Consider the following 62,332-nt stretch of genomic DNA (forward strand, 5'->3'; position numbering starts at 1 on the left):
ATGAAGTGTAGATTAGCCAAAAATATTATCTCTAATCGCCAGTGTCAGATTTCACTATTAAAATAAACAATATCCTTAAGAAATAATGTTAGTAGCGTGACTCATGTAAATCTATTGATTGGCTCATTGTAGTTTTTATTTAACACAGTTTTGTAATTTATTTAGAAAAGAGAATGAGCTTCTGGGTTATCTGGTTCATCCTTTACGACTGGGATTATTATTGTTGTAAGTCTCTTCCCCCACCCCACAAGGGGTGCCGGGTGAGTAAATAATGTCCTATGAGGACCACCTCATGCTTGATGTCCATGTGCCCTCTTCATCCCCCCACCATACTTTTCTCCTTGTGCCTGGCCCTGACACCACAGGACCTCTGGGCCCTTGGGAATGGAGGTGGAATGGAGGACGAGTCCCCGTGGTTCAGCCCTGCTCCACGTGTCTCCTACTTGATGAGTGTCAAAAGTGTGGAGCGGAGATGTGCTACCACCGTTCATGGCATCCCAAAGCCTTCTCTGATGGGAACGTGGTGCCTCTCACCTGGTCTTAGGAGCAGCTTGGAAGTCTGTGTCCTCTTCTCAACACCTTCTCCTTGGCCAGGGCTCCTCATAGCATCTGGGGCTCCTCCAAGGATTGCAGGAGGGATGGCACAGCCCTGCATGTAGGTGGAGGAGGGTCTCCATCAGCGTGGCCTGATGCATCTCATACTAGGGAGGAGTTAGGTGCTGTGCAGGCATCAGTGACTTCCCAAATGCAGAACAGCAAGGAGGATGGTGAGGCAAAGTCCTCCAGCAGCTGCTTTTCCAAAGGAAAAGGGGATGAGCGTGGCTTTGACGTGACTGATGAAGGACATCATCACCCACCGATAAGCAGCTGGTGTCAGCTACTGATGGGATTAATGCTGCAGGACATTGTGCACACGCAGTCAACCCAATGTTTTAATCTGGAGAGGACTCACCTGCATTAGCAGCTGCAGACAAACCCTCCTGGAGTTTGGGTAGGCAGGAGACCAGGTCTGGAGGTCAGGCAGTGTGACAGCATCACTGCAAAGTGGTGATCCCAATGCTCAGGCTGTTCTGATCCTCCCCGTGGGAGAGCAACCACGCCAATGCCAAAAACTATCTTTGTGCCTAACCTAGAGTGAAACTCTGATGTGAGTGGAGAGAAACAAAACCCCGTCCCAAAGCCCTGCACTGAAACGGTGCTCTGGAGGGAAGGGAAAGGAGCAGGAGCATCTGCACGTCCCTGCAGAGCACGCGGTGATGGAGCGATGGCGCTGCCCGGCGTGGCGTGGGCGCGCAGCCATGCGTAACGCAGAGTGGAGCAGCCGATGTCCGCCGTGGCGCGGTTCACGGCCACGTGGCGCTCGCGGCCCTGCTCTGCTCCCAGTCGCACCCCGCGTTCTCCATCTGTCCCAGGGGACTATGGCGTGCTCGCCTCCTTCTCTCCGCTCCCCCTGCCAGAGGCTGCTTTAACGAGTCGGGTCGCACTGGGATATGTTGCTAAATCGTTACATATGCTGGTCCGACAGTTTTCCTCCCCCACCAGCTACGCGGGGGATTTCACAACGCCGCGGAACCGAGGGCATCCTCGCGCCGCGTACGCGCTCGCTCCCTTTCTACATCTGGCCCCGCAGTCTCGGCGCCTTCCGCAGTGGGAACACGCTCTCCCTTCCCGGCAGCGTTTCTGAGCTGGTCCAGGTTGCGACGAGCACACGGAGGTAAGGAGTCCAGTTACCCTCCTGGTTGAGGTGTCTGCCTACCTACTCTTCTCCACCTGGGTCCCCAGCTGTGGGAGACCACTTGCACCTGTTTGGTTGGAGTCACCACCCTGGACTGTGTCTTGGCTCATGGTGAGCATGGGCTCAAGTTCTCTCCTTGGCTTTCTGTACAGCGCGTTCATACGCTCCTGAGCCTGGCAGCAGCACCTCTGGAGATGGTGCCTCACACCCTGGCCCTCCCTCCAACCACTCCTGGAAGCAGCAGATGCACCTGGCAGGACCTGACTTGACTGTGTTTGCAGGGCACCACCCAGGTAACGCTTATGCACCCCACGGGGCCTCTGAAACACACTTAGGTTATCTCTGGGGTTTTTCACGGCAGTGTAGGCTCTTCTCCCTCATCTGAGCGTGGTTACTCCAACCCCAGCCATCCTCAAGCACTGCCTCCATTGACCGCCAGCTCCCTCTAGACTTGCCAGACATGGCATGGCACAAAGAGGGGACCCTTCAACCCATTAAACATTGAGAGGCACAGATCAGGTCCTTGGATGGTCCTCAAGACCTAGAGAAATGGAGCAGGTAGATGAAGGTAGGGAGAATGTCTCTACTACAGAGGGCTGTCAGGTACTCTGGGCATGGTCAAGCAGACTTCACTGTCATTTGCCAGCCTATAATGGGAACACAACCTTGCTGAGGGGCTGGCATGTTCTCACAGGCAGCCACGAGACCCCAGCCCTAGTGCACATGGCTGGACGTGGTGGGCAGTAGTAGTGTGACGCAGACATGGAGATAGACCTCCCATGCTCATTTCAACAGCATCACCCAGGTTCAAGGGAAGCCTCTGGTAGCAGCCCCAGGTAATTAGTCCCCGAGAACAGGCTGCAACACCACCAAAGGTAAGTGTCATGAGCACAAGGAGTCCCTCATTGCACCCATCCCCTCCCACATGTCCTCTCCTGCAGATGTAATAACCTGCCACTGAGGTGCAGCAGCACCAGGGAAGTCCTTGGGAGAGGGCCCATCCCAGAGATCCTGAGCTGAAATCTTCATGCAGTCTCCTGGGACTCAAGGAGTTTGTTATCCCAGATTCTCTCAAACACTGTCACAAACTTTGCCCTTGGGCTGCTGAGCAAGGACTGTAGCAAGGAGGGGCTTTGCCAGCAACGTCCCACGTGGTAAGTCTTGGTGTGAAGCATCTCCCCCACAGTACATCTCCTTCACAAAGATGGATGAAGAGACAACTACAGGCTGAGCTCACCCTGAACTGGACATTGCTCTGGTAGAGAGTATGGGGTAGAGATGGGAGGAGATCAACAGCTCCTTGATGGGTTTTGTAGAGGGTCCTCAAGTGAGATGGGGACACAAGATGAAAACTGGTTGGATTGGTGAACTTGATGGCCTTCTCCTGGAGGGGAAACAGAGCTCCTTCATTCTCCATCACCATCCTCCCCTCCCAGGGCACCTCCCTGGTGCCTGCCCTTCCCTGGCAGCTGCATAGCTGCTCCTGGTGCTTGTTTCCAGAGTGACCTGCTGACCAAGGCATATCTCTTAGATGCTGACAAGCCTGCACGGCCCTCTGAACTGTAAGCAGTTCTGAGTTGCGATGTTGTTGCTCATCAGAGGTGGGACCTGGGATGTGATCGTCTGGCAGGGAATGTCCAGGCATAGGGAATGGGATGTGATTGTTTGGCAGGGCGTGTCCAAGCGTAGGAAAGGGGAGAAGGGACAACCTGTATTCTCAGCCTTTATAGCCCTGAGTCTGAACCTGCTGTCAGGCATCTCCAGGTTCCTGCACAGAGATTTAAGGGTGGTCTCCAGCCCACAGATGTCCTGCCCTGCTCTGTGTCCCCTTGTGTGTGTTACATGTGCCATCTGCCACAAACCAGGACAGCAAAAGCAGGGAAGCAGGAACCTGAGCCCATGGAGGTCCAGATGACAGGGGCAAGGGCTCATCTTGGTCTCCAGCCCCAGGATGGTCAGGACTGGAGCACTGGACACACAAGGAAAGGCTAGGAGAGCTGGATTGGTTTGGACTGAAGAAGGGAAAGTTTGGAGGGATCTTAAAGCTCTCAGCAGCTAATTAACTGGAGGGTGCAGAGAAGATGGAGCCAGATCTTCTGAGGTGCATGGTGAGAGGAAGAGAGGTGACTGGAACAAGCTGGGACATGGGAAATTCCTCTTAGATACCTGGAAAAAAAAAAATCACTATAAAAGTAGTCAAGTACTGGGAGAGTGGCCAGAGAGGCTGTGAGATCTCCATCAAACCTCAACTGGACTAGGTCTGGAGCAACTAGGTCTCAACGCAGTTCAGCAAAGCTGGCCTTGCTTTGGGCAGAGAGCCAGTCCCTTCCTATCTAGATTACTCCATGTTTCTGTAGGGCACACCTTAATGATGCGTTAACTTTGATCCCAGGTACTCTACCTCCATGACGAAAGGCTTTACTCTTGCTGCATGTAGCCTCACAGTTGCTCGACGTGAGCTGTCCTTACTTTTCGTGGAGAAATCAGGGGTTTCCTTACTTTCCTCACCTAAACTCCCATCCACAATAGGAGATCTCTGGGGCTTGGTGAAGTCTATCTACTTTGCCAAGGGCCAGCCCATGATCTGCCTGGCTTTGCAAACTTCTCGTCATCCCACAGCACCCCACCCAAATACATAGAAACATAGAATGGTTTGGGTTGGAAGGGACCTTAAAGATCATTCAATTCCAATCCCCTCGCCACAGGCAGGGACACTTTCCACTACACCAGGTTGCCCAAAGCCTCATCCAACCTGGCCTTCCCAGTGCCACAGGTGTGTGAGGAGTGTAGGGAAGGTTTTGCTCAAGATCAACCTACACACATGTCTCAGCAGGCCTCTGTGTGGCTTCCCTCAGCTTGGCAGCTCCATGCTGGATCCTGGTTACCCTGTTGGATCTGAGCTCTCCATCTGCCCCGTTCCTGTGGCGCTTTCTGGTCCCACAGAAGAAAGAGAGCCTTTCCTGAGGGGCAGAGTGAAACTTTGCAAATCTGAAGAGCAGGTTTCCTTCTGGAGAAACCTTACCAGGCTCTGGGAAGTCTCAGCTTTGTTGGAGTGAGGCTGAGTCACTGCTCAGAAAATGATATTACCCTGGGAAATACAAGAAATTCCCAGCACTCTTACCTCTGTCCCTCCAGGTGACCACCCGCCCTGAGTAAGAAGCAACCCTAGGTGCTAAAACAAAAGAAAACACAGCAAGACTCTCTCCCTGTCACCAATTTTGGCAACCAACTGTTTTCCCCCGGCAGATTCTGCGTCGATCCGTAGACACTTCCAGCTCGGGAGCGCCTGACAAGTTTGAACAGCAAACCCTGCACCGCTCTGGGAGCAGTATTGGGCCAGCGAGCCCTTTGATTGCGATCAGCCAGTTGGCAGGAATCCCAGGAACTCGTGCAAAAATGCTTTGAAGAGGCCAGATGCACAAAGGCGTGTCCCAGTGCGGGGTGCGGAGCAAGTGATTCACGGCATCGCCATGCGATGCTCGCTGCGCGCACACGCAGCCGCCGGACCGCGGCGAAGGCCCCCGTCTCCCTGAAATCACCGTTTGCCTATTTATTTTAGTGTTTTGGGGGTTTTTTTTAACCCTCCAACCTTTTGCTGACCGCAGCCCGAATTCGGCACGGGTTTGGTTGCCCATCCAGCCTTCCCCCGCTGCTGCCTGCGAGCTCCAGACAGAAAGGCAGACAGGGAATTCGCTTCGGGCGCTGGTAGGTGCAAGCTCTGCTGCTGCGCCGGTGCTGCGCTGGGCTTGCTGGGGATGACACTCGCCGTGCCCTGCTAAGTAAGCATCCCCAGCCCGTGATTCAGAGCAGAAACAGCAGTTTGCGTAGAGGTGCAATAACCTCCTTTATTTAAGTACCTTTTGCTCTTCTAGAGACGGGTTCCGAGTCTCGTTGCAGAAACCCGGGAGATTCCCTCCCGTGGGCTAGACCGTGCAAACTCGCCCCGAGAAACTATTGTTTCTTGAAAGCCTCTATAAGCTCCCTGTCCCCAGTGCCACAGCCCAGCTCAGCGTTTTGGGCAAGTTATGAAACAGGGCAGATGCCGGGGCGCAGCATTTGTATTATCCGCCAGCAAATGACGGGATGTGGTAAACACTTGGCTCTCCCGCGCGGGGACAGGGTGAGGGCTGTTCCTTGCCGTGGGGGAAATGACATTACAGGTTTGCAAGAGCTGGGCACTTTGTTGTGCAGAAGCCATCTGACGCTGACAGCCTGTCATTGATTTGCGAAAACATCGCTTGGCATCGATAACAAGCTTTCAGGAGAAACAAGTAGGACAGAGGAAAACAACACCCAGGTATTGCTTCGTTGTTCCCTACCTGGATTGGAAGCCCACAGGCTTATCCACACTCTGTGAAATGCACAGGAGCAGCAGAAAATCCTCCTCCATCTCACTGGGCATTGGCCACCCAGTCTTGGGCAGCGCTTGCCTCTTATCCTGGCTGGTCTCGCTTGGTCATGGTCTAAATGTCCAGTCTGGTTGGGTGATGGAGCAGAGCAAAGCCACTGCATCCCTTGGGTGAGGCATCAGGAAACGTGGGGAGAGGGGACCACCAGTAAATACCCCCTAGTTGCTCTAGTCCTGTGTCTCATTGACAAAGCTTGGGTTTCTGCTGCTGGGTTTCACTGGAGGAGCATCCTGAAGCATCAGAAGAAGAGGGTGCCCAATGCTCATCTTCCCCAGGAGCATGCCCTGTGCTTGCTGATATTGCCCTTGTTCATACGAAATACAAAATACGGCACCTTGCAAGCTCACAAGGCACCAGGCAAGCACGAAACCTGATGAATGGGAATGAAATAAAACACTTTCCTGCTGCCTTCAAGGAGGGACCCAGCATCTGTGAGCTGAAAGCACCGGGCCTGTGGGTAGCCAGACCCTGGGTGCTGATGATTCCCATCAAAGAAAAACACCACAAGTCCTCTCCCCTACAGCACACTCCAGCCGGCAGTGCGGATGAGCCTGCTCCTCTGGGCTGTGCTGGGGTGGGCAGGAAACATCTGTCCTGGGCACCCTGCCCTCGGCCTCCCTCCCGATGGGGTTTGTGTCTTTTCCCCTGGATCAGACTCTCGTGGCTTGGCAGGAGCTTTGTCAGCGCTTGCTGTGACCTGAAACTGGTCACACCAGCACCGAGGTGTTCGGTTCTCTGCAAACGAGTTGCTGCAGCGTGGCTTGGCAGAGAGAAAACTCTCTCCTCAAATTCACAACCTGGCATGTCATTTCTTGCACAGCCATTTTATCTTCTATTCTCCTTGTTAAAAGTCCTATTTTTCTCCCTGCAACCCCAAGCTACTCGCAAAGATTCTCCCAAGTCTTTGCCTGGCAGCTGCCCTGATTTCTCCATAGTGCTGTCCCTGCAAAAAGTGGGGCCTCCTTTGGGAATAGGTGTCACCCTCATGAGCACAGCAGCACCCTGCTGCCAGCAGGACCCTCCATGACCCCCACTTTAGGTGCTCTGCAGGTGACATTCTGGGCTCAACGGGGTGGTTTGGCAAATTGTACAGGCAGAGGAAGCTTTTTGGAAGTGGGGAGCTGGACGCATTGACCCAGGAGCATCTTGGCAGGACGGAGGTTGGATCCCCAGGCAGGAACGGGCACTGCGGGCAGCGTTGCTCCTCTGACCCACGGCTGCCTCCTACTAGCAGGGACGTCCGCAGGCTCTTGGCACTGAGACACCATTTTGATCCAGTTTAGACTAAAGGAAATAATAAAATACAAGATGAGCAGGCTCTGCAGGAGATCCTTCAGCCCTCTGGCTGCCAAAGAGCTCCGCTTCCTACCCAGACCCACAAAGCCTCACCAGTGAGCCCTTCGCAGCGAAGGGGACGGCCATGTCCACCCCCGACCCGCACGCCTCCCAGCCTTGGCACCCACAGGTCCCCCCTCGAGCCATCTGCTTTGGGGCTGGCTGGGGGAGGCAGGTTTGGGGCGAGGGCAGCGGGGAGCCGCGTGCCCCGCAGCGGCGGCGCGGGGGCTGCGAGCGAGCCGCGGCGGGGAGCGCGTGGGTGTGTGCAGGCAGGGCTGTATATCCAGTCTGGCAGAGGGTGTGCCTGCTCACACGCCGGGGAGCCGAGCCGGGAGCAGGATCCCTGAGACACCCTCGGCCGGGGGACGTATGGCAAGGAGGGGTTCGGGAGATTAACCCCAGCACGAGACGCGTTCGCTGTCGCCTTGTGTCGTGCGCGGTCAGGTGAAGTGCAGCCCCCTCTCCCCCCAGCCCCACGGTCTGCTTGCAGCCATGCTTCACTCTCCACTGAAAACAGCGTTGGCGTATGAGTGTTTCCAAGACCAGGCCAGCTCCACGCTGGCTCTGCCCTCGGACCACAAGCTGAAAACTAAGGGCACGGGAAAACAGCGGGTCCAAGAGCAAGTGATGATGACGGTGAAGCGGCAGAAGCAGAAGTCGTCCGTGTCGTCGAGCGTGGGCCACTCCAACCGAGGTAAAGTCCCACCGCGCTCTGGACGGCAAGGGCGTCCCGTCTGGGGACAGAGCAGGTGCTGTGGGGTGCTTCTGTGGGGTTTTGTTTGTGGGGGACAGACTGGCTCGTGTCTCTCATGGGTTATCCCAGGCAAGGGATGCCAAGGTCTCTGGCACTGGATGGAAGAGTTAGGACAAGACGCGGAGCCGGATGCCTCGGCGGGCTCCCGGGTGGAGTGCTGCACTGCTCCACCATCCCTGAGGCACTTGGACATTTCAGTGTGGTGCGATTAACCCTGTTCCTTGGCTCTAAAGCTGGAATAGCTGCCTAACCTTTGCAAATCCTTCCTCCGCGAGTGCCCCAGTGGTTGGAATCCTCCACCAGACCCGTCCTCTCCTGTGGACGGCCAAAGCTGACAGCGTTGCTCTTCCGCTGTGCCATGGGGCCAGGAGCTGGCCGCAAGCCAGGGCTGGGCTGCCTCCTGAGCACTGCGGCAGGCGGAGAGCAGGCAGCTCTGCCTGCACGCAGGACACACACCTGAGCTCGGGATTCGCCTCTGAAGCTCCCAACATGTCTCCCATTTGCAGGCTGAGAAGTGTGGGAGCCTCCGGGACACCCCAGTGTGAGTGGTAGGAAGGAGATGCGTTAGGAGAAGAGGTGTCCTTTGCTTACTGCAGTGGCTCGCGTTGGATCAGTGGCGATGCTTCCCAGCCCCCTCCATTCTGCAGATGGGTAGAAAGGGGTGTAGGGGTCCAGGCAGCTGGTCCACCTCCATGCACTGAGTCTGTGCCACAGAAGGCAAGCAATCAGCTGAGCCCTGGAGTCAGGTTTCCTACTGGAATTCCTTCCTCTTTGGGTCAAGGCTTGGCAAATGCTTTTCTTCGCCATCCTTGCATTTGGAGAAAGCTGATTTGGAGGTAAACCCCTGCTTTCCCCAGCTGGGAGCTGCAAACCCAGAGGGTTTCGACAGCCACAGTGTAAAACCTCGGGCTCTTGGAGGTGCTTCCAGCAGGAGGGCAGGGAGCCCACTAGCCTGGCTGAGATCACCAGGAAGAGGAAAGCCCGAGGCTTTGGGGGAGAGGGGAGTGCCAGTGCTGGGACCGAACCGTTCAGCGACGTCTAGAGTGAGCAGTGCGTAGAGGGGTGTTTGCTGGAAAGCTAGGTGAGGTGGGCCAGCTCTTTTGAGACTATCCCTCACCCAACATCTTTTCCAAGCTGGATTGTGAGGCTGAATCTAGCTCTGCTGCGGTGTTGTGATCCAGACACACCTTTTGGGCTGGTTTAGAGAAGCCGGGTGGCTCCAGGCTGCCAGGTGAAGAGTGGAGATGATGCTCCCATCGGAGTCAGCCCGGCTGTATGCATTGCAATTACTGTGACAGAAGGAACAGAGCAGCTTCACGGTGGGCGGCATGTGTGCAGTGACCTGTGATGGTCACTGCCAGGAACAAACTTCTGCTTTCTCTTTTTTCTGTGTGTTTGTGGGCATAGTGTCCAAGGGGTGGGTGGGCGATGGAGCAAGGAGAGCTTTCTTCTGTCACCAAAATGGAAGATGCAAATCTCCTCAGACCTCAGGAGGGTTTATAGCTTTAGGTGTTGTGGTGCCAGCCCTGACAAAATAACATACAAACCAGGATGAGACGAGAGGCTCTGGATGGGCATTGGGGCATTGCTGGCCTCCCTTTCCAGCGGAGGGGTGTTTCAAGGGGAAGTGGGCAGACAGATGTCTCCCACTGCTGCCCACAGGCAGGAAGGAAGGGAGGTAGAGGGGGATTAGTACTCTTGGAGAGGAATCAGGTGAAACCTCTGGGGAAAAAAAAAAAAAGGCAAATTCCCAAGCTGCCTGTCTCTGCTCAACAGACTGAAGATAAACCCCTCCTCCAGACACTTTTGGAAATGTCTGGGAATGGGAATTGCGTGGAAATGTGCAGCTCTGGTTTCTGTGTCCCAGGGAAGCTGAGTCACATCCAGCTCCCAGGAGCTGCCTCCAAACACGGGGCCGAGGCCGTCCCGTTCCCACTGCGGAGAGATTGGCCAGCACGAAAGTCCTGATGGCTGATGCACCCCGGCAGCTGCTCTCTTGGTGCATTTCTTGACAGAATCCCAGAAGGGCAAGAAGTCACCATTCATTCCTGGGATTTTCTCCTGGGTTGATGCCTGAGAGGGTCAGGCTGAGCTTTCAAGTGTTAATTTTTACTGCTGTTGGTCCAAAGGTTAGCTGAGCAGACCTGATGAGAAGCATTAATGTTTCCTACAAACACAGTACATGGGTCTGTCAGGAGTGGATGTCCACCTGTTCAAATGCTCCCCCAACATCAGCTACCTGCATCCCTACATGATATCCCAGAGATGCTCCTCAAAGGCAGCACGAGCTGGGGAATTCATAAAGCCCCTTGATAAACGTTTGAGTGCTTCGTTCACTCTGCACCCAGACAGTTTCCTGCGTGTGTCTAGTTAGGTGTTGGTCCGGGTCCAGCTGTTTGTTGCTTCGTTTTGATCTGTGGTTTGAGCAGGAGCTGGAGTACGGTGCAGAGCTTCTCCTAACTTCAGGAATGCTTATGCCTGTGTAAGTAGGATGGGGAGCATGGACACGGACCCCTCTTGCATGTAGCATGGATGAGTGGTGTTGTATCCCATAACTGGAGTTTCTTTAGAGTCAGCAGACGTTCCCTCAATGTCCTGCTAACTGCTGGATACATCAAATTAGTTGGTTATTTGGAGTTCAGCCACTCTCTGAAGATCTGGTGCCACCCAATATGTGCACAAGCCACAGCAGGACAAGGTGATCCATCTGGGCTCAAACTGATGTGCACTGGGATAGGGCAGCAAGCAAAAACTAGTTGCAAGGAGCACAATCCTGTACCCAGAGTGAGGCCTTTTCTCACCACAGCACCAATGGGGGTTTCCAAGGATGGCTGCAGAGTTTTGCGTCTGTGGAGTCTTTCCTCCTTGGGTTTTGGGTCTTTGGGGTCTACCCTAGGGCGTATCTGCCCTTCTCACCGTGGGAATAGCTAACTGGATGGCTCCTCCTGTAGTAGTGAGCAATGTAAATTTCCAGGGAAAATGAATTTCAGTGGCACAGCAGAAGGAAAGGCCAGGCCAACCTGAACCAGCTCCTCGTAGCCAACAGCCCTAGTCTGCAAAGTCCTCTGGCTAAAGAAAAGTTTTGCCAGTGACTTGTCACTGGCTGGCAGGGTGTAGCAGGGAGTGAAGGTCTGAGGAAACCCAGCTGAGGCATGTTGTATCCTACTGGCTCATGGCAGAGCTGTGATTTAGAGATTTGCTATGCTGGCTGTGGCTAAGAGGGGAGAAATCCCACCTAGCTCTAATGGGATCCCACCTAGCTTTAATGGGGGTCATTACTCTGATGTGAAGGTATTACCCAACAATGAAGGGGTTAATCTGCCCAGATTTTCGGTGACAAAGGGAAGCAAAGATTTTAGGGACAGGTAAGTCTTTTGAAGACTTCTGTACCCTTCCCCCAGCACGAGATGATTCAGCAAAAGGCATCCAGTCTTCCACAAGCCTTTGACCACTGGTATAGAAAAAAAAACAGAATCCTTGAGCTCATGGGCCAGAAGGCAGAAATGAAGTTCGGTCATTTCTGCAAGACTCTCAGCTTCTGGGATTTCACTACCACTTCTCTCCTAGGAGGCTTCCAGGCTTTGCTTTGTGCCTCCCACGGGCCCTCTTCTCTTACTACGTTTTTCCTATGTTTAATCATCCTTATTGTTTTAAAGCCATGCATAGTTTATTATTTAACTCGTCTAGCCTGCGCTACCACTGACTGGTTCTTGTCTTGCCTTTCCCTGCCACAGATTAATATTTATTAACATGCATCCATTTCCACAATGCTCCCTGTTAGCTTTATGTGTCCGGCTGAAGTCTTTCACTGTCGTGCTTGAAAAATGGCACTTTTAACACAATTCTTCTCCTTGCCATCATAGAATAGAATCATAGAATGCTTTGGGTTGGAAAGGACCTTCAAGATCATCTAGTTCCAACCCCCCTGCCATGGGCAGGGACACCTTCCACTACACCAGGTTGCTCAAAGCCTCATCCAACCTGGCCTTGAACACTTCCAGGGATGGGGTATCCGCAACTTCTCTGGGCAACCTGGTTCAGTGCCTCAGCACCCTCAGAGGGAAGAATTTCTTCCTTATACCTGATCTAAATCTCCCCTCTTCCAGTTTAAAGCCCAGTTTCTTAGCTTCAAGGGGTGTAAAGTTGCCTTTGAAGAAAGTAACTAACTCATCAAGCCCAGGTATGTTGGGTTAGGTGGAAGTCTCAGTTTGCTCTGCAATGATCTATAGCGGCTATAGCGAGGGCAAGGCGAGCGTGTAGTGGGGCTCACAGTGATTGAGTGCAAGATCCTGCAATCCTTACCTCTTGTAGTTAGTTTTCACCCTCATGAACTGTCCCACTGAAGTTAAATGAGATTTTAGATTGACCAAATATTGAAGGAAATGCCTTGGGGGAATGACAATTTGGCAGTGGGATAGAGGGGTCCCTATGACAGCCCAGCCAGTGCCTGAGCAGCCCTCAGGAGTATTTTCTGCCCATAACCATGGTTGCTGGGAGACTGTGCTTCATTTGAGGGGTTCTCCTCCATGTCTTTTCTGCCTCTGTCCCATCTGTTATCTACTACTTCTACAGTGGTTTTAATTGGCTCTGTGTTTGTTCAAGTGCAAGCAAGCACTTGAGACCTAAACGGCTGCTTGGATGATACAGGACAGACATATGGACATAGCTAGAAAAAAGCACCAGAGTGGCATCTCCCCCAAAGAACATTTCCACCCTCTGCCAAAAGGTTTTTTTCAGGACATAGTCTATTTTTATCCCAGATTCTCAGGACTTGTGACCAGCTTGTATGGTCTTCACGTTGAGGTGGTTGAAAAGAGGAATGTCCTTCCTTTTCCCGGGGCTGGTGATCCACCTCCAAGCTGGCTCTCAAGACAAACCAGGCAGAGAAGTGTCTAAATTTTCAGGACTAAACAAGGATAATATTTTCTTTAGCCACGTCCATCTGAAAATCCCCAGGTTCTTCCTGGTATTCAGACTGAGCTCTCCAAGCAATAAATCACAATTGCATGGTGGCAGGAGAAGTACCTTCTCCAACCAGCAAGGCAGCTTCAAAATGCCTTGAACATTTGAGGTTATATATAATTATATATTTATAAGCTCTTATGTATCTTCTTGGAGGTGAAGGCAACTCTTCAACAATTGAAGAACATAAACTTGCATGAACTGTCTGGTCTCTTGAATTTGGCCATGTAGCAGTAAATTTATGCAAGAAAACTAGAGATGCACCTAAACTGGCTAATTTTTGGTGTCTCCTTGCTCAACCCCAAAGTCTTTAGTGCATTGCATGGCAAGAATGGATCCTGAAAGGAAAAGCGTGGTCCCCAGGGAGGATTGTTTAGATTTACCTTTGAGTCATGCCCAGAAACCCTTTCTTCCAACTGCTCACTCCTGTGTCAGGAAAATGCTCCCAGGTGCTCCTGCCTGCAGTTACAAGATGTTTGTACAAAACAAGAGGTAGATCGTAAGAAGGAATTCCCAGGAAACTGTTATCATGGGACTGTTTTATCCTTGTGCTCAGAAATACTGTTATTAGCTAACTCTGTCCCCTGGTGAATCACCTGGCTGAAGCTCACCTTTTCAAGCCCTGTCTTGCTTCTGCTGAAGCCCAACACTAACGTCTAGAGTTTCTGGGAAATGCCAGGGTGAGGAGGGAAGCCCAGGGTGAAGGGCACAGCTGAATCGTATCTCCCATTGCATGTCGATGGCCATTTCCTTGCCTTATCAGCAAGTTCTGTGCAACTTGAAGCAATCAGGGCTGGAGAAATATTAACAGGGACTGATGCCCACCAAGTCTCTAGATTATGGAAAACGAGACCCTGTGGTTTTCTGCACAACTGTATGCCTGTGAAACTACTCTGCTGTTGCTTATTCTGCATTCAGTGATATTCTCCAGGTGCTGCCGTCCATGCAGCCTTGCTCCTCTCTTGTTGACAATAGAAAGCAAATCTCGTTATTCATACTGCATCTACAGAAATCATCTTCCTGAGAAAATGCAAGAATTTTTAGCCACGAACCAAATCACCATAACAGGTTCTGGATGCCTCAGGCAAGGTAATAAACTAAACTTATTCCAAGGATCAGTGGCTGTAGGAGACCTGAGTGGCTTCAGGGCCTTTGTGGTCAAGCTTATCCAGTTTATCTAAGAGATGAGTCTTATCAAACAATCAGAGATTAGGATATTTCTGACATTACCCACCAGTTTAGGTGCATAACTTAAGACAGGTAAGTCCTGATTTTGTACATCGTTAGACATTCAGAGTTTCCCCTGGAAGTTAATTGGAGTGTAGGGTTTGCACTTCCTCATAACGGGACTTGGGGTGCCACAATTATTGAGCACTTTTGAAAATGAAGCTTGAATGACTTTAAACTCTTTTGGACCATCTGAAGGGGCTTAAGGAAATTCCAGCACGGAAAGAGAATGACTCTTCATTTTTTCTTGTAGTGATGAATGTAGCATTGGGTAAAATGCTTTTAGGAGGGATCCAAAGATTGCACTGCCAAGGGCTACTGGTGAGAGACGGCTGGAAGAGCTTTTGATAGGGTTGAGATAAGTAAATCCAAACACTCCAAATAGAACACTGAGAAATAGTAGAAATGTCTGACGAGTTCCTCCCAATCCAGGCTATTTGCATCTTTACAAAACATTTCTGAGATCTAATCTCGTGTATCTCCCCTGTGCCCCAAAAATAATGATGAAGCTTAATACATTTTCAGAAAAAGAAAGTATAAATATACAGAGTGATCTTTTAGAGCCTGGAGGTTGAAATTTAAGGTAGTGGAATTGGGGTTTTTAGTATTTGACTATTTCACATCCCCAGGTGTTAAACAGACTTGATCATCATTTACCCATCATGTTTGTCGTTTGCTATTTATTGAATTTAGCAAGCCTTGCTCAGGCTGCTTGTGTTGATGTAATTGTTAGCACTCAGACCAGGAAAGACAGACTGGCGAAAGGATTGGAGGTGGGTTTTGCCTTCAGAGAAGAGGCAAATTTTATTTACCTCCAAGTCAGAATAAGAGAAGTGTGTTCCAGGTTCAGACCTTCCAGGATGTGTAGCACGAAATATCATCCAGTTCCTCTCATACAGCAAAGACCTAAGGCATTGGCCCAGTCTCTGACCCTGTCTGCTCTTGTCCACTGCAGATTTTATGGGACTTGGTCTTTTGTGCTGAAAACCTTAGGCTGTTGCTTGTGGTCTGAGGGCTGGAGTTTCCAAGAGCTCCTCTGAAGTCAACATCTACTATGAGTTGCCTGCAATGGCAAGGGTTCAACTTGCCACCTGTCTTTCCTCTGTTCCTGTTAAGGTTTCTAACTGTTATTCTTCAGTAACTAAACTCACTGGAAAAAAAAGCTCTATGCTCGGAAGGGGTGCCTGCTGGAACTGCTTTCTCCTGCTGACCATACTTTTTTGCATTTACAGGTTCCGTGTACGACGGTTTAGCTGATGGTTATGGCTACGGGACATCCCGGGGCAGCTATTATGCCAAAACCCAGACAGGAAACAGCAACTGGGGATATCCGGTAAGATCCCGTTTTATCTGGGAGCTGTGGCATACTCTTGAGGTAACCTGTACAGAAAGCACCCTCGAGCAGGAGCAGTCATGTGGCAAGGTTGTAGCACTTCAGCAGCTTGCCCGAGAGAGACTGTGCATGGCTATGGCTGCCTTGGGGAGCGGTTCAATGCAATGGAAGAGGGTGACCGAGGGCTCTGTGTCTGCCTTGTATGTGGTTGTGGATTTTAGTGGGGACAAGATTTAGTTTGGTTTTGTGGGTTCATATCCACATGGCGCAAGAGGTTTGAAGCTGTCTGAAGGATCAGTCATGGGTTCAGACCCTGAGAATTCAGTTCAAGTTTGGAGCACTTTCATCGCTCACCTGGAGCAGTTTCCATTTTTGTTTCCATGTACCGAAACTTCTCTGTGAACATTAATGTGGTGGGGTGGTGATGATCAGGGGCTTTGCATTACAACTGTGTTGCTATTCCCAATCTCAGTGCTAGTGCAGACACTTTTCAGATATTCTCTGAGCTTGGAAAAGAGGTGGTCCACTTCTCCCATAGTGATTTCCAAAGAAAATATCATAGATTGCCAGATAAAGCACAGATGAGATAGTACTTGTCCTTGTGCAATCTGAGTTTATACATCCCACTGAGGTCCTGGTCTTGTCCTTGGTGACAGACTCTTGGGAATTCCCAGACACTGGGAATCCCTCTAAACACTCCATCATCTACTGGGACAGCTTGTTCTACTGTTACACCTCCGCTTCAGCCCTATATCATGTTCTTCCTTGGTTTTCATCAGCTGTAAGATAGAAAAGAGCAATAAATAAATCTGAGATTTGAATATGGGAAAAAGAAAGGACTCCTTTCAACAACTCTGGGACTGTAAGGCAGTTCCCCGTCGACCATCAAAGGTTTGAACAAGGAAAGGTGCTTATGTTGGCTTCAAGCACACAGACAGAGGGTTGAAGCTTTTCCTGGTAGTTGCCAGATCCTCTGCCTATTCATAGCATCACCATTCCCCAGCTTCAGAAAGATTTATCTGTTGTCTTTCTTAATGGCCTTGGTGTACCATGGTTGCTTCAAGGCAGTGATGTCACTTGCTAGGTTTGCGTCACTGGGTTTCCTGCCTACTGCATGTTCAGCAGGAAGGACTAGGACCACTGGCATGCCTTTAAAATTTTCATTTATGGACTGCCTGTTGACTTGTTCCAATATCTTTTGCTGAGCTGGCTAAATCCCAGATAGTGGTGTTCCTGCCTGGTCTAGACCAAAACAGTGACTATAACGGGTCAGAGCAGAGGTTCATTCAACCAAGTGTCTTGTCTCCATCACTAAGGCAGTGATGGGCCCCTGCAGAAGGGTCTAAGCATGGTAAGCAGGCAGTGATGCATCCCAGAGTGTTTTTGTGGACACAGGAAATTTGCAACCGAGGGACATCCTGAGCCAGAGGTGAAGTCTCTGAGCTTCGTAAGTCAAACAATTGTGATGTTCTGTTTCGATGATATCTTGCTGTTTGTTGTGATTCCTGACGGAAGTTTGTTACGCTCAGTCCAAACAAAACTGCTCTGTTCCAGCCATCCCAGTAGTTTCTAGCTGTTTTCTTTTTTGTGTTAAAGAGAGAGGAAGCTAAGCCCCAGCTCTGCAGCTGCCCCTCCAGGTCATGCTCATGCTGGTAAGGTGGTACCACATCTAGTGTCGCTGGTGTGAGGATTGTTGTTTAATTTTGTTCATTCCTGATCTTTTCCCCAATCATTATGACAGCTGGATGAATGCTGGGTAGTTAGAAATGTTTCTGGCTGCTGGGGATTTCAGTCCAGCAAAGTTGGTATTCTGGTGAACAGCTTGCAAGATGATTATGAAGATCAGGGCGTCCATTAGACACCGTAGAGTACCATGGACACAGCAGTTCAGTCACTTCTGGTTCACCGTGGATTTTCTCTGATTGGCTCTTCTCCTTTGAGGAAATGAGGATGAGGAAACTGATGAGGAAAGCTCTTTCTCCAAACCCAAGCGTTTTACAAGCCTTTCATTCTAGAAATTTTTGGTAAAGGTCTTCAGGACCTGGACTACTTTAGAAAAAGGGACTGGGACTTGTGAAGGATTCGGAGTAAAATTTTTCTTACCTAACTGTGCCTATCTGAAAATCAGCCATTTAGTCTTCACAAGTCGTCTAGACTCCTCCCACAGCCAACAAAGAGAGAGGTACGAGGAGGTGATTCATCTCCTTTATCTTGGAGATCTGTCAGGTCAGGATGAATCCAGCTGGTAGCTGGATGGGAGCAGTTACCTAGCAAGTAGATGACTGCAGTTAGGGGCGATGAGTGCCGAGTGCCATTGGCACATTGGAACATATAACCTCAAGCCTAAATCTGCTTAACAAGCTTAACAGACATCAAACCTCCCAACCACACCAAGGAATCTCCTCCATTTTGCTTCTTCCAGAAAATTGTTAAACATTTACACACATTCACAACCAGCCTCCAGCTTGGGTTGACTTTAATTTTTGTCTACGGAACTGTTTGAAGTCTGAGCAGGTTCTAGGTGTTCTAAAAAAAAAATGTTTCCTATTTGTAATTCCTGGGTTGTGAGACATGAAAGCAAAGATAAAGTAAATCTATTTTTGAAGAAAAAATTGCTGGACTTCTTTCCAGCTGGAGCTGGTGCTGTGAATGTTTCTGAGAAGTCACAAAGTCCTTTGAGATGCACAGGTAAATTCAGGTATTCGAGGGAAATAACCCAGTGTAGTATTCAGGAAAATTATTTACTCTTAATACTTCTGGAGTTAAAAAGGTGTAACAGGCAATCTATGTCCATGTTGCTGCTCCACAGCACCTACAATTTAGACACTGCTCTTAGATTGCCTTAATCTAAGACATGGCCTTAGATCATAGAATCATAGAATCATAGAATCATAGAATGGTTTGGGTTGGAAGGGACCTCAAAGATCATCTAGTTCCAACCCCCCTGCCATGGGCAGGGACACCCTCCACTACACCAGGTTGCCCAAAGCCTCATCCAACCTGGCCTTGAACACTGCCAGGGATGGGGCATCCACAACTTCTCTGGGCAACCTGTGCCAGTGCCTCACCACTCTCAATGTAAAAAATTTCTTCCTTAGATCTAATCGAAATCTCCCCTCTTTCAGTTTGAATCCATTGCCCCTTGTCCTTTCACCACACGCCCTTGTAAAAAGCCCCTCTCCAGCTTTCCTGTAGCCCCTTTAGGTACTGGCAGGCTGCTATAAGATCACCCTGGAGCCTTCTCTTCTCCAGGCTGAACAGCCCCAACTCTCTCAGCCTGTCTCCATAGCAGAGGTGCTCCAGCCCTCAGATCATCTCCGTGGCCTCCTCTGGCCCCACTCCAGCAGCTCCATGTCCTTCTTGTGTTGGGGACTCCAGAGCTGAACACAGTATTCCAGGTGGGGTCTCACGAGAGCTGAGTAGAGGGGCAGAATCACTTCCCTCGACCTGCTGGCCACGCTCCTTTTGATACAGCCCAGGACACAGTTGGCTTTCTGGGCTGCCAGCACATGGTGCCGGCTCATGTTGAGCTTCTCATCCACCAGCACTCCCAAGTCCTTCTCCTCAGGGCTGCTCTAAATCCATTCTCCGCCCAGCCTGTACTTGTGCTTGGCATTGCCCCAACCCACGTGCAGGACCTTGCACCTGGCCTTGTTGAACTTCATGCGGTTCACACAGCCCCACCTCTCCAGCCTGTCAAGGTCCCTCTAGATGGCATCCCTTCCCTCCAGCGTGTCCACAACACCACACAGCTTGGTGTCATCTGCAAACTTGCTGAGGGTGCACTCGATCCCACTGTCCATGTCTCCAACAAAGATGTTAAATAGCACTGGTCCCAGTACTGACCCCTGAGGGACACCACTCGTCACAGGCCTCCACATGGACATTGAACCGTTGACCACAACTCTTTGAGTGCGACCACCCAGCCAGTTCCTTATCCACCGAGTGGTCCATCCATCAAGACCATGTCGTTCCAGTTTAGAGACAAGGATGTCGTGTGGGACAGTATCAAATGCTTTAGATAAGTCCAGGTAGATGATGTCAGTTGCTCTTCCCCTATCCATCAATGCTGTAACCTCGTCATAGAAGGCCACCAAATCAGTCAAGCAGGATTTGCCCTTAGTGAAGCCATGTTGGCTGTCACCAATCACCTCCTTGTTTTCTATGTGCCTTAGCATAGTCGCCAGGAGGATCTGCTCCATGATCTTGCCGGGCACAGAGGTGAGACTGACTGGTCTGTAGTTCCTTGGGTCTTCTTTTTTCCCCTTTTTAAAGATGGGGGCTATGTTTCCCCTTTTCCAGTCATTGGGAACTTCACTAGATGGTGACTCTAAGTGAGAGGAGGTATCCTGTCTCACCCACAGCTCTTAAAAACTATTATTCCTGACTTCCTCCTTTTGTCTTATTTTGTGTCTTCTTTTAAATACCAAGCTTTTTGCTTCTGAGTTTTCTTCCCAACCTTATGATACCGATGTTAGAATATTAGAGCTAAAGAAATGATAGATCTGGAGGACGAACTCTGTCTGGATCAATCAACACTTCTGACTAAAACCTTTGATTTACCTATTATTAAAATTATTTTTGGTTTATTCTTCTTGTGGAGTGCCTTGTTTGTAGCATCATCGTAACTGGCATTGCAATGAGTACCTGCTCGTTATCAGTGTAGGTAACACTGAAATCAGTGGGACCACTCCAGGAACAGGCACTTGGCTGCAGTGTTTCCTTGGCTCACGCGTCAGGGGTTGGCTCATCCTTCAGGGATGAAGTCCCCAGTCCTGTTTGCACAGTGACCATGGTGGGATGCAGTAATGGGTGCATCAGTGACTGCAAATCTCTCTGTGTTAGGTGATCTTTCAACTCAGGTGCTGTTGAGCCCAGAAGACCCTTAGAGACATTTGTCACCCTACTGACAGTGTGACACCAGTTCCCAAAGCCATCCTACTGCAGGAATTGGCTGTGCCATGTCCTCATGTAAGGCCTGAGCAGTGCCTGAGGTCCCACAGAAGGTACAGTGGTGACCACAATTTACACAGACAAACCTGAACGAGGTTTGAGTAAGCTAAACCAAGCACTCAGAGCAGTGCAGGCGCAGCAGGAGAAGTCTCAGCATGAGCTGCACCCTTGACTCTGATACCTCAATACCACCCCAGAAATGGGATCTGTTCAGCACTGGGCTCAAAGCCACTGTCACAGTCCGTTGGCCCGTGGGTTGCAAGCGAGCGTGCTGCTCACCCCGACTGCAGTCCTGGCTTTGGAGATGCACAGCCAAATCCCCGACACCGAGGGAAGGTGGTACATGGAGCCGGGCTGCACGCTGTCAGCAAAGACCTCAATCAGAGGCTTGATTCTCACCTGCAGCAACACTGCTCCAGCCTGGGTCTGCTGGGCTGGCAGGTCCACCCCTGCCAGAGGGCCGAGGGGGGTTCCCAGATTCCGGGTACTGTCAGGATGATGCAGTATCAGGACAAGGTGCAGGAGCACACCCGACCTCCCCGTACTGCCTCTTAATCAAGAAGGAAACACACCGGCATGACATGGGTGTAAGCCCCCCGCGAGCCCTGCCCCCAACGAGGGGCAAACAAGCCCCTGGTGTGCTGGGCAGGAAAGGAGGCATGTCTCGGACGTCAGGGTGCTCTGCCTGCAGAAGGGTGAGCTGATGGTGATCCCACCGAGCGGACCTCAGCCCGGGGCTTGTAGTGAGTAACTTTTCTGAGAGCAGCCCCGCTCCCAGAGCAGGGAATATTTGGCATGTCTGATGCTGCTCCGATTAAAGCAGTCAACTGAGTTGGATCCTGGCACACAGCAGCTGGGGACCAGTGGCTACCGGGCCACCAGTGCTCACCACTGCTTTCCTCAGGCACCACCGCTGGGGTCTGGGGCTCTGTACTGCATTGGCCCATCCAGCTTGGTTTCTGTAGCCATTATGTCCGTTATGGCACTAATGAAAAAAACACGCACTTTGGTGATCCTTCTGCACCAGAGACTGTATGTAGATTCTTAAACAAATGTTCTCTGTGGGAGAAGGCTGCAGAGCTTTCACTCCCAAATGCATTATCTGCATGAGAGGGGTTTGCCACGAGACAGGAACACTCCCTGCCGTCCCTGGCTGCTTTGCCTCTGCGGACAAAAACATTTCATGGTCAGTGGGAGGTTTGTTCCGTAAGGATTTCAGCACAAAATTTGTCATGCCCCATCCCTGGAAGTGTTCAAGGCCAGGTTGGATGAGGCTTTGAGCAACCTGGTGTAGTGGAGGATGTCCCTGCCCATGGCAGGAGAGTTGGAACTAGATGATCTTTGAGGTCCCTTCCAACCCAAACCGTTCTATGATTGTATGATTTGCTGTGATGACACATTCAGGTTCAAAAGAACTCCAAAAACAAGAGTGGTTTGGGCAATCTTATCAAAGAAAACAAAGATTTATACTTATTGCACACCATTGCTCTGTCAGACCCTGGTGTCCCTGTGAAGTTTTGCAAGAGGCTTTATGCTTTGGAGTAGCAAGTTGGCCACCACCTTCCCTGGCCAGAACAAACTGAACCATCCAGACCTAAATCTCAGCTGCATAAAGAACCCGATGAAAAAGCGTAGGGAAAAGCAGCACCCAGGAGAGGTGGGAAAGAGCCTTTCAGAAATAGATAAACAATATATTTGCTGGTTTTGCAATTTTTTCTCCCTGCAACGGAGTCCGTAGCAGGCAGCAGCTAAAGCATTTCGCAAGGAGCATCAAGAGTTTTCCCCACCCATCACTCAGGGTGGGACGCTGTCATGTTGCATCGCCTGTGCTTTGCCCTCCAGCCTGGGAGAAACCTGCTCCTGACGTGTTTATACGGAGCCCTTTACTTCTCTCTGTCTGCTGCTCTAGAAACAAACAAATTGCAAGGGAAAAAATTAGAGCCAGGTAATGAACTGATCGCGTCCTTAGATGCAGAAGTCAGAAACACCCAGTTATCTGGGAGGGCCTCCGACGTGGAAAGGCAGTGCTGAGATCGGAGCATGATTCCCGGGGCTGGTGCGCCTTGCTCTGTGCTTCTGCTTCTCTGGAAAGCAGGAGGAGGAGAGGCGCTTTCCCTGTTAAACAAAAGGGTTTATGGAAGAAAAAGACAGAAGAGGACCCATGATCAATGGCTGGGATAATGCCATTTTGGCTTTCTCTCTAGCACTGGTTTTATTCCAGTTGAAATAAGAGGTTAAAGATATTTATTTACCTGCCTTGTGAGACTGCTGGATATTCAAATTGATGTTCTAAAATGGTCCCATGTTGCAGGCTGACAATTGGTGATCCACAAACGCTTATTAGTTTAAAGGCAGGTCTTTGCTGCTGCCAGTGAAGGAAAACACTGACTCCTTGGGCATGATAAGAGCACCTGCGCGCTATCAGCGCTCATCTTCGCTGCCTGTCCTCCCCGTGCCTCCCCTCCTTGTTTTAATATGAATGAATGGCTTCCAGGGCTTGGCCTCAAACATACAGGCTCGTTTCACAGCAGGGAGGAGAACTTCAGGCTAAAATTCAGGATGTCGGTGTTGCCCGGCTGCACGCGAGCATCCTCCTGCATCCCACGCGTGCAGAGGACTGCCAGGGCGTGATGGTGTCTGGCTGAAAGGAGACACCTACCAAGCTGCCCTGAGTTCTCAGGTCCCATGGGGAGAAGCCTTGGTGACAGCCTGTGCTCTTCTAAAATGGCTTCCAGATCTTACAGTGCAGAGGGAACGACTGCTTTCTGTCTCCAGCCCGCTTTGAGGGACTTCCTTGTCTTTTCCGGCATTTCTCCAGACTCCTAAAGGGAGGAGGTGTGGACCTGGTCCAGCTCCCCCGTGCAAACACCCACAAGCATTGGGCAGATGCAATTCAGGGTGTTAGGAAATCTGGGTGGTTTGTGAGGTCTGAAGGCAAGAGATTGATTATTTCCTTTCACTAATGCCATTCTGCAAAGGGAGAGCTCACTCTATGCACGTAATAGCATCAGCAAAAGTTATGAGGTTGTTGTCGGGTGGCTCTTTAAAGCACAGACTATGTAATGACATCACCTTCACCTTCAGAGATGTCATCTCTGTGTCTCCACACAGAGAGTGTCTCCAGACACTGGAGCACCTCACTTCTACCTTGCTGTGCCTCCTGTCTTGCTGATGGCTGCATCCAGCAAAGAGATAACAACATGGGGAACTCCATTCCCTTGACCACCTTCACTCCAGTGAAGGTCTCTGACAGCCTGGTGAACCTCCGAAACAAAGCAATAGGTTTTCAGTCTGAGAAAGCCGCTCTTAAGGCACAGACACGGCACTTGGCTGAGATCGAGAACCGACCAGGTCAGCTATGTCCATGTGAGGATTCATGGAGACTATTTGGCAAGCAGGTCTGAAATCCGCTGAAGCTGGCAGGAGAGTCCTCATCGATTTGTAGGCTTTGGAGAGGAATTCTAAGATACCAATTAGGTCCGTGCCACTTGAAAGAGATTAAAATGGGCTCAGCCAAGCATCTGGTAGAATCAGCAATAAAAGTCATGCAGTGACTTTGGTAATGAGCTTCACATCACACGGGAAATATTTTCCCATGAGTTTGCAAAAGGCTTCCCCGCCCTGCCAGGACCTGCACTGACTTGCCACTCAGGGCTCCCTGTGTTGCAGAAAGGTGTCTTTCCTAACAGGCAGTCGCTTTTCTTCACCCATCTCGGGGCTGGCAAGAAAGAGGACAACGCTACGCACCACTATGAAACACAGCAGGAAATACAGAATTGATAATTCTATATCTATAAACACAGACACGCTCACACCTTCCCTTGCCCGTTCTGCTGGCGGGGAGCCCGTGTGGGTATGCTGGAGAGCAAACAATAGCTTGAGATAAATAACAGGTTAGCTCTTCCATGGTTAGCTGAATCGGTTTCAGCGAATGCCCAGGGGCTCCGCAGCTCTGCCAAGCTTCCGACGGCCCTACAAAATAATCCCAGCTTATACTGACTCATAAAGAAAAAAAAACAGGGCTCACATCTAGCCAGCTGCTGCTCTGTCCTTCTGCCAGCCACTGCCAGCGGCAAGACCAGGGAGTGGAGTCCCCACTCCACCAAGCAGCAAAGTCCACCCTGCACCTTCTTGCCACAGCCCTGTCCCATCCTTCAATGTCCCAAGGGTTTCTGAACCCAGGAAAATGAAGTAAAAATGAGGATAATATCACCCTTACAAGGACATTTTCATCCACATGACTTCATGAAAGGTCACTTTTGCCGTTGCTGTGTGCATGCTGCATCCAAAGCAAAACCAGGATGGAGAGCACCTCTCCATCAGGGAAGCCCCTGGGACTCCTCACACTTACCCGTGTGCCTCTTCCCGCTCTTCTTATTGCATGCAAATTCTTCTTCCAAACCCCTGGGAACTCTGCAGTACGCACCAAACCTGTTACCCGCTGTGCTGCAGCACTAACAGGTTTTTCTGTGTCCTCTGGAGTAAAGGCAAAAACAATTCGTTCCCCTTTTCTCCCCTTCCAGCAATTCACCTGTTTAGATGCAAACCTGAAGAATGAAAGAATGAAAACTACTTCAGACTGGTGCTCCAATGACAGAGCAAGCTGGGTATCGGCATAGCTGGGCTAGAGGGTTTCTTCTTATCGAGGTGACATGCCTGCTAGGGAACCTCTTCTAAAGGCTGAAAAGCCGTTACCTGTGCAACTCTCTGGGACACAGCAGAGAGGATTCCCTGCATTCCTGAAGATCAGTTTGTTAATGGAAATATTTGGCTTAATTAATTAACATAATGACAATTCTGAAGGGTGTTGGAGGCAGGAATGATGCTGAGTGTGCTCAGGGCTGGGATGAAGTTGGGGCAGAGCAGCAGGGCTCAGGGTGAGCATGCAGAGGATACCAATTTCTCTGTCACATGGTGTTTCCAGGTTGGGAAATAGGGATTTTTTTTTTTTTTCAGTGACATGAACTATTGCACCAGGCACAGGCTTTTCACAGCCTTGAACCTCCACGGAAATAACGAGGTGCCAGTGTTGACTTTTCTCTCCCAGCCCAAGGGATCCTTGGGTGGCTTTTGCAGGAAGAGGCATCCAAAGTGCCACTGCTTAAAGCTAGGTGAGGAAAAAAGCCTTGGCCCAACAAGAGACCACAGATGAGCTTTCCTGAGATAAACCAAAGGAGATAGGATAGGAAATTTTATTGTTTAGTTCTTTTTGTGCCTGTTTGCTGTACGCCTTGGAAATCTGCTTGCCAGTGTGCCGAAGGGGATGTACTGGAAGAACTCAGTATCATGGAGCAAAATAAGGAGCAAAACAAATTTATTTTTTTTCTTTCTGGAGTACACAACTTAGTGCCGTGTCTCTCACTTGGATACAACCCTGCAGGCTCCCAGGTGCCAGCGTTGACACCCAGAAGGTTTAATGTGAAAGAATATTGGATTTAATCCTGGTATACTTGGGCCAAATCTGGGGGACTTTTGGTGAAGTGGTGAGGACATTTTGAACTGACCACAGGGCAGCTAAAGCCATTTTTTCATTTAATTAACTACAGTTGGGGTTTTTTTAGTATCTTTTTTTTTTCCCCTAGCTTAGTCATCTCAATTCTTATGGCATATCCCCCATTGTTCTCAGAACATCCCATTGTATGAGCTGGTACTACACACCTTGTAACTCATAAGCAGATATTCGTTGTCCCCACTTGTTTCTTGGCACAATGAGGTTCAACAGTACCTTCTCACTGACTTTTCATTCCCTTCACAAGGAACTTATAGAAGGAAGAGGAACTAAATAGCATAAAGAAAATAAACATAAATGCAGGCAGTGCTGAAAGGTCAGAATGGGGCATCATTCTCTGTGATGGCAAGAGATGTGATGCGAGCTCCTCTAATTACAAGCCGGGTTAGGCTCCATGTGTTGGAAAAAAGACATTTTCTCTAATAGCAGAATCATGTTTGAGCCTTCAGTTCTGCTTTCAAGCTCCTGGACGCCATATCCCAACCACTAAATGTCCTCAGATTTCAAGGGGGGGTTTGGACCTTGTTAAGGTCTACAGGTGGGCTAACCTCCCATAAATTTTGGGCCACAAAATTACCCAAGAGGCATAGGAATTTGGTAGCTGCGGCAGCCATGCGGGAGCGGGCTTGGCCATGTCGATCTGCAGCTCAACCCTTTCCTAACTTTCTGTGTCTCCCCTTTTCTCGTTGACCAGCTGTACAACGGGACGCTGAAGCGGGACGTGGAGAACAGGCGCTACAGCTCGTACAGCCAGATGGAGGGCTGGGGCAGCAAGCACTACAGCAAGGCTGTCTGCAGCCCCCCCAGGGCCGGCAGCGACTACTGCTTTGTGCAGAACATCAAAAGCAGCCGGAGCGAGCCCGACCTCTGCTGCGAACCGCCCCGGGGCACGCTGAGGAAGAGTCAGGTGGGGGGCCGGGCAGAGCACAAGACGACCTTGAACCGCCAGAGCATCTACAGCAGCTGTAGCACCCAGCAAGGAACTACCCGGACAAGTAAAAAAATGCCAGCACGGGCCCTCTCCTGCCCCTCAAGCAACAAGCCCGATGTGGTCTATGCCCAGCCCGTGATGAGCTGCAAGCAGGACGTGGTTTATGGACAGGCTCAGTCCAGCTCCAGGTAAGTCCGCCGCAGCGGGCTGCGTCTGAGTAAATGTAGACATCTGCTGTGGAGGTCTGTCCATCTGAGATAGTCACCTGAGCTGCTTCATAGCCGCTGGAGATCGGCTCACCGGTGCGCGCCGCGCTTAGTCGCATCCCGCGGTAGAGCCTGAAGTGGGTCAGATGAGTCACGCTCTTAAAGGGCTGATTTCTTTTCACGGGCTATGCAGGGAAATCGATATGACAGGCTCAGTGCCCATGCCTCTGCTGTAGCTGTGTGATGTTGGCCCAGATGACCCCCCAGTCTCTGCGGTGGTATCGGCTGACAGCTCCTTTGCCGGGTGAGGGTGGGGAGGTGACGAGCGGAAAGGCTGGAGCGCAGTTTGGGTGTCTCTCCTGGCTGTCCTACTGCTCTGATTTGACAAAAAACAAACCTAAAAAAACAATTATCTTTGAAGGAGTTGGTTCCTGAGGGTCTGGCTCAGAGCAGAGCTGAGAACCTGCTGAGAGGTCGTATTTTCCCCTCTGTCTTTCCACCCAGCCCTTTCTTCATTCTCCTAAAAGGTCTGATTAAGGCTCCAGAAAAAAGTGAGTTAGGAATTGAAATAAGTACCCTGATTGGAATCCTTTACCTAGCCAGGAAAGAGGAGGCAACGGAAGCTGTCCAATGCCTTCCTGTCCAGAGCATCCAATTCCACTGGGGTTAGGAATTATGCAAGGGTGGAGGACAGTCCTTCATGTCTCAGTTAGCATCAGGTCCCTTCTCGTAAATGTTGCCTACAACAACAGGGCATGTAAAACGCAGCAGTGAGCTCAGACACTCCCAAGCTGATTTATCTGTGCAATGCAGCAGAGCTCTCACAAAAAAAACCAAAACCTAGTAAGGTTTTGACAGCATTACAGTGATGATTCAAAGCTGCCCTGATGCTGGTGGCTACGCTGCCTCCGGTTCTGGAGCACCAACCATATTCTGCCATAGTCTTGGAAGAGACTTGGTCTGCACAAACCATAGCCTTGGAGGACCATGATTTGCATGTTTTGAACTGTAAAATACTGCAGTTCGAAGCTGCAGTGTTGTATTGGACTGGAGAAAGAGGGTCTGAATTCTCCAGAAGCGTTCCCAGGGGCTACTGCACTATCATTGCTGCATCCCTGTCACACAGGGCTTGCTCTGCACCACCTCAGCAGTTATCACAACTCTCAGACTGATGTGGCAGCTTGTCACACAAACCCTAGAAGCTCCTGAGCTCACTCCTGGTGGTCCCTGGTCCAAAAGAGAATTTGCACACTGCAGCATAAGTGTGAAACTAATTAACAGGGCTCATAGACTTTGTGGTAGCTCATACCAAAGCCCAGAGATTGTTGAGCTGTTGACCCAAGTCGTGACATAGATATTGAGAAAACCCCCCCTCACAGTCAGCAGTGTGAGCCAAATGATGCCCTTTTTCACATCTGAATGTTGATTTCCAGATTTCTCTGGCTGAGCAGAGAGTTAGCCAGAGAAATCTGGAAATCAGATCTGGAAATCTGCCTCGTTTTGTATTGGGTAGGAGAAGTGTGTCCCAGACTGTGTATGCCAAGAAATGTCACTTGCCTGTTAGCATGTTGTCTGAAACCTTAGCTTCCCATGTGCCCAGTTACTTCATGTTTTAACCCATGCAAAATTAGACCTGGCCAACCTGGAGCACTGGTGGCATTGGCTTGCTGCGTTCAAAAGATTTGTAATTCCTCTGGAATGAGAAAGAGGGATGTTACATAAACTGGAAGTAACTGGTTCCAGGGAACTTCTGACTAAAGAGCATAAGAGTGTAGTGGGAGAGATGGCAGAATGATTAAAACGGGGCTGCAGCTGGTTCCTGCCTAGGGAAAATGTTGCTTTTGAGAACTTAGTCCCGGACAGGCAAATTGTCTCCAAAGCAAGCCCTGCTCCACACTGCGCAGAGCTCACGGTTGGTCATTGCTTTGGAAAGGTCACTTGAAGAATAAAACCATTTTCCAAAGAGAGGGAGAACTGCTGTTGTGAGAGGAATACTCTCCAGCGCTGGATGCCCTTCGGTTAGGGAGTGGTTCCATTTATACAATTCTCCTGGCTCGGGGCATGGCTCATCTGGCAGAACTGGTTCTGATGTGGAAACGTCAAGGCTTCAAGTTGTAGGCTCAGCTGGGGCTGTGTCCCCTGAGTAAATCTGATTTGGCTGGGGCACACCCCCCTGCTTCGCGTGAAACCCGCTGCAGAGCTGGATTACTTCAGAGGGCAGTTTGTACAAGCATTTCTGCTCTTGGCTCAAAGGAGAAGATGTTGGCAGCAGTTGTCCTTATAGTTTTGGAAACATACTCTGGAGTTGTCTGCTTTGAAAGAATTACTGATTTGTAAGGCCATTAGCCCTTGTAAAGTATCTGGCAGGTTGCAGGTAGACTTGGTCTGGAGTGTGCTTTTGTTGAGAAGAAACCTTCAGAAATGGGTTAGGACCATATCTGGGCTGTCTTTGCTGTGTAGGACTGTTTCTGCTTGGAGGATTCTGCACTTGGGGAGCTTGGTCTTCATTTGGGTAATCTGATCCTTGGGTAGGGAGAGGTTTGCTTGTAGGCATCCCATTGTTAACCTCCACGTGCAGGAAGAGGGCTTAGCTGGGTAACAGCTGTTGGTAGTTCCGTTTAGAGGTCTGTTCTTCCAATTCTAGTAGTTCTTCAGGTGGAAATTTTGCCTTTATAACAAGGATAATTTTGTGTTCAATTTTCATGCTGCAAATCTCCTGTGTAGGTGGATATCTTGTCTGCAGGTCAGCAAACCATCTCTATGAGCAAGGGAAGGGCAAAATAGCTTCCACACTTTCAGAGGTGATCCAACGGGGTGATTTCCAGTGCTGTGAGAGTGAGTATGGCGGGAGCTGTGATCCGCCGGGTCTGCCTGTGAACCACAACTGCTCTGCAGTGCGGTGACTGTGGACAGTGTCAGTACTGGTTCAAGAGCGGTGCTTCGCGGGTGTCCTGTGCGACGGATCTGACCTCCTTGGATGGTGCGAGACAAAAATGGGCTCACTGGATGTTCTCAGGTAGTAAGAGTGGCATGTCCAAACACTGAGTATGCAAAAATTGTCAAACTATCTGTACTGAACAGTCCCTTTGCATTTGGTCACAAAGTCATGTAATTTCGGGAACTATTCTTGATTGTGTGATTGCTTCCATTTATTGAACAGCTTCAGCTGTGCAAGACATGGAAGAGCTGTCTCTACGATAACTATCTCTGAGAAGAGTCTGTCCTCAGAAGCAACTCTACTTGATAAAAGCACCTTTATTCCAGCTAACTGATGAGTGGTTAAAAACCTAAATGTTTTTTGGGAAAAATCATTCTATGACTGTATTGTAAACTAAACTATGATGTAGGGTTTTACTCACCCCACAGTATTGGTTCTGGTGATGAAATCTGAGGTTTGCACTGTTTGTTCAGATCAGGAGGTTAAAGAGTACTGACTCGCTTTGAGAAACCTGCTCCTGAAGTATCGCCTCTTCCACCATCTCTGTCGTTATGATCCCGCCTCAGTGAGCCGAGAGGGACCTTGTGATGTCCCTTTCAGGCATGCTTCTCTATAACCACTCGGGGGCTTAAGCCTTGCAAGCATTATGTCGTATCTGGAACAACATTTCCAAGCTCAGTATATCTGTCCTGGGCTCAGAAGTTCACGGGTTATTCTGGTGGCTCCTGCCCAAAGGCAGTTCTCAAGGAGTAGCATTCACGTTTTGCCACAATAGAGCTCTCTCAGGTGAGTCCTTCTACCTGATAGAGCTGGAGGGAGTCTTCTTGGTGTCCAGGGCTCCTTCTTCTCCCCAAACCCTTCTCCTTTCGGACTCTCATAACATCCCACAGATCTTCAGCCTTTCGTCCTGGAAACTGGCAGAAACAGTCATTTCAGCAGCTGGGGAAGACTCTGCATATTTGCCTGCTTTTAACCATTTCCTCTGATGGATGACAGCTGGAACATACTTCAAGTGACAGTGCGTCTTCTTGAGCTAGTCAGCTTTTAGCTAAATAAAAGGTTGCAATTCAGCCTAGTCAGGCAAAAAGTTTCTACATCCTCTTTGGTCATCAGGTAGTGATAACAAAAAGCAGTAATAAAGGATGTGATGTTTAATGCATCCTAGAAAACTTTGAGTCTCAGTTCCCTCCAACTGGATCTGGAGGTACAGGAAAACTGTTGCCACCACTGGCTGGCGTTGTATCAGTTCTGCTTGCAGAAGTGTTGCACATAGAGCTTCAGACACCACATGCACACAGGACTGACAGCCCAGGGCCAGGCTTGATCGTGACACATGGTGGTCATGGCTCTGCAATAGACTGTGCAATAGTCAACTGGTTACATGCATATCACACCTTCAGCAGATGGCTGCATCTGAGCTGGGTGCCCCTGTTGCCCCTGCAGAGATGCAGCCAATGGAGCTGAAATCTGAGGTAGGTCGGTGAGTTACCCCCTAACAGAGTCAGTGTCTCTTGGTTGACTTCAGAGGAAGCATGGGTGTCTGAGCTGGAGACGTTACTGAGAGACCAGTCTGATCTCACCCCTTGTGAAGGATTCAGGGGGTTCCCATTTGTGCAGATGAAGAGGTGAGCTGGGGTGTCTGCAGACATCCCCCAGCTCAAGGGTTGCTGATATAGATCAGGAGCCGTTAATGGACACCTACAACATGCGTTGTCTTCCGTGATACCACAAGCACCTTTGGCCTCATTTGAAGATGTGGATGCATTTCCCTTTGGTGCTCTCTGTATACGGGAGAAAGAGCCTAAACCACCTTTTCAGAGATCGTGTGAAAGCAATTGTCTCTCAAGGCAGCTGAAAATATGCAATATTTTGATGCTACTCTGTTAAAGATCTTGAATACCCTGGATGGCAGCTACGGAGGAGGCAGTAAAGACTGGGGCAAAGCTTTGGATTTTCCATATGGTCCTATTTGTCTATGGTGCTGCTTAGCCCCAGCCGAGCTGCAGCAGCATCTGTGAGCTGTGGCTGAAGTTCAGGGAGAGTAAGTGTGTGTCCTGTAACCATTCAGTCCTAGGCAGGAGCTCAGTTTCTCTTGAAGAGCTACAAAGAGTGAAAACAGAAAAGTTATTGAAAGAGTCAGAAAAAGTACTGCAGGTGTTTGCTGATAGATCTCCTCTCTTTTGGGATAAACCAAAGGAGATCGATCTGAAAACATAAATTTTCCAGGGCTATGCCACACAATGAAATCAGAACCACGTATGAAGATGGGAACCATTGTTTTCTTTTGTTCTTATTTGGGATAAACTGTCTCTAAGAATGACTAGTTCACGGTGCTCGGTACTTGTGATGTGAATTTGTCTACGCTGTTCGTTTGTGTCCCAAACAATTGCTGTGGAGCTGTGCGTGATGCCATCCTGGCAGGGTACACATCACGCATTGCACATGGTGAGGATCACCTCCTCCCTGGCTCAATGTTAACCCTTGCCATCTTCCCTGGTATCCACCCATCAAGCAAAGCCTGAGGAGAAGCTCCAGCTGAGCTTTCAATGGCATGAAAACCTTAGTGGAGCATCCCATGGGTGGACATGGCTGCTTGACATGAAGATGGCTACTGGGTTTGCTCTGGTGTTGCCTGATTCTGGAAGGGTTGGATGCGCTAGACGCTCTGTTTTGAGTGTCTTCACTCTGATTTTGTTAATGAACAATGGAATTTGTTAGAGTTTTCTGGCTTCCTCCGCTCCTGGGACTTGTAGCCCTAACAACCAGGATGGAAACTTAGATCCAATTAACACAAACCAATCTGCTAATACAAAGTGAACCAAAGGCATTAGTATCAAATGAGGGAATTTGCCTTTCTGTGATACTGATCCGCTGTTTCCCTTCCGCACCTGAATCTGATCATCTAATTTGTCTCCTGTTGAATCATTTCTAATTGAGGTCTCTCCCTATTCTGATTGCTTCTTTCTTGTGGAAGAACAACCACCTTTGGAGCTCTTCCTACCAGGCACATTGGCCCAGGTTGGAGATGGCTGCAGTTCAAGAATTTGTCTTGGAGCAGGCTGCTGTTCTCGTAGTGTAGTTCTGGTTAGGAATATCCTTGACTGGCTGATGAACAATCTCCTGTTAGCACTGGCTTTGCCAGGCTGATTATATTCTCAGCTAGGAGAAATCACTGCTTCTTCTCGGGCGGCATGACTGAGCCTGGCTGCTCGCCCTCTGTGAACTTCTGTTGGTGAGCCAACAGAGGAAACAGAACCTTCCACAACTTTTCCCACATAGAACTGGATGTGGATGCCTAGCTTTTCCCTGCTGAAGGGGGGTTTGGCCCTCTTATGGAGTACATGTGTAGAAAATTACCTCCCTTGAGTAGCTGGACTAAGAGGACATCCTTCTTTCTCATAAAAAGAGCACCTGATTTAGGGTTTTTTCAATTTGATAAATAAATAAAAAAAAAAATCACCATGATTACATATGCAGGATGGCCATCAATCTGGTATTTTTATGGATATACCTCCCTCCCCACGCTGCCAGCCTAGGTCTGCATGCTCAAAGGAGAAGTCCCTCTGGTGCTACTGATGCTGGATCCATTGGTGTCTCAGCTCTATTGTGTGTCTCAGGAGCATGAAAAAGATGAAGAGAAAATCACAGCATCCTGACTCCAAACCAAAGATTTCCAAGGTTCCGTTCTGTCTAGTTTAAATTTTGTCTTTCCAGTTTTGTATTTCCTTGTTGCAAGTGTAATGAAAGTTTTTTGGAGCCAAGTTTTGGTAGAGGTTCAAACTGATGAAAAAATCGTATACTGAAGTGATGTTTTATTGTTAGAGCATAAATAAAAGTGGAATGAGGTTCATGTAACCTTAGACATTGAATGCTTAAGGTCCAATCCAAGACTGTTATCTGTTGGTTTTGTACACCAACAGAGGCAGAGGTATCTCCAGAGGGCAGGTCTTCCTGCCTTAGGAAAAATGTCTAAGAAACAAAGGCAAATTGTTCTTTGGAAACTCCTGTTTCTCTCCATTGACTACACAGATGCTTAAATGAGTAATTTAAACTGGGTGCAACCTTATACCAGTGAGGGTAGGGGAGGCAAAACAGTCTTTAATGCTGTCTTCCAGTGCCACAGTGTAATTATTGGCTTTCAATATTTTGTATGAAATTTGCTACAGAATTGTGGATATTATTCACTGGCCCGTGTTGTGCCAGGGTAAACCTTTGGATGCTGAAGGACAAAATATTTTATCTTGTTGTAAGCTGCTAGCAGTGGTGACCACAGTTGGGTGTCCTTTCCAGATCTTTTTTCTCACATTTCTTTGGCACGATCAAAACGAGTCTGCATATTCCGTGCCTCGAAGAAGCTAATCCCTCGTAGTAATGTTTAGTACTTCAAAGGTAATAGGTGCTTTTAAAGAACTTCTAAAAAATACTCTGTTTTGTTAGTCTATCAGATTGTTTGAAGATGCTCAGCCCCTCTACATAGTTACTCACTAGAATGACACGGAGCAAGAGCTTGGATTCAAATTAATGTGGTTCAAACAGGAACTGATCTCCCCGATCTCCGGGTGAAACTCCCCATCAGTTGCAACAGGATCCTGAACAGGGAATAACATCGGTCAGGCACAACGATGTTGTACTAGCAAAGCCCCCACACTTTTTGATTTCGTCCACTGTCGACAAAACTTTTCCCATTTGCATCCCATCACTGCTGTGTTATGGTTTGAAGTGGGGGGGGAGGTCCGGGTGGCAGAAGCTGCCCATCACACCGGACTCCCATCCCCGTCGGGGCTTGAGCCAATCGGCGCCTCTGCGAATTGCCCTATTGACGTCGGACAAAGGAACCGGAAAGGTGTGTGCCTGTGCCCAGGGGCGAGGAGACGGGAGGGGGGCACGGCCCCCGCTCCCGGCTGGGCTGGTGCCCGCCCCGTCGAGGATGGCGGCGGCGGAGCCGCTTGGGGAACTCGGGGAGAGCTCCTTAAAAGCCCAGGGCTGGTAAAGCCCCCACTTGGGGCAAATCCGATGGGGTAAGGATTTGCCTCCCAGCGGGCAGGATTCACGCTTTCGCCGTGAGTAGGGGATCCACTGGAGCAAGGGACAATGGTGTAAGGGCTCCTGCTCCTTTAAGAGAAGCGGCAGGAACAGCATGGGATGAACTGACCTGCACCCCCCCATTCCCTGCCCCCTGCGCCGCTGGGGGAGGAGGCAGAGCCGGGAAGAAGAGGCAAAGGGGGGGAGTGGTGTTGATTTTAAGATCTGGCCTTGTTTTCTTGTTATCCTCTCAAGTAACCGTTTTTGTGTGCTTTTTCTAGATAGCTGTTAATAAATAGTTTTGCTTTAAGAAAACAGCCTCTTTTGCCCGGGACCGTGGGTGGTGGGTGCTCCTCTGTTCCTGTCTTGACCCTCAGCTCTTTTATTACATTTTTCTCCTCTCCATTTTACTGGGGTGGGAGAGCTGCGTGGGGTTTAGCTGCCGGATCGGCCTAACCCACGACATGCTGAAACAGTAAGAACCGAACAGGAGTTCAGGTTTTGGCTCGTCTCAGTCCTGAACTTCGCATGGTTGTTTACTCTGATGCAAATCAACACAGACACTGCTGCCATGAGCCGAGATCCCGCTGCAGCCAGCTGCAGGCCTGAGGTGCCAGGATGATAAAAGGATATAGTAGCTTTTATTAGATTAACTGGTATAATTGGAAACACAGACAAGACTTGCAGTTCAGAGCTCCTTCATCAGTCTGAAAGTTTGTACGGTTTTCTAATTTTATGTGGTTCAAAAATCACAGACGATGCTAAATAAGTGCAACCCAAAGAGAGTAGGACCTTTGTATTTCTAAAAAAGGCGTCAAATCTTCTGGTGTTTGTATTCCTCCCAAGGTTTCACTCCTGCTCCAAGCCACAGATATTCATAGACTTCCTCTGGAGACTGTAGGGACATTCTTTACCTATACCAGGGGATGATGACAGCAGCCAACTTTTATGAAGAGCTTGAAGACTACCACTATCAACATACCCTGGGAGCAGGATGTTTCGGTGTTATTATTAGTATTTCACAAACTCAGTGTGTGTCCATCCCATAACTCCAGACATTCCCCTCACCTTTTCCTAAGGCTCTAGCATGAGCTGCTTTCACATTTTTGCTTCCAACACGTCTTACATCAAAGGATCACTTGCTGTGGGAGAAGCATCTGCCTACTTTAGATTGTAGCAACCTGATGAATGGTTTCACTCTCATCCACTAACTTTTATGTGAAGGACAATGAATACTGGTTCTCTGTTCCTTAATATTTCTACCTTAGAGATGATTAGACATCTAGCATCTAGACCAAGCTTTTACTTTCTGTCCGTTTGTTTCTAGCTAGGCTAGATCCATAACTTATTAGCCTTAGTGTCCTCCACTGTGTCTTTCCCACTTTTATCATACCTTTTTTTGAGACAGGGAAATGCACTAGGAGTGGGTGCACCATGTGGTTTATGTGACAATATTTTACATTTTGTGCTGAATTCCTTCCTAATAATTCGCAGTACTGACATAACCCTTTCGTCTGAGCACTCAACCAATGCTGTACTTCTCTTTAACACAGAATATGTGGTGACGAGATAGACGGTGGTACAATGACCATCCAGAAAGCCATACAGCTTCTGTGCTCCTCTGATGACAAATACCAGGCCATGGGTGCTTACTACCTCCAGCACACCTGCTTCCAGGATGAGTCTGCCAAGCAAGAGGTGAGCAAACTCCTTCAGAGCTCTGCCGTCTCGCTGGATGTTATGGCACATGAGATGGATTAAACTGTTTTTCCTCAGTACCAAGGATCCATAGGTCCCCTTGGTTTTCATGATGGAGCGTTATGCCTCATTAGTCACACTCAGGAGTTAATTAAGTAGATTTTTCAACTATTAGTGGCCACTTTCTCTTAATAACAGTCAGGTCAGGATTTTAACACAGAGGAATAGCTACCAGGCAGCAGAGGAAACTGTGTCTGCTGCCGTGACACAGATTGGTGGGTTTTGGCGATACGGGGCAGCCTTCAAGATGCAGTGTCATCTTCTGGATGCAATTGCACCCAGTTCCATCTGAATCTTTTGCTGTCTCAGAGCTGCAGTGTCAGAGCCACACAAAATTGCCCTAAATTCCACTGTGATCTTCATTGTCTGTTGCTCAGAGACATTTCAGTCGTCGTGAGCCTTTCAGCCATCTAAACCGATGAGTTTAAGAAGCGATCATGTACAAAGATATTTGATCAAACAGAAGCCCTTCTTACGGCGTGGCTTATTTCTCTTATGCTCTCACTCTCTGAGTGAGAAATTTATGCCAACACGCAATCTCGAGGCTGGATGTGTTGTAGCAAGACTGTCACAAAAGTTTATCCTCATTCTGGCGTGTTTGCAGCCATGCCAACACGGGTTTATCAAGATGCCATCCCTGTGGAGGTTGCTTTCAATTTCCCGGCACAATAATGGAGCTGGGCATGCCGGCGTAGTGTGGGGATGCACCTCTGTGCCCTTGCTGCAGCTGAACCGAGTGCAGGTACCCCAGCCCAAGTTACAGTCACTAATTGCGAGGTGGCCACACCCTTCGTTACCATTGAAAACACTCTGAACCTGGCCTGTCCCATCGCTTCCCAGAAAGATGTGTCAGAGCAGGTACGTGAGTCACCCGAGCGCACGCTTGTTTTCTTTCCTTTCTAAAAGGTGCTCATTCATTTTCTATTGTCAGCAAATCTCCAGCCAATGGGTTGGTTTGTGCCAGGAAGGGCTTCTTGGGGGATCATGTCCCCAGGAGACCTTGCACAGGGACATCCTGCAGTGGGAGCCCTCATCATTTTGGAGAGCTCATCTGGAGGAATTTGTCTTCCAACCTCCCCAGCATGTGTGTGGTGTCCTGCAGGTCGGGGTCCACATCCCTTCCCAACGCTGCCCCTGTCGAGTGCGGAGTACAGCTCAGTACTGCTTCTGGCTGACCTTGAGGGCGTTTACGCTGTACCATGACCATCCGCCTAAGCTCAGCCTGTGATTTCAGGATGCAGATAAACTACCACATCGTGTCATTATAGTGCTGTGAATGACCTCTGCATATAGGCAGAGCAATGTTTGCACCTGATGTAAACTGACGGAGGGCGGCGAAAGTTTGCGGGAGCGAGCACATTTACATCAGCAAAGGATCCAGTTCATGGCCATTACTCATAGACATCCACTTCTAGAGTTTAAGCTCCAACCTCAAGGCCAACACCTTTGTGCTCATGACCTATGGCCTGAACCAGACAGGCCATCTGCAAGCTCTAGCCATCCTTTACTGCCATGTCTGTTTTTTCAGCTCCCATGAGCCTGTGTCATGTTGACTCCTTGCATTGCCATGACGGTTCTAGTTGTCTCTGTCCCAGCAATGTTCATAGCCGATGGCAGCATGTCTTTCCCGGTACAGGTCTATCGGCTGGGAGGAATCGCCAAGCTTGTTGAGCTGCTCCGCAGCACGAACCAGAACGTACAGCGGGCAGCGGCTGGAGCCCTCCGAAATTTGGTCTTCAAGAATCCAACCAACAAGATAGAGACACGGCGGCAGAATGGGATAAGGGAGTGCGTGAGCCTCCTACGGAGGACGGGGAACACCGAAATTCAGAAACAACTCACAGGTACATAGCAGACTGCTCAGCCCTCAGCATGGACCTTGCTCCTCCTTGCCTGTGGTCCATGTTGCTCCAGCACACAAAGGCCTACTAGCCATGGTGCTGCCATACCACAAAGAGAATGTTTTATGCTCCTGTTGCACAAAATGGCAACCTAAAGCAGAAAGCAGAGGAGATCCTGGCCCTTCGGTGACCTGCCAGGGTTCCCCGCATCATAAGTGTCCATTGGGGAAGCACCTACCCCAGGTTTCCTCCCGCAGCTGTAGTTGCCCTGCCATTCCCATGCCTTCCTGCACCCGTGGCCTCCATGCTGTTCCCAGCATGATATGATTGGGCAGGTTATCTGGTTGGTGTCCCTTCTTTTCTTGAAAGGTTGATGTGAGTTTGTTGGTGCAGGTCACCCTCAGCTGTGACCGAAGTGCTGTGTGCGAACCTTTACAAGATCCCTGGAAAGATGCCTTCACCGTGCAACCTAATGGCAATAAACACTGATTCTGGGAAGAGGGAGGATGCTTAGTCACTCACGTCCACATGATACCGTGCTCCTGTTGCCCATCCTGCCTGTCTCCCATAGGGATGGACAGACACTAGGGTTTAGGGCAGCCTCCACACCCTTAGTTCAAAGAGGGTTGAAGTGAACAAAGGCTTTGTTGCTGGAATTCATTCTGATCTAAAGAAAGTTTACTAATGCATGGTGACCTTCTGCTTGAGCTTGTCTCCCATCCCCTTCCTAGGACTGCTCTGGAACCTTTCCTCCACTGATGAATTAAAAGAAGAGTTGATACAGGAGGCCCTCCCCGTCTTGACAGACTGTGTTATCATCCCTTTCTCTGGCTGGTCTGATGGCAGCTGCAATAGAACAAGAGAAATTATTGACCCAGAAGTCTTCTTCAATGCTACAGGGTGTTTGAGGTGAGTCATCAAGCCGGGCCTTTCTGTAACTTGCAGTCTGTTGACAAAAGCTGGAGCTGTCTAAACCCTCTTACAATAAGATAACAATATGCTCGCTGCAATTGTATTAATCAAAAACTCTCCTTGAGAAGATTTTCCTGACTAAAAGTAGGTGCAGAAAAAAATCACACGTGAAATATTTTTCCCAGTAGATTGTTTTTGTTTTGGTTTGGTTTGTTTTTTTTTTTTAATATGTTTGTTCTTGCTAAGCCTCTGCTCAAAAAAAAAAATTAAGTTGCTTTGTCACTGGAGAGCATCAATAATGAAACGTGACAGTGTTCAGCTCAGACCAGGAAACTCGACACTCTTTGCCCTTGTGTTTTTGAGGCTTCCAGAGAAACTTTTGGTTGCTAGAAAACAAACTGGTTTGGGTTTTAGGTGACAAAAAGACAGAATTCTCTGTGTGGCGAAAACAGACACGTTCCCACTGATTTTAATAACTGTTTTCACTACAGAGCAATCCCATGGCCCGGGCCCTTTCCTGCCTTCTTTCGCCAGGCGTTTCGGCGACGAAACAGGAGGTGCAGATCGAGCCGTAGTAGTTTATTGTTTTCACAGGAAAGCCAGAGCCCTTTTGTAGAAGATCTTCGCCCTGACTTGCTGCTTCTCCTACCACCCTCCTCCACTTGGATGCGAGCTCCTTGTCTCACTGGGAACAAGTAGGGGGAAAAAAAAAAAAAATACCCTGTGTAATTAGGTACTTTCATCAACCGAAGCTCTCCCCGAGGGAGCGCAGCGCCGGCCGCACCCTTACCAGACATGCAGCTGGTAGGAGCTGTATCTGCTTGTGAAACGAAATGGGTGACTACGGTAGGGGCCTTTGGAGACGTGATACTATCGTCTTCTGCGGCTGGGAACCGTGTCTGAAAGATAGCGAGTGCGGCTCCCTTCCCTGCCGTGGACGGCACCCTCCCTCTGCAGTTGCACGCCGGGATGTGTGGTGCACGCTGTACACAAGGTGCTCCACTTTTAAGACCATCTCAACCCACCGAGGCCACGAAATATCCCATTAAAATGAGGGAGAGAGGACAATGATAGCTTGTAAAAGGAGCTTCCTGTGGAGTTTAACTCAAGGCAGGCTCTGTCCCCTGAGACTTTTCACAGCCTGTGGCAGCAACAGCCGACACCGCTGGTGAAACCTGACAGATGAAGGTCAGCGAGGGAGCTCCAAAGGCTGGGAGAAGCAGGACCAGGGAGCAAACTGAGCAAGGAAAGCAGAGCGGTTGGGTCCGGAGCCCCTGCTCCGAGAGGCGAGCCGGGATCGCTCTGACTCACTGCTCCACCACATCGTAACGCAGAGATGGGAACAGCCTTGGGTTTGCCCTGGGCCTGAGCCACTGCTGCTCAAGCATTTCTGGATTGCAGATGAATTAATGTTAATGAGGAGGCTGCAAATCACAGCGAACATCAAATCCAGTTCTGGAATGCCTGGAGTGAATATCTCACAACGACTGCCAACCTCCCTTTGTTTTTCATTTGCAAGCTACAAGGCAATAAAACAGGGAAGAAAAAACCCAACAAAACAACAAAAAAACATTTCCTGTTACTGGAAAAACTCCTCTGTCCTGGCAGCCACCAGTGCTCAGGAATACATTACAACACCACAAACTGGTCGATCCCTCTGGTCAGAGCGATTGCTGCTCTTCAGCATCTCTGCCCTCGTTTCCCACGCAAATATTGCTGTTGACCCTGCGTTCATGCTTGCAACCATATGCACCTTCCTGATTTTCGCAATAATCCGAGATGGTCTTTATCCCATCTTCTCTTTGGAAACATCTCCAAGGAGGTGATGAGTCTGTGTTATGTCACATGCACAGCCTCTAAGGCAAAATGTTGCTGATAGTTACTCTCACTAGGAGGATGTCTTCTATGCAGAGCTCCTTAACAGGACATTTTCCTGGATGAAATCAGTCCTAAAGAGCAACAAGAGAGCTGTGCACCAGTGCAGTTCTACAGAAGGACTCCAAAATGAGAGCAGTAGACCAGCCTTGCTCAATCTACAAAAATATCCTTAAATTCAATTACAGCCATAGCCAGAACAGAGCTAATAGAGACTAGTAGGTGATCTCAACTAATCCTCTCTCCTCCTTCTTTCCTGACATGCTCTGTGATGGCTTTCTTCAGAAACTTGAGTTCTGCAGACATGGGGCGCCAGACCATGAGGAATTACCCTGGCTTGATCGATTCAGTTATGACTTACGCTCAGAACTGCGTGGCTTCTAACCGACCCGATGATAAGGTACCAGATGCTCACCCCGAGCTGTTTGCTAGAGTTCAGCCCTGTAGTTAACAATTGCAACTTTGGGAATATCTCAAAATCCCTTTCAAACAAATACAAGAGGGGACTGGACTCTTTGTGGCCACTCTTGTTCTTCCGAATCCCAGTGAAATCTGTTGTAGGACTGCAAGTCCCCTTGTGCTCTGGGCCTGAAGTAGAGGTGGGTTTTACAATTTCTCTTTACCAAACACAGAGACGTGGCAAAATATTTTGACTCCTGAGCCCCTAGTATGCTTTCCTCCCTTCCCCTCCCACCTTGGGATCCTTCTAGTGTCTTAACCTCCACCTCTTGCTCTTCCCACCACCATACCTCTTCATTCAACAGGACTCAAGTAAGTCTCAGACTGGCATCACATTCAGCAAGAAACCAGGAGCTGGCATCTTTCTGCCAGTCCTGTGTAACTGTGACTGATTGCTCTGTGTAAATGGCACTTACCTTGGACAAAGTAGTTTTCATAGCCACATTTTCAGGAGCTCAACAGCTGTGATACTAGCCAGACATGCTGAAGTCCTCAATGCCCAGCAAAGTACCAAAACTATTTGGAATGAGCTCAAGATTGAACAGATTCTCTTTTGGGGACGGCTTTTGCAGGAAGACCGATGTCAGCAGCGCATAGTGAACACAGCTCATTGGAAATGTAACCACATGTTTTGGCGTTGGTTACAGGTATCTAGTGAAAATTCTCCCTTGCTCTTTATATTCAGCACTCTGACATCCAGGTAAAGGAGGTTTAAAAGCCTGTTCTTGGTAAAAAATGTCCCCTAATCTGTAGCTGTGACTTGGCCAAAGTCATTGGAAGTTGACTAAGGCAAGAGGAAGACTTTCAAGATTTGGCGTTTCGTGGTAGGCAGTTTGATATAACCACCCTCTACACTCACGCTCTTTCCCTGTTTATCAACTCATCTGTGGCAGCTGGACCTAACAAGGTTCACTGAGTCAATCAGCTCACTGAGATCTACCGTATAGAATTTGGGCTATATGGCCTTCATTCATGTCTACTCTACCTCCTTTTTCCTTCCCATCCATTGCTACCTTAAGCAGGGTCAGGAACTTATACCATAAAACTGCTAAAAAAAGCTAATTATGGCATGGTGTGTGTCCTCTCTGTAGCTATAGCAAGTGCTGCTCCATATTTTTCTGCCTAATGTGATGCTTATATTTTTATTCTGGGGGTGATTTCAGTCTGTGGAGAATTGCATCTGCATCCTGCACAACCTCTCCTACCGCCTGGATGCTGAAGTTCCCAACAGATACACCCAGCTCAACCACATGGCCCGGAGCGTTTATATGGACAAAACTCTCACAGGCTGCTTCAACAGCAGGAGTGGTAAAATGGAGGTAAGACGTGCCACAGAGGGCTTGGAAATGTGATATTCAGCCCCAGGCAGGGGCTGCAAGCAAGGAGCAGGATCTGAGCTTCCAGTTTCTCATCTCTTTGTAGAATGACGAATACGGTGTCCCCCTTCCTGAGGAGGATTTTAAACCCAAAGGACCCAGCTGGCTCTACCACTCTGATGCCATCCGCACCTACCTGTCCCTGATGGACCAGAGCAAGAAGGATGCCACCCTGGAAGCTTGTGCTGGAGCTCTGCAGAACCTCACTGCGAGCAGAGGGCTGGTAAGTGCTCCTCTCTCCTCCGCACGCGCGCAGCCAGACGTGTCAGCACCTCACAGTAATCAGAAAGGACAATGTCTTCCTTCAACCTCAGGGCACTATTGCAAGTCATTCCACAGCGGATGCTGCAGCTGGGGTATTTATTAACACCAAAAATAGGGTCTCGTGGAGAGCTGTAATCAGCATGCCAAGGTTCTATCCCAGATCCATACATTTTCTAGGGGCTCCTCTGGGTTGGTCATACCACCAGCATCTACTGCCATTGGCACCCTCCCCCCAGGACACCAGTGAGGATATGCACAGATGTGCACATGTGGACAGATGTCATTAAAGGAGAGAGAAAGGATGTGCGTGCGCCACTGCCTGTGTGTATTTTTTAAGTGGGAGGTGGCTCTAATGACAGGGTGGGTTGTGTTGTGGATTGCGGCTTGTCCTCACATCAGAGCTGCTTGTAAAACTGCTCTGATAGATGTCCTAACGCGTAGGTATGGCAGCGTGGAGGTGACGCGGGCTGCGTGACGCCGTGGGTATTGCAGGAGCGCGGGCACGGCGAGGGCCACGTCACGACACCAGCTGTGCCGTGCCCAATATCGCTGCCATGGGCATGTCCTCACAGGCTGCCTTCACGTGGACAAACCTCGACTTGTCTGTTTGTGCTGAACTTCATCAATTCCAATTTAAATAAGATGGCTAGGGAGATAAAGAGATAATTATTTCATACGTAGGAGAGGCGTGTCACGTGTGCCAAGCGTTCCACCCAGAAACACGGAGTGATTCATGAAAGGAGCCTTCCCTGCTGGGACAGCGTTAACCTGCCAGCTCGGATCTCCTGGGAGGTTTTGTTACAAGCCTTTCGATCTGAAATACTTTGGGAACTTTTTTTTTGGCAATTTAACTAAAGCAGTGCCACTAACAACAAAGTGGAGATGGTGTGTCACGGTGTGGGTAGAGCTGATCAGAGAAATGGGGCTGGAGCTATGTGCTCCATGGGAATGAAAAGCCTATCAGCAATCAACATCATTACACAAGAATGTCTTTTGGGCAGGGGGGAAGAAAACAAACAAGCAAAAACCAGCCCTGACAGTGTTGAAGCAACTTATTTCAGCCTTCTGGAAGGGAACAGCTGGAATTTGCCTGGATGTGCAGAAGCAGCTTCTCCTTTCAAGGGTCTTATTCCAGCTCAGAGATGGAGTTGGGGTGGGAGGCTGCATTTGCCATCACTTGGGTTGGAACTAGACAATCTTTGAGGTCCTTTCCAACCCAAACCATTCTATGATTCTAAGATTATGGCATTAGAAGTCATGAGACATCTCTATTCTGTCTCCTAGATGTCCAACGCAATGAGCCAATTGATTGGTTTGAAGGAAAAAGGTTTGCCTCGCATTGCACGGCTCCTCCAGTCCAACAGCTCTGAAGTTGTCCGATCTGGGGCTTCTTTGCTGAGCAACATGTCCCGACATCCTGTTCTTCACAAAACCATGGGTAAGTAATTTCTACCACCGTGGTTTCCAGAACAATGTCTAGTTTTTACCTCTCTGATATCTGCTCACTTCACGTTGTAATCCCCATAACAGGACTTAACCAAGCTCTGAAATTGGGCAAAGCAGTGTCATTTCTTCCGGCCAAAAGGTTGATTACAGGTGATATCTGCAGGCTTAATTAACAAAATGTGTGCTATCTCAAAGTCTCTACAAGCATGTGGTATATTCTATAGATAATGTCAGATCTTCAAAATCATGAGGATGATAGCATTTTGGGAAATGAGTTGGACTTGACTACCCATGACCAATCTAATTGCCTTTCCAGAGGCCTGCAGCACTCATTTTGTCTCTGAAAATCAAGTGATGACTATTAGGTCATTACTGCCCAACATTATTAGTGCCTCCTTCCAGAGATAACGCTGCGTTCTTGCACTGAGCAGCACTAACGCAAATAACGTCATTCACTTGTGCTGGGTTTTATTTAAATGTTGATTGGAACATTCCACCTCTTCAGCTCACCAGGTGCTCCCAGATGTATCACGTCTCCTGTCATTCCAGTCTGGAAATACCAACAGCTATGGCGAGATCATGACATCAGCTTGTTACAGTCTGAGGAACCTCATCATGTCCAACCCACACCTGGGAAAGTCTTACTTGACAAGCAACATGCTAAATAATGTAGTAAGCCTGTGCCGAAATGGGTGAGTTTGGGGCAGAAGGCATGGAGAGGGTCATGCACAGACATTTTTGAGCCCGCGCACTCTGTGCAAAGCCAGATGAATCCCAGAGCATTCCAAACACCCTCCAGAGCCATAGGAATGTGTTATTCTTTCCCTGTGCTGGTAAATTGAGAGTGCCAAAAAATTTCTAGCATGTTGGTGGGTACAAATCCTCTGCACTGATTTCTTGGAAACAGGCATGAGCCATCCAGGCTGGGATTTGTAAAGGGGCCTCAGGAAATTTGCTGGCTGATTTAAAAAAAAAAAAAAAAATTCTAAAAGGAACAAAAAGACCAACATCTTAAACCCTGTTAAAAATTCCAAGTGTCAAAACAGGGGATATCAGTACGCAGCCTGACTCCCCAGCACCTGGGCTTCCTGCTCACAGCTTCCTGCAAATCTCACCACGAGAGTCAGGTCTGAGATTCAAGCACCGCTGATATACAGGGATCGTGCTTAGCTTTAACGTTTGGATTTGTTCATCTTTCTCTTGGAATATCCACCTCAAGTGGCAAAGATGCAGCTGTGATGAAGCACATATATATATATATATGTAACTGTAAGTACCTCCCCTGGTCTGCTGACATATTTTACAACAACTGAGCAATCCCAACATATTTTTACCACTTTTTCTTTCAGGACTTTCTTTGAGTTTTGGTGGCAATGATTTTGTCCTGCTTGTTGTCCTTCCTCTGTACAGCCCTGTGCAAAACCTTGTCACCCTTTGCCAAACTGTATGTTCATTTCTGGCCAAACTGGTGCCAAACTTACACGGTCCTTGACGATGAATTCTCCTTCCTAGACTTTCATCTCTCCTATCATCTGTCTTTGTTTTAAAATACCTTATACAAGTGACCTATTGTTTTCTGTTGTGAAAAGACATTCGCATGTCTTCTCCACCATCCTTTGATAAACCACTTACAGTCTACCACTTGTTGCACAGCAGCAGAGAGACTCTTAGTCATTACAAGTGGCCTTGTTGTTTAGTTTGGACCTCAGCCAACGAACATCAGTCAATTTACTGCTTTTACATGCTTCCACTCTACAACAAGCCCAATTAACATGAAACCCAGCCCTCTTCTAAGTCTTCGTTGTTTTGAATGGTATTAACTTCTGTCTGAAGTCCCGCTTTGGATCCCTCAGACCAGTCGTCAGCTAATTCGCTACTGCTTCAGCAACGTGTTGCACAACTGGGGCTGTGTGTACCTTCATTGTCTTGACTGTTTTGTGTGATGAGCTTTGTTTGCAGTGACTCACTGAACTGCGAGGAGTTACTAAATTCTGGAAAAGTCTTCAGTGTGTTCCTCCTGTCTTTATCATGAACGCCTTCTGAGAAACTCCCTGGTTCTTAGGATGTCCAAAACTTGAATTGTTCCTTTTCCTCCATTATTTGTTTCTGTCCCCAAAGATTTTTATGCTGTTCAATTCTTATGAAAAAATGACAACAATTTACACCAAGGAGTAATCTTACTTATTCAAGCCAGATCATTTCAGACTGTTCCCATAAAGCAGATGCGAAAGAGATTTCTCTAGTGACTTGAACATCTGCTACTTCACAAGTTAACTGTTCCCACATTCCTGTATAGCCTGTGAAGATGAACAAGAAATTTTAGGGTGAGATTTGTCCAGTCCTACATCAGAAAGAGCCTCACCCACTAGATACAACACTTCCACTGGGGGCTGTTGCCTAGGTTGCATGCAGACCCCATGCTCCCCACGCTGATGTTCAGTGTGGTGAATCCCATGCTATGAACCTCCTCCTTCCCAGCACCACAGCCCCCAGAAATAGAGATCAGAGGAGATCTCAACGGTGACCAAATACCCATGGAGAACACCAAGCCATGTTACATCTTGTTAGTATTTTGCAGAGTTTTCTCTATTGATTTGCCTCGGTTTCCCCGTGGACAAACTTCCCTCACTTCCAGCATTGGTGTTGGTTTGCCTCCCTCGCACATACTTCTTCTGCCACCAAACAAATATTTCTTTACCTATATTTTTTAACTGGTCCCTAATTTCATTTGAAGCCATAAATCATTCGTTTAATAGGCTTCAACAATTTCGTATTCATGTTTTAGAAACAGCTTCCAGGTTACAGACAGGTGACTTATGGATCTTTTCCTTTGCCATGTTCTTCTCAAATGTTAGCCAGCACTCCTCAAAGCTGATGTTTCTTTTTCTGGATGCTTCTTGTAGCTGTATTCTGAGTGAAAGGCATCAACAATTCAGCAGTTTATCTGATAGCTGTGGTTTCTTCTGCCTCCTGGAGCATCTCAATTAAATAATTGTCTCATTCTCCCACATATATCCTCATCTATGGCACAGGCTTCACAGTGACAGTGGTGTTTGTTCACTCTTTGCTATTTTTAATCCAAATTGCCAAAATCTTGAATATTACCTTCTTTTTTTGGTGATGTTTCTGAAAATCAAGTTACCATTACTGATTTATTGTGATATATGATGTCCTTTTCATCTATATTCTCCAACTGTCTGAAAAATATTCCTCTGCTTATTTTCAAGCAACATTATTTCACTGATAAATCATAATTTTTCTCACTAATTCTACTATCTGCACTAAAAGCTTTTCTCCCAAATCTTTTTCTGTAACTTTACAACTTCAGATTTGCAGTTTGTTTCACAATCCCTTTATCATTGATTTCTTTCAGTTTCTTTTGTCCATTCACTTTTCACCCCTTTTATATTACACAATTTAATTTTGCAGTTTAATTGTACCATAACATTTAACCAAAATTAATCTTTCAAGAAACGTAAGTCTTTCCTTGATTCTTTTCTGTGAAAGAGAGTTCCTCTCATACACAGATTTCCAAACTCCCATTTCTTTCAAAGACTGCCCCTTGATATCAATTTTATAAACTTATGATATTCGGAAGAAGTTTTTCCAGGAATTCCTTGGCATCTGCTGATGTTTTTGTCCTTTGAGGAAGCATTGTTTCCCCCCATTATTTGGTATGCATGTACAAAAACTCATCCTTTGTGCTGCCCTCGTGCTTTCCCTCCCTCTTCCACCTCACCAGCTCCTGGTTCTTGTTTGTGTTTTGTTGAGTCAATAGCTTTTCGGATGACTGCTGCCACTGCCACCAGTGCACATCTTCCTTGTTGTCTTTCCACAAATTTTTACAAATAATTTTATTTGTAAAAAGCAGATTGTCCTTAAAATCCACTTTAATTTTCAGGTAACTTGTTTTTAAGAAACTTTTCCCCCAAATCAACTGTCCTTGGTATTCTGCTCCATGTTCTACACCACTGTAGTCACACACTATTCCGAGCACTTTTGTTTGGGATATGCTGCTTTACATACTGAAATTGTGATCACAGATCCATCAGTTCATGCTTAATATTTTTATACCTAAATAGTGGCTGAAGATGCTGTATGAAACAGAGACAGTATCAATACTTCAAATTAAGAATGGTCGAATTCTTTTGTCTGAGTTTGGAAATGGTTCAAATACCAGATGCTGGTAATTTTGGTTTGAAAATAAAAATTTTTTTGAGGTGTGCTCTGAAGTCACAATGGCAAAAAGTACACATTTGACATCATTAGAAGCAAATTTAAAAAAAAAAAAAGAGAATTAGTCTACCTTAGAAAGAGAGAAACAACGGGAAACAACATATTCTTGAAAAAGGGTATCAAAGGCATCCACTGACCATCTAATCATAGATACCTCTGGGTTTATTAGTTTTTAATGGCTTTTCAATCACAAACAATTTTTCAGCCACAAAGTTTTTTTAAACATAGTCATTCTGGTAACAGGGCACGGCACAGGACGGTTATTACTAGAGAAGTGATTTTGCAATAAAACCTAGTTCTCCTGTCCCTAAACCTTGCTCAAGAATTTCCGCGTATCCACAGCTTGTCCAATCCTTCTCTCAATACCAACATGTATGAGCTGTAAAACCCCCTTGGAGTTTATGACCAGGTTAAATTTGCTGATTTCTTTTAGGCTACACAGTCTTTGGTAGCAACTGCTGTGTATATTAGAGAAATGCCTCAAAATCTACTGAATACGGTCACATCGGTGTCCTTTCACACTCAGAGTGCAGTGCTTACAGGTCCCAGGTTGCTCCTGATGACCACTCTGTCAGTCTTATTTCTCATAGTCTGATGAGGACTATTATGAGGACACAATGTTTTGTGAAGATGTATCATGCAGGGAGGGTCCTGATTTGGGTCCGCACCTCTCCATCATCCTGGCTGAGGCAGGCTGGGGCTGTCGCCCTGAACCCGGATCTGGAGTCTCCCATAGGCAGGACAAGGTCCAGCAGATCAGGAGCAGTGATAAGAACCAGCAAGGAGGTTTATATCTAGGTTGTCGTATGAAATGTTCCAAAATTATAAAAGGTACTGCTATGACTCACGGTTTCGGAGCTGTTACTTGAGCAAGTATCTATTAACTTGTGCTGAGTAAGGGCTTACGGTTGCAGATGTTGTTGTTACAAATGCTCCCACCTCCTCTGTCCTCACCAGGCAGCATGGAGCCCGTTCCTCTGCTGCCCTCCCGAGAGATTCGCCCACACTGTTCCTACCGACTCCAGGGAAGGGTTGGCACTGTTTCCCTTCTCTTTCCCTCTCCCAAATTTTGTGCTCCGGAAACGCTCCTTCAGCTCAGTTTAACACCTGTTTTTCCACTCAAATCCTCCCCTCTTTGTCATTTGCCCCATTCCAGCCCCAGAGGTCATTGTCACTTAACATTGCTGAGAGAGCAAGGACAGTTTTATGGGCAGTCAAGTCTGCCCAGCCTTCCAGCTGGAGATGGGCTTACGTAAAGGCTGTCGGTAACGTCTGTGGGTTGCTGCTCTGTGGCCTGCCATAATTCACCAGGATTGCTTTCATCTTCCCAGCTCCTGTCCAAAAGCGGCTGAAGCTGCTCGCCTCCTCCTGACAGATCTTTGGTCCAACAGGGAGCTCCAGAGTGTGCTCAAGCAGGTAAGGAAAACGCTCCTGCTTTTTGGCTGACAGAACAACCCTGGTCTTGACTCACTCGCCGAAGTCGGTGAGTTTGCAGAGGCCGTGACTCAGCAGCGAGTACGGGCAGCGGCTGGGAGGAGCCCGGGGCACTGGGAGGACCACGATGCTCTCAGTACTCGGGTGCCCACCTGAGATCCGAGCAAGAGGCAGCGAATCGCAGCCGCAGCTGCCGGGACTGACTGTAGGGACTGAGCGGGCTGTGGCGTGTCTGTGTCGGGCAGCTCGCACCCTGGGGATGATGGCCCTAGGTGGGCTGTTCCGTGGTGCTCCTGGAGTCGATGCTCTCCTGTGTGCACAGCATTGCTCCATGCTGGGAACGGACCTGGACGTTTCGCACTAGCTTGGGAGACTCCCTTCATTGCAGTCCATCGTGTAGGATCAGCGTGCCCCAACGGATCCCTGGCAAGGCTCTTCCTCTCTTTACCCCCATTTTCTTCTGTGTCCATAACACTACCCTGTGGTTACATCGCCCCTGCAGTCAGGGCAATCTTTTAAACGAAGAAGAGGAGTATTTAGGATTTGTTTTGCTCCCCACAACAGAAACTGTGAAAGTGCAGAGCCAGACGGGGCATGGAGCCAGCTTCCAGCTCCCAGTGGCTTTCTTTGAACAAGCTGGGTTTTTCCAACTCAAGAGGAGCAGCACCTGCACAGAGCAAAGGGCCAAATTAAAGAGAAGAAGCAGCATCCACAAAGGGGAGCACCCTGGGGGCAGGAAGGCAGAGAGTACCTAAATATCGTTCTCACATTAACGGTTAGGGACTTTCTCCATAGGAGCTTGTGCAGCTTTGCGCCAGGCTCCGCTCAGGAGCCTGTGCCAACTCATCTTGAAGTGACTGAGTCACTCCTGCCTTCACACAGATGTTCATTGCATAGGTATACATCAGAGGAGAAGGATGAGAGTCTGCAAGGGTGTATGCATCATGCATATATCTTTGCTGTTTTTTCCAGCATGAGGAATAAGGTGAAATAATATTCAGTGAAGGATTAACTAAAGGTTTCCTCCAGTAAAGCTGGAGAAGTCCAGCTCTTGGTGGAAGGAAAGTGGTGCAAGGAAGATGAAGCCCAAATGAGGGTGATGTGCCAAAGGCACACAGAGGGATGACAGAGGAGGTTGCTTGAGGATGGAGCAGACTTTTCAAGTGGAGGACAGCTGCTGAAGTGGGGCCGGAGGCTCCCTCCCATGGCAATAGCGAGCCATCAGATCTGAAACCCATATGCACTCACTGCACTTCACATGCATCTGCTTTTTCAGCAAGGATTCGATAAGAACATGATGGGATCTTTAGCTGGAACGACCTTCAGGACCCTCTCCTCCAGATTTTAGGAGCCTCTCCATGCACGTTCAGGCTGCAGGTGAGAACGGGGCCCTCGTGTGTGAGGGTGGTTTGGGGAGCAAAGGAGCAGTGCGTGAACCCCATGAGTTTTTTGCTATTTTTAATCTCCTGGAAAGTGGGTTTGTGAGATTATCATCACAAATCTTTTCAGCCCCAACTGCAAAGCATTTGTTCCGATGAAAGGTCGGAAGTTGTGCAGTTCCTGGGATAAGTGCAGATGTTGCCCATGCTACCCATCTGTGCATTTTAGACAGGCGCAGATGCCATAGGACAGGCAAGGCTGCTGGGCTTGACTATGCCTCATGTGTCTTTCTTACTTACTTTGCCAAGCAATAACTGATTAATTGCATTTTGCCAAATCCTCTCAGGTGGGGTTTTTCACAGGAATCTCTCTGAGAGTACTTTTTGTTCCTGAATTTTGACTAACGTTATCTGGATAGCGTCAATAACATGCAATTAATTCCAGCACATGCTCTAGCATTAATCATCATCCTTAGGGATCTTTTGAGTGCTTAATGATCTACCTATAAGCCTCATATCAAAAGTAGGAACTGTATGCTGACATCTAAAAATCCCAGTAGGGAAACCAGGTTAGAGACATCATGGGCAGAATTTCCCGGGCATTGTTATGGTTTTTTATTCAGTGTGAAATGAGGATTGAATCTGTAAGGTACTTTTGATTCATAATTCCCACTGAAGAGAAAAGCTTTAAGCAGTTTCACACTTTTCAAATATCAGATGTCTCTATGATGGGGATTGAGATGATCCAGAATGAATTATTTTTACCCCTTCCCAACATGTTCTTTGCGATCAGACTAAGCACAGTCCTGATGTAGTGGAAAATAGTGCAAAAGCCCGTTTCTTTCCTCTGCCCAGGTACAGGTTTCACTTGTTACTTCGTTGGGATGTTTCCTCTGAGACTCAGAGGAACATGGGAGTCTAAGGGAAAAATTATTGCCATGGGCAATACAGAAACCGGGTACAGGCCAAGAAAGAAAGATTAAAATTTGATTTTGAATGTAATGAAAAGATTTCTTGAATGTTTAATTACCCTGGTTTTTGGTTTTTCTTTGTTTTTCTCCATTTCAGAATTTGGAATTGGTTCATGTCCAGGAAGACAACCCTTTCAGAATTACTTAGGATGTTAAAGATGTAGAGTGTTTCTGAGTTTAACTCAACTGTAAAGCAAACTAAACATACGGATTTCATGTGGATGATACTGATATTTTTAAGGATTTTTTTTCTTTTTAGGGGGAGAAGGGACTTTTATTGAGGTTATACTTTCCTGATGTCAATAATTATTTTTTTTTTGCAAAGAGTGTGTCTGTGTAACTACGTAAGTGTCGCTGTGTATGTGCGCATGCAGGCAACATACATGTGCACACATGGTGAGTAGGATCTTCCTACAGGCTTAGTCCCCCGTCTTCCACCGAACGTCGGTGTGAGTCGCGCAGTTTAACCCCCTTGCAGAGTTTTGTCCAATTCCACCCGATCCGTGCGCCAAATACTGCCGCGCTAAAATCTTGTCACAATCTGGTTTTACCCACCAGTATGAAAATTGCCAACTTTAGGTTGAGTCCCCCATTGCATATGGCCGTTATAAACAGATACACACAACAATACTCTTCTTTACAAAGGCTGGTTATTCCTAACATTTATAAACACAGGCTTCTTTTCTGCTTATGAATTTTTCTCTGATGGACTCTTATAGTTATTAGCATTTTCTTTCCTGTCACGTGAACTCTTAATCTCAAGAAGCAAACTGACGTCTGCAAACTCCTTCCTGGGTCTCAGTAACTCTTCTCTGAAGCTAAATGTGAGGGACAATTGCAACACATCTGCAGAGCATGAATATCACCGGGTCCCGGACCGTTTTGAGCACCAGAACAACTCAATCTCGTGACTCTACCTGGACAAACGTGGCATTTGAGAAGCTGAGCTGGAGACAGGCAAAGTGTTTTTCCCCTGGTATCACTGACTGCCACACAGGACTGAGAAAAGTGAGGGATGTGGCTTTTTTAATCACTTTTTTTTTTTTATTATTGATCAGTGTAAAGGAATAGTATTAATATGCAAAGGAATATAAGTACTCGTGTGAAGTCAGGTTTGGAAATATTTTATTTCTTGAGATCTTTAATTACATTAATCACCTGTGATGCTGAGGCGGTGGTAGGGGACTACTGAGTTCATTTTAGGGCAACCCACTTGTTATGACAGTAACCGTGTGATGGAAGAGGCTGACCTTCCTCTCTCCGGAAGAAAAATATCCTTTACCTGTCCCTGGAGGGGAAACAGCTCAGATCCACAGGGAAAGGACCAGCTGAGGATGCATTTGCTGGCTGTCCCACAGACACGGTTACTGCTTCTTCAAACAGTGCAGGGCCACAGGACCCCTTTTTGCAAATATCAGGGGTACAGGAGGTGCTCGGGAAGGATGAATTATAAGCCTGGAAAGGGAAAAATAGTCTCATTTTTTGCAAGTGTCAGACTCCTAAATTGGTGGAAATCAGCATGTCCCCATTCACGTCACAGAAATGGGGTGATTTGTGCCCACTAAAGAACTGTCCATGAAGTTCAGCTTTGCTCTGACTCAGCTCTAGAGCTAAGAAGCACGGTGGCACTCGTTCATCCCCTGTTTAGACCACAGGGAGCACATGTCCACAGAGGGAGATGGTTTTCCAGCTGGTTTTTCTCTTGGACTACAAAGGATGGCTTAATCCTGTGCACTTTAATGAGCAGCAACTATTTGCTTGCCTTCACCCACGTTCAGTCAAGAGCTTTCTGTGCCAAGCTCCCAGCAAAACGAGAGAGAAAAAAAAAGCACCTTTGAAGTGGAGAGCTAGAACCAGGAGAATCCGGTAGGACAGTTTCAGGAGCATTTAAACAGCAGTGAAGGAGCCCCAGCCCGCAGGCATGCCCTTGCCATACCTGCCAGCTGTTCCCTAGCTGGATGCATATTCTCAGATGCACGGTTCAAAATGTTTTCGGCAGGACCCGAGATCATGGATGTCTGAAGCAGTTGCAGCATCCACAGGCAGGATGGATTGTTACAGTTTTGGTGTAAAAGTACGTTGCTTGCAATTTTGCATTCAGATTTGTTCCTGTAATTACATGTTCGACAGAAGTCCTGGGAGCTAATGTTTTTCTCTGTAAAATTAATTGGGGAAACCTGACTACAAAATGTAATGATGGAATATTGAGGAAATTCATTCTAATTGGCTGTTATTTAAGCTTTATTTTAAAACACTGCTGCTGCTTTCACCGATAACGCAGTTTACTGAATCACTGTATAAGACACAAAGAGCTGTAGCTGTAAGATCATCATCTCACAATTAAGTTTACAAGTACTGGAGATTTCATTAGTAAGCATTAGACTCAAAGAGATAGATGCATCGTTCACATAAATTTTATTAAGTACAGCAAAGTTGTTTTTCTGAAGCTAATAAAATGATAAAAATAAAATCTGTCTCCATCCTCAGAGATCTTCAGAACATGACTGGGCACAGCCCTGAGCAATCTCATCTGGCTTGGACATTATCCCTGCTTTGAGCTGGGCAGACCAGAGAGGTTCCTTCCAATCTAATTTTTTTTTTTTATGATGCTGTATGTTACTGCTTTCATACCTCAAAATATCACTAACTCGAGAGAGCAGCGGGCTGTGACTTGTAACTGCTCTGCCATCCCAGGGCTATTTTGCAGCTATTTCTTCCCCAGGAAACTCTCTGATGCTCAACTCTGTTCTCTCAGTTGCTCTTTTTAAAATCTGGACTGCAGACTCCACCCAAGTCAGTGGGGTGACACTCGTGCCCAGCTGTGAGAAGAGAAAGGAAATTCAGACTTCTCAGAGTAACTGGTGTTGCTCACAACCAGCAGTTTCAGGAGCTCAGTGAGGTTCCCTCCATCACAAACGGATGCTGTTTTCACCTCCGATATGATTGTTTTTTTCATTCTAGGGAGGTATTTTGTCTTAAGGGTATGTTTTTAACTGTGACATCCTCTTCGATGAGCTGGTTTCCTGTTTTTTCTTCTTTAAGAGCCAAGGCAGGGCGTACCCCCAATGAGAGGGACAAGGGCAGGTCTACAGCACGTAGCACATGCCCTGGGTCGTAGCGATGGAGAATTACTGGGGAGGAAGGACCACAGCTAGCAGCACCGTTAGCTCTGCCGGCAGCAGATATAAAAGCAGTTGGGGCCTGATTTGTGCGCAGGACACACAACCATGTAAATAAATACCATACTCGTTTGTCCTGGGGTTAGCAGAGCTTTTTGGTCTATTTTCTCATAAATGCTTTGTTTGTTTTGTGTATGTACAATCCAACCCACCCCAGCATTTCAGAAGCCTCATGGACGAGTAGAAGGCAGTAGGCAGTTTTATTCCTCTCTGTCCACACACCAGTTTGAGACCAACTTAGCCTACCAGTCCATAGCTATACAGTGTATTCTGTAAGATATAGGTATGTGAGAATAATGTATCAGAGTTTTGTTTTGGCTGTACTGTATGTATTTGCTTCATTGGAAAAGCTGAAATCAATAAAAATTGCTGGAATTTCTTCAAGCTTCCCATTTTGGATGATTTTGTTTTGTTGTCTTGCCAGTATTAGGAGAGAATAAAGCATCTGTTTGAAAGGTTTGTAAAAACCTGTTACCCTGCAGCAGTGATCAGTCTGGACTGTTCTGCCTGATGCCAACACGAGTAATGAAGCTGTAAATCCCGTTTCCTCCACCATTACGTCCTTGGCAAGCCTCAGTGGGTTTCTCTCCCATAAGCTTTTACAGTCACCACTTCAATCCATGAAAAATTTAATTCTCAATAGCATCATTGGTGTCACTGCTGTATGGATCTAAAGCTTGTGAGAAAAAAAAACACACCTTAGATTCTTCTGAACCTGGATCGTATGAGCTGTGTTTGGAGCTCCCTAGGCCTTGTATTTAAAAAGTGCGATGAGTTGATCTGCCCCAGTTTCAATTTGGTCAAGGCTGGAAAGTCCCAGCTCACACAAACCCGCCAGCTCATCACGTGCCATGACCTTCTCTGAACCTTTCCCAATTAAACTGTTTCCTTTCTGAGACGAGGAGACCAGAACGGCAATACGGGATGCAAAGGGTGAGTAAGCCACGGGCTTATGTATGGACATCGCAGCCTCCTTTCTGTTCTCTTCTCCTGACCTTCGCCTTGGCTTCTGCAGCTCTGTTGTGCATCGAGCTGTTGCTGGGATGGGCTGTCCATCAGAGAGTTCCCTCCAAATGGTCATCTCCAATCCCATCACTTACATGCGAAGATAAGGTTATTTGACCCATGTGTATCACTTAACGTTTCGCTATGCTGATGTCTGTCTGTCTCATTTATCACCTTTTCCTTATTGCTCTATAGTTCCCCAAAATTTTATATACAGACATGACCTGCAGTCCTCAGGTACGCAATGATGTGGATTTCCCTCTGTCAAGTATAAGATGTTACAGAAATCTTCTCCATTTCTCAGTGACATCACAAATTAAAAAAAGTAAATACATGGTCTTTCCCACTCTTCTCCTTTCTGAGTATTCCTTTCACCCCTGATGCTTACTGGCCCTCCAGTCTCCGCGGCAGGCCCTCACATATTTGAAGATGCTCTTACTATTATGGCTTATTCTTCTGACTTCAGCTAGTTATTCCTTCAAATCCTTTTTGGCATATTTAATATGGTTTATATTTAACCTGGCAGAGGCTATGAAGTCTTTCCTACTTTTGTCTTCAGCTATTTGAAAGACACCTTCTGATAACCTCCTCCTGCTGCTGCTTAACCAGGCCAACTCCCTTCCACCCTTCCTCAAGGATTTCGTAACTGGTGGGATGTACTGAGATCGTGCTTCAATATAATTGACGTCCTTCTCCCTTTTGCTTTCCCTTAACAAGCATCATCCTTTAAATTCCCCTTTTGGAAGATAAGCACACAGTGGTGGATATTTAGGCTTTCTTTGATGTTACGGGGCAGCTCTATAAATGTAAGATTTGAGGTCAGACTTTTCCTGCTAATCAGGACCAAATTTAAGGCTGCATCTGCTTTGAGGGCTTCCCAGCCTGCTCCATGAAATTGCTGTCAACTGCATCTAAGATTTTGATCTCTGCATCATGTCCTGCAGTAACTTAAGCCCAGTCTGCATGAGGATAGCTGAAGTGCAGGATGCACAAAGGACTTTGTACTTCCAGTACTGGAGGACATTATAGTGTATAAACACTGGCAGCAACCTTACAAAAGGCATAAGGAAGAAGCATCCTCTTGATCTCCTTCAGAAGAAGGCTCTTCAAAGAAGAAACCTGACAAAGGGGAATGCAATCTCAGTGACAAGGTGTGTTTAGTTCGTTTACTTAAGGCAAGGCTGAGGAATAGTCCTTACCATTGAGGAATATTTTATGAAAAGAGGATTCACAGCCTATCAGACAGTTCACAGCCTGTGAATCCATGCATTGGAAAAGGGACAGATGTCACCCCACGTCATGTTACTCTGAGCTCCTTTCCAGAAGCACCCTTTGCTGCTCTGCTGAGATTTTTAGAGGTGGGCAAGCAATAATGGATTAAGCACAAAGGTGAAGCACCCAAGCCCAAATGTCTTAACCACTTTTGGATGAACCTTATAAAGCAGCACTTCAAAACCTAAATTGCATTGGCAACTATGATCGTTCCTCAGTTGAGCTGCCTCTGGGCCGCAGCGCAGCAGGCATATTTGTAATTGATTTTGAATGCAGTACCTAAGTAATTGTCTTACGGAAGTCCAGTAAGGAGCAGTGTATCCAGAAACCCTTGGGAGAACTAAATATTGATATTACAGATATACTTGTGATGTCCATTTTGCAGCCTCTTCAGGCACAAACCACATCTGAAGGCACGTCTAAGAAGGGTCATATAAATTATAGGCTAGAAGAGCAAGTTGTCTTTTACCGAGTCTAGCATAGATGCAGAGTGTCTAAAACTAATGCAAATGAGTCCTACATCTATATTCTTATGCAAGCTCTCTGGACACTGAAGAAGTGCAGGACAAGTCATCGTAGCTCTCAGCACATGCCTCCAATTTTGAAATTAAGAGTTGCTCAGCAATGGAGCCGATACACAGCTACGTGCTTGGATCTCTCCCTATTCATTCGCAGCACGTAAAATGAATACCAAGAAACTAGCATGTCTTTTATTTTGGGAGCTGTATTTCGGGATCTGTATCCTATGTATGAAGATGTAAGAAAAGCTCATTTTTGGACAGGGCAGTCTGTAGACACACACAAAGACCACAGGCAGTTTGCAAGAAAAGGACAACCGAGGTGCTCCTTGTGCGATTCAGATGCGATGAAAAACGTGTCCCCTCTAGAGCTGGGTCAGAGAACAGGGGCTTCTGTGGGGGCAGGCAGTCATGGATGCACTGATTCAGCTCAAATGCATCGGTTTTGCAGCAGGATTCAAGGGAAGAGAATGGGTGCTGCAGGGTACCCACAGATCATTCCTTCTCCAAAATAGAGCAAGCACTAAAGTCCTTGGAAAACTTACAGGTCCTACAGCTCATGGGATCTCAAATAATGCATGGGACTCCACCAGAAAAGCCTTATCTCACCAGAAAAGCAGCCCGCCGTGTAGCCCGCTCTCCCATGCCACAGTGCAATATTTGAGTCCTTTATCACTGCCCATCACTGCTTTCAGAGCAGACCTCACATTCTGTTTTCAGGTCCATGGGACACCTTCCCTACAGATCTTAGTCATGCCCAGCAATGCCCGACTTTCCCAGACCACACCCCAGAGGATCGTCACTTCCCAGCCAAGAGCAGTTCCCATTTTCTCAGCACAGAGACCACATCGCACTGCGCAGGGCATCCCTAGGAAACACCAAGCCCACGCCACACACCGCGACAGCACCAACGACCCCACAGTACCGACATCTCCTGCTGGGACATACTTGCTCTACAAAGTTCCTCTATCTCGGTTTCCCACACGCTGGGTGAGATCACCCCAAGCAGAGGCACTGGTGGCACCCACAGTCCCACACGGCACACTGCTGGAGGACACGTGGCAGCCCATACCAGAAAGCCCTGCCCCATAAAAGCAAGCTGTATGCAGAAGAGCTTCAGCATGGCACCCACAGCCCATAGCCCCCATAGCGCATGTGCGCCCACACCCCAGGGCACCTCCACCGCAGGAGCCGGGGGCCTGGGTCAGGAGAAGGCACGAGTCCCGTGAGAGGCGCGGTGACTCGTTCCCTGGTTACCTTCCCCGTAACGAGCATGACTTTGTGCTCCTCTGTCGTGTAACCCTCTTTTGTATCTTTCCCACAGTTATGTGTCCCTGCAGATTGAATCTTGCCAAACACGGAAGTTGTTGCCTATCCAAGATTGCACTTGGCCCCTTTCTTGGTGTTTTCTAAGCTTGCCTTTGTCTCGGGAAAGGCTTTTGAGGGACTCCCATGAGGATTCCCAAACACAGGGCCAGGTCCCTTTCATCTGACAGCAGGAGGTCTCTCCTTTGCACTGCTGGGCTGCAGGAAAACGTTCCAGCTCTACCTGAGCCTTTACAGCGTCTTCTTCTCCATCAGTGTGAGCAGAGTAGTGACATCCAGAGCCACATTTCCTGATTAAAGACACTTTCTGTGCAGTTTGTTAGGATATGGTGTCCACTCCTGGATGCTCACGCCGAGCATCCTCCATCCGACTGAACCCCGATAATGCTTTTCCAGCCCCAGCTCCCATTACAGCCCTCTGCATCTTGATAATCTCGTGCAGGAAAGGCTTTGATGAGAGAGTAATTATCTCCCTGCTACCACCCTCCTGCCCTACCACCCGCTCATTCTGCACTTGGTGGCAGAAATGAGGTCCTTGGTGCTCCCAACCTCCTCAGCCCAGCAGCTGATGATGAACTGTTGAGCGTTTCAGCACGAGGAAGAGCACTGGAGGAGATGGTATTGGGAAGGTGGACTTGCTGGCAGTGATTTTTAGGTAGCAGATCTGGTTTCGAGTAACATTTTGGTCAATGTTCCAGATCTTGGATGAGATCTCAAATGTCCCCAAGCTGAGAGATGACCAGACCTAAGCACTGCTCCAGAGATCGATGCTGTTGTATCCACGCACGGAGCCCGCAGGAGACCTTCTGAGCCTGGTTTCTCCCCTGACTTTCTGCCAGCTGAGCTGTCTGCATTCTGCAAATGAGGAGCAAAGCTGAATATACCCCCAGCCTGTGCAGCAGTGAATAACCCCTCGTTGCACGGGCGTGCCTGGCTTCTCAAGGCAGTGCAATGTTGGAAAAGAAAAAACAGGTAGAAATTTTCAAAAGTGATAAAGCTATTGGACGTTCTTGGCAGAACAAACCCCAAATACTTTCCCAGAGAACCGGAGTTCCTCCCTCCTTTCCCTGGCACTTCTCTCTGCAAAAAGCCTTACGAGTGCGCTGCGGGATCTTACCTAACAGATTTGAGCTCAGGCAGTAACTGTAACTGCTTTGGGTCCCGAGGCCAAGTTTCAGTCTGAGAGTTGACCCAGACCGGGTGCTGTGCAGTGAAGCATAGCAGGGATTTGCTTTTTTCCTTACGTTTTCTATTCTTTCCGCAGGAAGCCTCTTCTTCTCACACTACAGGTAACTCTTGCTTCAATCAACAAGGATCTCTCCTGGCAGAACAGGAAAATCAGTATGTCATCAGCAGGACAGAAAGAAACGCTGAAAAAATGTAAAGGAAAAAATTGGAGATTATCTGGGTGCCTTTGAGTTCCACCCTGAGCTTTTCTTTAGCAAGTTTTACCCATGACGAAAACTGATTCTTGTTTCCTTTCAGGGGAGGAGGGAGAAAGGTGCTGGGCCGTTGGCAGGATCACAGCGAGACTCCGGATTTCCCAGGCAGCAGCACATGTCCCAAATGTCTCCCGTCATTTTTGTCTGTGCAATGAGAAACTGGCTGTGCCTATCCTAGATATCTTTTTTTTCCCAGAAGCAACATAGAAATAATTTCCTGCAGGATGCAGAGAAGCAGAGGGTTAAAGAGCCAGAGGGAAGGGGAGAAGGAGGAGATGGCTCAGGAGAGTGTTTATGCTATTCGAAGGCGAGGAACAAATCCCAC

General features: G+C 48.1%; 1 protein-coding gene across 1 annotated transcript; it reads left to right on the forward strand.

Moving 5' to 3' along the window:
• The first annotated feature begins 7,971 nt into the window (after nucleotides 1-7,971).
• PKP1 (plakophilin 1) lies at nucleotides 7,972-52,263 on the forward strand. The gene is made up of 13 exons (XM_086627352.1): nucleotides 7,972-8,173; nucleotides 15,655-15,755; nucleotides 26,912-27,336; nucleotides 36,868-37,012; nucleotides 38,709-38,916; nucleotides 39,645-39,822; nucleotides 41,986-42,100; nucleotides 43,323-43,478; nucleotides 43,582-43,758; nucleotides 45,084-45,237; nucleotides 45,751-45,937; nucleotides 50,813-50,897; nucleotides 52,192-52,263. Exons 1-13 carry the CDS (start codon nucleotides 7,972-7,974, stop codon nucleotides 52,261-52,263), a joined length of 2,205 nt encoding a protein of 734 aa, XP_086483478.1.
• The last annotated feature ends 10,069 nt before the right edge of the window (nucleotides 52,264-62,332 follow it).

Source organism: Tauraco erythrolophus, chromosome 27 (genome assembly GCF_009769465.1).
Source record: "Tauraco erythrolophus isolate bTauEry1 chromosome 27, bTauEry1.pri, whole genome shotgun sequence".
Classification (NCBI taxonomy): Eukaryota; Metazoa; Chordata; class Aves; order Musophagiformes; family Musophagidae; genus Tauraco; species Tauraco erythrolophus.

What these genes read in the sequence shown, in the direction of transcription:
- PKP1 (XM_086627352.1), top strand. Translation starts at nt 7,972, where the DNA reads ATGCTTCACTCTCCACTGAAAACAGCGTTGGCGTATGAGTGTTTCCAA. An exon ending in CAGGCTCAGTCCAGCTCCAG is followed by an intron (nt 27,337 to 36,867) that starts GTAAGTCCGCCG and finishes TCTTTAACACAG; the next exon opens with AATATGTGGTGACGAGATAG. An exon ending in ATGAGTCTGCCAAGCAAGAG is followed by an intron (nt 37,013 to 38,708) that starts GTGAGCAAACTC and finishes TTCCCGGTACAG; the next exon opens with GTCTATCGGCTGGGAGGAAT.